At 49.5% G+C, this 60,948-nt stretch overlaps 1 protein-coding gene across 1 annotated transcript; it reads right to left on the bottom strand.

Annotated features, from left to right (window-relative positions):
- Positions 1–1,064: 1,064 nt before the first annotated feature.
- On the bottom strand, positions 1,065–37,845 carry NEURL1B (neuralized E3 ubiquitin protein ligase 1B). The gene is made up of 5 exons (XM_075441709.1): positions 37,745–37,845; positions 10,636–11,196; positions 7,136–7,843; positions 6,067–6,192; positions 1,065–4,927 (listed from the first exon to the last, which is right to left on the bottom strand). Exons 1-5 carry the CDS (start codon positions 37,773–37,775, stop codon positions 4,683–4,685), a joined length of 1,671 nt encoding a protein of 556 aa, XP_075297824.1. The 5' UTR covers positions 37,776–37,845; the 3' UTR covers positions 1,065–4,682.
- Between the last annotated feature and the right edge of the window lie 23,103 nt (positions 37,846–60,948).

Genomic DNA, 60,948 nt, shown 5'->3' with positions numbered 1-60,948 from the left:
GCCGCGAGCGGGGCTGCGGCTGTGGGGGGCTGAGTCTGGGCTGGGTGTGCATCAGGGCACCAGGCTGGCAGAGGGGTGGGGGGCAGCGGGGGGCTGCGGGCGCAGGGGGTGGGAGCGGGCAGTGGTCCTCCACGCTCTCCTCGGGGCTCGGGCCGGCAGCGGCTGGAGCGGGACATCGTACTAGTGCCAAGTGTGGTGCCAAGGCGCGCGTCGGCCGGCTGGCAGCTCGCAAGGATCAGCTCTCTGGGTGAAGCAGGGCAGCAGAGTTTATAAGCAGGAATTTTGGCATAAATAGCCCTTGTCGGGCTCCTTCGTCACCTGCAGCTCACAAGGGTTTTCATGCAAACGCTGAACTATGGCCATGTTCTCGCCAGGGCAGAGTTATGAATGAATTCTTCCACTCTGCTTTAAACCACATCTGAGGCTGCCTGACTGCTGTCTGCCCTCAGCGGGCCGCAGTTTGGGATATAAACAGTTTACAGAGCAGCCTTCTGTTGGCCTCTGCTTGTGAAACAGCAAGCCAGGAATTACTACAAAACACAACAAAAAAAAGGAAAAAAGAAAACATTAAAAAAAAAAAAAAAGAAAAAGCAGCTCTGCTGCCCATATCCGCATCCCCCCTGTCCCTGGGCCGGCTGGCGCAGTCCCCAGGCTGCCACAGCCCCAGCGCGGGCACAGCAGGGCTTGCTGGAGGAAGGATGAGGAATTTGGAGCACCTGGAGCAGGCACCTGCCACAGGACCCCCCCACCTCTGCAGCCCCAAAATACACCTTCCTTTTACTGCAGTGGCCAGCCAGACCTTCCAGGGTTTGCGAGGTTAAATGAGCCAGAAATCCCCCCTGCCCTGCCCTGCCCTGCTCTGCCCTGCCCTGCCCATCAAGCGACTGCGCAGGCGCTGTGCAGTGACCTCCCGGGAGCAAAGCAAGGCTCATGCAGGGTACTCAAAGTTTTTTTTTGAAGCAAAGGTGCATGAGCTGCCTCTATGTATTAGCATCGACACGCTGTGGAAATAAAGGATTTGCTCACCCACCAGGTCAAATGCTTTTAAACATCCGGGAGCCCTCTTTACAAGCCAAAGTTTTATTTGTTTCATAAACAAGTAAAATTATATTAATGTAAAACAGATAAATGGACAAAAGTAAAACACACAGCACTGAACACAACACCATAGAGCACTGACATGTAGAAGTGCAGTTCCCTCCCTCGTGCGATGCCCTCCCCCCCCGGTCCCCCAGCTGATTTGCTTCAGAAGCCTAATACAGAGGTCCAAAATCTGATTCAGCTTAAACATGATGTGCAGGTCACAGTACTGAATCATAAAGGTAACGATACGAAAGTAACTGTCTAAGAAAGGGGGAAGGTAAAAGAGTGCCCCCATCTCTTTCTTTCTTTCTTTCTTTCTTTTTCTTTCTTTCTTTCATTCTTTCGTTCTTTCGTTCTTTCTTTTTTTAAATTTTTAAACAAATAGGTTAGGAGGAGAGGGGGGGAAAATCCATGGAAATAAACACTTTCTCACTCCAATATATATATATATATATATAAAAAGCAGGATTCTCAGTGAACACAAAATTCTATAAAACTACCATTGATCTGTGTTGTTTTCTCCCCCTTTTTTTTTTCTTTTTAAAAGTTGCTTTAAAAAGGATAAAAAGTGCACAGACACCCTTATAAGGCACAAACAGATCTTCTGTACAAATCATTTATCATCAGACTGTTTAAAAAAAATAGCAACACGCGTACTAACAATTAAATCTGTAAGAGGCTACCTTTTCCTGGAAATCTTTTTGTTAAGAGGCCTATTTTGGGAAATCCCTGTTGCTCCTGGATAGGCAGGGCAACATGTCCGCTGCTCTCCCGCCCTGCTCACTGCACGGCTGCGCTCCGGACCCTGACTCCTGGCATTCCCCGGAATGAGCTGGCTCCGTTGAATGCTGTCCCTTTTGCTCCTGCAGCCCTCAGCTGCTGCAGCAGTAATTCAGCCTGCGCAATGTGTCCTGAACAGCTCAGACAGAGCCTGGGGTGGATTCGGTATTTCTCCTTGCTGGCTGAAAATGAAAAAAAAAAGAGCTACACCAAAAAAAACTCCACCCCAGGCATGCAACTGGTCTCGCTCACTGGGGCGTCAGCCAAGCAAAGGGGCTCTGCGCTGCTCGTGCACGTAGCTGTGTCCAGCCACCAAACGGGACCGGGCACCCCTGAAACTGGGACAGCAGCCCCAGGGATGGCCGCTGGCCTTTGGTAGCCCAGACCTGATCCAAGCTAGCATCGCTGTGGAGTCAGACCACTTCCCTTGAACTCCTCATCACGCAAAGGCCTCCCCCCACAGCCCGTTCAGCAGGCAGGCACGAACCCACCCGGCCTTCCAGCCCGTGCTAACGTACTCGGCCATCACCGTGCCCTCAGCGCTGTGCCCACTGTCCACAGCCGGACCCTGATCTGCGAACGCGGGCCGGGGAGGTCTCTGCGAAGGCCATGCCTGCGGTCCCGGGGCGCAGGGCAGCCTGGAGAGCTGCCCTCGCTGCCTCCTTTTGCCAAGGCGCGAGCAGACTCGTGCCACAGCCGCAGCGCCGGTGGCTCTGCCGAGGCACTGTCGATGCCAGGAGCCGAGTTTCCAAAAAGGGCTCTGCAAAGCCAGCAGGCTTTCGTGCCGATGCAGCAGGGCAATGGGTGAGAGAGCTCACACTACAGCAGCCTCTCATTTATACACTTAATTAAAATGTTAATTAGCTCTTCAAGGAAAAAAAAAAAAGGTTTTCTCCATCGCTTATGGGCTGGCAGGCACAGCCCACCACGGGAGGAGGAAGAGCTGCTCCCCTGCATCTGCTCTCCCTGATGGCAGAGCGGGGCTGGGACGGGGCTGGGTGCCGGTCGGTAATCGAGCACGGCACCGCCGGCACCACCAAACCACCCAGGCAGTGCCAAGGTGGCAGTGCCCTGTGGCTGCCGGCGCCTCGGAGGAGACAGTGGACAGCGAGGCAAGGTGACAGACACCCACCACGTCAGGCTGCCCCTCTGTGCCCTGAAGCCCTGAAATGTACAGGGGTTGCTATTCTCTCTTTTCTTTTTTGGACTAAAATGTGGTAATTGCACCTTCTGAAGAAAGCCATTCTTACCCACTTGGTGGCACATGGTCACCGAGCTAGAATGACACCAGTCCCTCTCTCATCTCTGCCCCTGTTCACGAGCCCGGAGTGGCCGGAAACCAGGCAGGCTCAGGCTGAGGGACAGGACAGGAGCTGTGCAAGCAGGCAGAGGACAGAGGACGCGGGAGCAGCGGGGAGGAGGGCACCGAGCTCCTCACACCAGCCCAGTGCTGCATGCTCAGATGCTGCCCAGCTGCAGGCTGCTGCTGCTTGTAGCTGTTTAATGGCACAGCCGAAACCCATTTACCTTTTAAGTCCCAATATCTAATAGCCCCAGAGCCTTTTTCTTTCCTCGTCTCAAGTAAAGCCAAGTGAGATAGATCCCTTTTCACTGCAACAAGTTCTCATCTACTGTTGGGACCTGGAGTCTGGGTATCTGGGAGCTGTACTGGGAAACCTGGAAAGGCAGGAGAAAGAGCAGGTAAAATCAGCACATACACAGTCCCCAGAAAAAAGGTGAGCCTGCTGGGACTGGATCAGAAACTAATTTCTCACCATGGGCTCCAAAAAGTCCCTGTGGTGAGGTGGGAGGAAGGCTGAGCCCCGCTGCGGCGCTGGCCGCAGGGGAAGGGCTCGTGGAGGCGAGCCAGGCCGGACGGCGTGGGACGGCAGCTCTGCCACCCACCAAGAGGAGCAGAGCAAAACGCAGGCGCGTGTGCCTGGAGGTGACAAACACCATCGCTGCAGGCGGCAGGACTGCAGTGCGCCCGTCCAAAGGCCCCTCTCATCCTCCGGCTGCAATTGATGGCTTCAGCGGCCGGACGTACGGGCAGTGCCTCCACAGCCAGCGCTGTGGCCGCAGCAGCTTCGGGGGCTCTCAGCGGGCTCCTGCTCCTCGCTGCTGCCCCAGGGCTGCTCCCCAGGTCTCAGCCTCCCTGGGCAAAAGTCCCTGCTCTGCCACAGAAAGCAGAAGCTGTTTTATCTAAGCCCAGACCAGCTTCTCCACATGCCCCAGAAGCCTGTTCAAGGGGGCAAAACCCAATCAAGTGAGAATCTGGCTGTGCTACTATTTTGGCCTGAGCTAGTTCCCCGTACACAGATGATCATGACATTTCCAGATCAGTTTTGTCCACTTTGAACCCTCCCACTGGGCCTTGTCCTAATTTTGTCCCAGCACAGCGCAAGCAGCCGGCAGCAGCCCAGAGCTGTTGAGGTTTCGGGGTCAGGAAGCCCAGTGGCACCCAGCACTGGCCAAGTGGCAACCTCCCCTTCCTGACCTGCACCACAACAAGCCTCCTCCGGAGGAGGAGGGAAAAAAAAAAGAGCCTTTGCATGGGAAATTTCTCATTTGCAGCTGGGTCGGGTGCAGACTGCGATTCCCCAGATTTGCCCATGGGCACATGGCAGCTGTGCCTCCTTCGGGCCCCATGTAATCCTCAGCTCAGTTTTATCCCTGAATTGTGCCCTACCAGTCAAATAAGGAAACACAGATAACGAGCCACTTGATAACGACTGACCAGCACGATAACCCATAAGCAGGGACGGAAAGGCATGGTTACTGCTAGCGGCGTTCCCCCTTCCTACAGCCCGAGCTGGGCGCTAAGGGCGGTATATTTTAATAACATCTTTGATGACCCGTCGGCAGATGGGGCAGCAGGCGTTGAGCTGCTTCTTCAGCTTAAGACCGCAGGTGTTGCAGAGGCACATGTGTCCGCAGGTGTAGATCACCGTGTCCACCTCGCTGTCAAAGCAGACGGTGCATTCCCCGTTCTTGCTGCTTGATGGCTCCGGAGGGGGGAAGACGGGAGAGATGGGTGGGCTCAGGGGGGAGCTGGGAGCAGTCACTGTCAAAGAGGAGGAAGGAATGAGATCATTTAGTCACCAGGATGGTGCAAACCTGACACTCTACAACACACGCACACTCAAGTCAGTTTTTAAGGTTCTTCCTTCCCTAGTCATTGCCTGGGTCGTTTGGCCAAACAAACCCCAGCATTTTCTAATTGCTAGCACAGGTACAGCTCCGGGCAGAACCTGCCACCCCTTTTCTACAGATGGGCAAAGCATGGCATACCTGGGCTTCCCCAAGCAGGGCCGTGATTTTGCACCCCCATTTCATGGCGTGGGTGTGCAGAGCCCTGCTCTCCCGAAGGAGCCGTGCTCCACGCAGGGCATTCCTGCGTCTCGCCAGCCATGCTGGGCGGCTGTGGCACAGCACAACAGCGGTGTGTGCCAGGGACGGGGCCGTCTGCCCAAGACCCAAACACCAGCACGGGAGCGTTTACATGGGCATCCCCCCAGCAGCAGAGCCTCGGCGGTGCAGAACGTGGCAGTCGGGGTGGTGTAAGGCCCCCAGGCGTGATATCGCGCTCCTGGCAAGGGCAGCCCCACAGGGACTGCTTGCATTAGACAGACCGACAAAGTGGGAAGCAACACGCAGCCCTTCTTCAGGCCACGAAAATCTTCCCACCGCTTTGTGATTTCTTCCAATCATTTCTGCTGGCTTCAAAGGAGATGTAACATCTCCCCCAACCTTGCCCTGCGGACTCAGCCTGGAGAAGGCTGCGAGGGGACTTTACAAATGCTTACAAATATCTCAAGGGTGGGTGTCCGGAGGATGGGGTCAGACTCTTTTCAGTGGTGCCCAGCGAGAGGACAAGGGGCAATGGGCACAAACTGAAGCAGAGGAAGTTCCAGCTGAACATGAGGAAGAACTTCTTCCCTCTGAGGGTGACGGAGCACTGGAACAGGCTGCCCAGGGAGGTTGTGGATTCTCCTTCTCTGGAGATATTCAAGACCCACCTGGACAGGGTCCTCTGCAGCCTGCTCTGGGTGACCCTGCTTCGGCAGGGGGTTGGACTGGGTGACCCACAGAGGTCCCTTCCAACCCCGAACATTCTGTGATTCTGTGATTCTGTCTGTCAGCCCAGACTCGTGTCTTGGTGCAGCCAGCACAGCCGGGTGCCGAGGGCTGGGCTCTCCTTACCGAGCGATGACTCTGAAGCAGACGACGACCTGTTCACGCTGAAGGCCATGTCCGAGTCGCTGTCGTACTGCGAGCCGCCCGGGGATCCTGAGGGAGAGACGGTCACTGGGCTGGACTGCACAGTGCCTGCAAACACAAGGGAGAGCTGAGCCTGCCACAGGGCTGACGGGCACCCCAACCCCAGCTCAACGCCCCTCAGCCCGGCCAGTCGCATCCACCCCCTCTGCCGAGGGTGCTTTGGGAGAGAGTCCAGCTGCCCAGTAAAGGGCTGCCCCTTAGTAACAATACAGATGCATGAGTTTGGGTGTCATCTCCGTGGCCTGGACCTCACTACACCACTGTACAACTTCTGTTTGGTGCTTCAGGGAAGCGAGCACCAGGTTATCTGACAGCCGCCACCTGGGGTGTAAAGTTACTTCCCTGCAGCCCCAGTCTCTCCAGCAGCAGTGGCCTCAAGCTATCGCTGTCTCGCTGTCAGGTCAGGGGCAGGTGGGAAAAGGCATTGCTTTAAATGAGAAAAACCTGCTTTACAAAATCATCAACATCTGCTTTTCTGACAGAATCCTTAACAAGAGGAAAGGAGAAGCACTGTAACCGGTCACCGGCAATGGATCAAAAGTGACACCTGATACCCAAGCTGTGGCAGTGCGTGGGGAGCGATTACTGCCCACCAGCAACACACATCCTTAAACCCGAGCTGCGCTCACAGAAATCATCGCCCTTACCAAGGCAAGAGTTTCATACTTGTTGGCTGGACTAGGGGGTTTATAAAGAATCCCTTTTTAAAACAAATCCTCTGAAAATCAGCCATCTCTGCCTCCCTACCTGCTGCTTATTTTATCTCTCAAGTCTCGTCCTTTTCTGGGTGACTGCATACATCTGTGTGACAGCGACCATGTCTCACTCACTCTTGTTTTCAAACACAAGGCGAGATCAGGACCTGCTTCCTCACACCCGTGAGCACCTGCTAAAGGCAACGCTGTGAATACAAAGCCACTGCTCCTGTTCTGGCCCAGGAAACATCACCAGCCAGGTGCTCCCCATTATCATTTCTTTTGGCTGCACTTACCCAATATTTTGAGCTGGTTGATTACGCCATGGATTGTAAAAAACACCCAGAGAGACTGTGAGGTGTCCACGCACATTAGCATTCCTCGGCTGGTTCCGTTCACCCCATGATGCACCTCTCCATTCGGCAAGACCATGAAACTGAGAATGTCACCGCTGTTGAGGACCGGGAACGCTCGGTAAACCACCCAGTACTCCTTGCGGTCCAAGAGAAAGTCCGGATCTGCTGGGAGCTCATTTGTCCGTAAAGTACTCGGATCACAAGAAGTGATGCCAAATGAAAGGGCCCCGTAGTATGGCAGCCCAAGGTGTCCTACTTCCACAAAGAGGCTTTCACCGATGTGCAAAGGCCGGTCAGAAAACATCAAAGTCCTATTGCTTTCTTGCCAGTTGGTGCATGCAACCATCCGGTCCTGAGAAAAGGTGATGTCAGGTCCACGGGTGGGGTGGAATCGCAGGTCTGTGTCCAGGAAGGCTGGGACCCCCTGGGCACGCTGCCGTCGGTTTGGGCAACAGGGGATGATGTGGTTGTCTGTCGCGAGTCCTGGAACCCGACTTAGGTTTAGGTTTGCAATTTTGGCCACCACTTGGTTATTCTCCAGTTCGTTGTTATTGAAGTTGGCTGAATCATGGTTGCTCTGCGGAAGGCAAGTGCTGAGACGGGCAGTGCTGAGACGGGCAGTGGTCATGGTCTCTGCAAACATGCTATCTGTGAGATAAACCCAGTGACAGGGACATTAGACTCAAGATACTATTGCCTACTTTTGTGGTTACAATTGTTATTATTTCAGCCTACAGATTATCTGAATTCTGTTCCTCTGAATGGAAAAACAATGGAAAAATTAGAGGCCAACCACTAATGAACAGCTAGTGGTGGAGAGTCACATGTGGAGCAGGCAGCATGCCAAGAAATAGCTGCATCTTGGCACTAGCTGAGGGAAAACAAGTGTTATGGAGTACCCATGTAATATGGGAGCTCCTCGCCCTCGTGAACTGGGAGCAGCTGTAAACCAGTGTGGTCCTACAGCTTTCTCAGTAGAGGGTTCTAATAGCTTTGAGGTTGCTCTGTAAAAGAAGAAAACAACTCAGTATCTTGTTGTCCAAAGCTCTTGTGCAAGCCAAATCCACAACACAGCGATGGGCAAAGGAGCAGAAGCACGAATAGATATTCTTTTCACACTCCTTGTCATTGCCTTACAGCTGTGAGGCGTCCAGGCACAGCTGTGGCCATATGAGAAGATTTCAAGCCTCCTATCCCAGGGGTGTTCACACCACTGCAGAGATTCTGAACTGAGAGCTTATCATAAAAGCTACTTGCTGCAGGTGTTACAAAGAAGATTTCTACAGCAGAGAGTTATTTTCCTCTTTCACAGCAAAGGGAAAGCGAGGATGCTGACTCCTAATTAATTTGCCAGCTTTTTGCCTCAGCCATGCCAGGCCGGCAAGGGATTCAAAGGTGTGGGGTGGCTCAGGAGTGCCCTGCCTTCTGCCTCCAGCACTGGCCCGGGCGGCTCGGACACTTTGCTCCGAAAGCAAGGCATTAACCAGCACAGCAAAGGCAACACGCATGGGAGTTAAGAGTGCATGAATGAAGCAGACTCCTGGTCTTCCCAAAGACGGAGAGGGGAGAAGCATCTCAGCACCAATACTGCCTGCTCCTTGGAGGAGGAAATCACCAGGCTTTTACCAAAGAAGCAAGAACACCCGAATCCATCCAGCAGCTGCAAAGCAGAAGCTCCCTTCGCACAGAAGCCCATGCAGGAGAGGCCACCGGTGTAGGCTGATGGCTGGACCAGCTGCTTCTAGCCAGCACAGGGTGTCTGGCAAGAAATGCTCCCACAGATGAACAACATACATCCAAGCTTCACAGTGCTGAAAGATGCATTTTGTGCATCTGTATTTGAGCTGTATTTCACAGCTTTCTTGACTTGCAAAATTTTGGGAGGATGAGGCAGAGAGACAAACACGTCCGCTATGACACCACCACGTCTGTAGCAAGAAGGTTGGGTCCCCTGGTGCCCCGAATGGCTGAGCACCACCCTGATTTCTGGGGCAGTTTGTGGGGCTTGGGACTTTGATTAAAAAAATACCAGGGTACAGGTGCCCTCAGGCTGAGTCTTTCACTCTGCACATTTGAACACTGCAGGTAGGACTGAGGGGTGCAGAGCAGAAATAAGCTGCATTTTATTTTTCTAACTATAATCTAATGAGGAAGAAGGACTGCTCTGGCGAAGCAGCTGCACTGCCCAATACAGCAAATGCTCCTTCACCTCTGTGATGAGCACCAGAGGCTGGAGCATGTCGCAACTGCAATTACAGGATAAGCTACTGGTAAGGTTTAATTACACATTTGAGGCAGAGCAGGCAGGGCAAAGTGTTGTTTATGTATAGCCTTCTCGCCTGTAAAATAATTGGTACCGTTCAGAAGAATATGTGATGAAGCTGCCTGCTCACCAGACTAACCATTTCACAGCTGATCGCTGGTGCCTGCTCGGTGTGAGCATGGAGGCACCATCCCCTGGAGCAGGTACAGCTTAATTTGGCTGTCAAAACTAAATAAGCTCCTAGGAGCCTCTGGGAAAGGGCAACACTTCTGTATTTTAAAAGGATTCCCTGTGATGCAGACCAGTTCAAAACACTCCATCTAACACGGAATTAATCTGAAACTTCAATGCTGTAAAAGTCATGAAAGGACAGTCGTTCCATGGCAATCAGCTTGGTTTGCTAACGGGAACAAATTCATTCCCCCTTGCAGCCCTCCCCAAGGACGATGGTTGTAAATCAGCCGGGCACCACCCAAATGCAGCAATCTGCCAAGGATCCCGAAGCACACAGGAGCTCGTGCTGCATTTACTTATCACTCGTCAGCTGGCGGGCTGCATCCTGCGCTGCAGCAGTGCTTTGCAGGTGTACAGTGATGCCCATGAGTAAGGAAAGGGTAAGTCGGGTTACGTCTGCAAACATAGCCTGTTAAACGGCCAGCACCAAGGTGGGCACCAAGGTCAAGAGCTGAGAGAGGGGCTGGGGAAGGGCGCCAGGAAACTCTCGGGGAATGGGTCATAGTTTTCCAGTGGACTGGCAGTAATTGGCAGCTGGGGAAGAAGAGGGGAAGCCAGAGCTGGTCACCTTTGTGTCCTCAGTCCCTACAACCTTGCTGTGAAGCAGCACGATGTTTTTCCAGGCCATAGCAGCACATCTAGCTCAGAAAAGGCTGGCTAAAGCTAAATGTGAAGATTTCCATTTATCCCTTCACATGGCTGCTATAATGCAAAGCCTTATGACTTTCCATTACTGACATTCTGAAATATGTTGCTTTCTGGATCCCCGCTGCTGGCAAAAGAAAAATGGTTAATTTGAGGTACAAAACCAACAGTAAATTAGTTTTCTTAAGTGTCCCATAGAAATTATCAATCAGATAGATCACGGATCTTTTCTCTGTGATCATGCCTTTGTGGAAAGAGTAACCAGAAGAGCAAGCCACGGGTCAAAACACACACTTACCTAGTATTTGCACTTCATGGGTAATTCCATAGACATCTATGAGTGCCCAGAGAGGACCAGAAACTTTAATACCACAGTGAAACAATATTGGCTCCTCGTCATTAATACTGTAGAATACTCTTCCATGACGGTCAACCCAGAAGGCCAAGATATTGTCTCTCACAGCAAACCTCTCTGGCAAAGCTTTGGCCCAGTATCCGGGTCGGGTCACTAGGTCTGGGCAGGCGTACTTTGGTATCTCATCAGAGCTCATCTGTGATGGGTCATGAATGGTGAAGCCAAAGCGCAGGGCCCCACTCCAGCCATGGTGCACAGCCACCAGCTTCAGCCTGACCTTCTCGTAGAGGTGGATGGGCCGGTTGGTGAAGGTGACCCCGTTGCAGAAGCTGTTCCTGCGCGTGGCCTTGCGGGAGTGAGCGTCCAGACGCACGTTCTTGCCTTTGGCTTGGGAGTGGAAACGCGGCGGCTCCGTGATAGCGAGGACCGAGCGTCTCTCATGGCTGCTGTTGGGCAAACTGTAGTAGGGGCGGCTGGAGACGGAGCGGGTCTGGTGGCTTGTGTCTGCAAAAGGAGAAACCAGCAGCTCCGTCAGACGTGCTTGACCCAAGCCATGTGTTAGGTCAACCCGGGAAACTGCAACTGGCTTCCCACGCGTGCTTTGCATTACTCGCTGTGAACCACACTATTTAATCTCCAAATGCTGTGCTTGGCCACAACCTGCTCCTTGTTGCCCCAATTTGGCCCTCAGTTTTATACAACTATAAGGCAAATGTGGCTCCTGGGGCAAAGGTCAGGCAGCTTCCCTTCTACGCCCCACAAAGCTGGATGAAAACGAACGTCCTTTTGTTCCTGTCAGATGCATCCTATTGCACTCGGAAAGCCATAACACTTGTGACGGTGGCTCCGAGTTTCCTATTTACAGTGCATGTGCTGTTAAATCACCAGCTGGTGGTCGGAGTGACACTGAGAACTGTGGGCCATTTGGATCAGAGGTGCTCAAGATGAACGCAGATAAAGGATACTGATTTTCTGGGGACATGTTGCCACTGGCTTCTCTGTCCCTTAATTTTGTAATGATGAACAGGAGCTTTGGACCAACACAAATAAACCAAGACATTCAGTAGCTGGAGCACCACCTCTGCATCACCAGGCTGTTCCTCTGAAACTTTCAACCAAGCCCCTGGTTCAGATATCAGATGCAACTGGTACATTAAGGAACATTTCATCCCGCAAAGACTTGTCTTTACATAGAACCTCCCATTTGAGCTCAAAGCACTTTATAAATGATGATTGTTTTCAGCTTCACAGCACCACAGATGGCACAGAAATCCTGCCATCCTCGTTTTACAGATGGGAGAAGGAGAATTTACGGGTGAGATCTTGCAGCATTTAAAGTCAATAGCAATTTCGAGACCAATTTCAAGAAAAGCAGATTTGAGGCCTAAAGTGAAGTTCACACGAGCATGAAGCAGAAATGAGAAAAGCTCAACTTTTAGTCTTAAACCTTAGCTGTAAGTTCCCTGAGGCAGAGACAGCCTCTTTTGTGTATCCCTACACACAGGGTCCTGCTCGGGGACCAGGGTTCCCATGACCAGCACCAGTGTGTTACCTGCACTTTGATCTCCCTGTTTCCCACCCACTCTCCTCTTTGCACCTGGCTTTGCACATTTTTAAAGCAAAAATGGAGGGCATCCTGGGTACTCAAAGTGATCCTGTTAAATATCAAACTGCATCACAAGCACGCATTTATTTTGAAACACGTTGCCACGTTTGAAGTTTTAGAAGCTGCCTGCCTGGCCCTTCCTTCAAGCTGCTTCCTCCCTGTCTGTAAGCCCTGGCTTTGCTTCGGGACAAGGGAAGGATTTTCTGACGCTTTCCTCTCTTGGAAGGAAACACCAGAAGATGCCAGGAGCTCAGCTGGGAAAGCCGGCAGGAGACCTGCAGCTGTGACACTTTTTTTGCAAGCAAAACCCTACCAGGTAGGGCAGCGAGCGGCCGGGACTTGCATTTGCTGCCTGAACTAACAGAGGCTCTGAGCAACCGCTGCCTTTGCAAACGCAAGAGAAGAGGGGTCACGGGCAAGATCTGAACACAGGATCAGCCCCTGAAATCAGGCATATGCAACAGGAGCCAAAGAAATACAAAGGCAAAAGGCTCCTGTGTGCTTCAGGAAAAAAGGTCAGTCCTAAATTACGACAGGCAAATGCAGTGGCTGAATAGAAGGTCTTTTGTATCGCTTCGCACTGCATGTGACAGTTGCTGCGTCGCACAAGGTAATGGTTAATCTTGTCGCGCACTAAGGTAAATAAATACATCCTTGCTCTTACAGCAGTGGGGGGCTTGCCATTTCCACGCCAGGGACATGATGGCCGAGTCGGGGAAGCCGGGGAGGAGAGAAGCCCCCCAGTTGTTAAATCCCCTTGGGGCGGTCCCCCTGCCTGCACAGCACCGCTTGCAGCCGTGCGGGGCCAGGCTTCCCCCAGGTCTCCCCGTGCAGGAGGGGTTCCCCGGCTCTGCGGGGTCAGTCCTGGTGCGGTTATTTCTCTTGGGTATTCCCAGGAGAAATCTCCTTTCTTGCCTGCCAAAGAGCTGAACTGCAGAAGATGGCTGCTCTGAGCACAGACCCACCCGCGGCTCACGTGGGTGCTGCTCCCTGTGGCTGCCCGCAAAGGTCCCCGACAGACGATGCTGCTGCCGAGGAGAGACGGTTTGGGGCTTCCTTGGCAGAGAGAGGCGAGGTGGCAGGAGCCCAGCCAGCACGCGGCGCTGGGTAGGCAGCCCCAGCCAGCGAGGGCTGAGTCCTCTCCCAGTCCCCATTTTTCACCTGGATGCACAGAGCCTTCGTGCTGTTGGACTGGGACAGGGGTTCGGCACAGCCACGGACGGGTGCTGCCGGCTCAGCCTCCCGTGGGAGCCGGTGGGCTCAGTGCTGCTCCTCCACACTGCACCTCCCCGTGTAGGAGGCAACAGCCTCCCCACGTAGAGTCTCATTTCATAATCCACTGAGCAGCATTTTTTTCTAAAATGCTTAAAAATAACTCCCCTGTGAAAATGACTGTCCTGGCCTCAATGTCCCCGTGTTGGCCAGGAGGAGGAAGGAGGGAGAAGAGCTTTTGTTCTCCTCTCTGCTACCCCAAGAGTCCTCTGCTTTCCACCCCCTGTGCAGCACCAGCCTTCCTCCCACACCCACCTGCCGGGGAAAAGACGCGTGAAGACCGAGCACAGCGGGACACGATGCCCTCCGGCCCCTCTGGCACGGCTCCCACGCCGGTACCCCTCACGCCGCTTTGGGACAGCGCGGAGGACCGGGACGGGAGTGACAGTGACAGCAGCGCGACGGACGGAAGAGCGATGGCACGGGCACCCACTTCAAACGCAGCTTTGGGCCCACCCTGCCAGAGAGGAACTTGGGGCCAGGGTTTGGCTTTTTTTTTGTTTTGTTTTTTTAAAAACAGGAAAGCATATTGTGGCTAAACAATAGGGAAGTCTCCAGAAGGAAATGAATGCATAATTTATTTAGAACTCCGTTCCCCCCTCGCATGAACACCTGCCGGCTGCCACCAGGAATAAAGCCCGACACAACCCAAGGCAGGGGAGGCAGAGCTTTCCCACTGAAACACGCCCGAAGCTGAGCCTGGGCATTTGCTTTACTCATTAAGTACTGACGGGGACTAGGCAAGCTCAACAGGATGTTTGTGCCTTTGAATTGCCCTGATTTGCAGCTCGGCTTCCACAGTTTGGATCACATTTCAGTCCCTCTGCTATTTCTCCAAACTTTCCCCTCTCCCGTCTGTGCTTTCCTACGCAAAAGGCCACCAGTGGGATGACAGCCCAGCTCGTGGCAGGAATGCCACCCTACCCAAGGGTGCCTGATGCTGGGACAGGCAGCTAAGAGCTACACCAACTCTTTTTTTTTTAGCTATGAGACCAACATACTATGCTACAATGCTTTGAACAAGCAATTTTTTCTCTTTATGCCTCACTTCCCTGCCTAAGAAAGAGTATCACAGAATCATAAACTTATTAAGGTTGGAAAAGACCTCTAAGATCATCAAGTCTAACTGTCAACCCAACATCACCATGTCTGCTAAATCATGTCCTGAAGTGCCATATTTACAGGTCTTTTGAACACCTCCAGGGATGGTGACTCAACCGCCTCCCTGGGCAGCCTGTTCCAATGCCTGAACACTTTCAGTAAAGACATTTTTCCTAATATCCAATCTAAACCTCCCCTGATGCAACTTGAGGCCTTTTCCTCTCGTCCTATCACTAGTTACTTGGGCAAAGAGAGAGTAATAGTATTCCTCCACCTCGCAGGAAGCTAAAAGGATTACAGGATTAAAAAATGTAAGGTTCTCAAATACTTCAGTCCCTGAGCCCTGTGAGCATGTCAGCAGGCTGTCTAGATCATCAAATGGGACATGGGTCCCCCTGCGTAATGTCTTGAAGGCCCATCCAGCATTTTGCTTCTTTTCATTCCAGAGTTTTCCATTTTTCATCCCTATTCTCACCAACTGCAAACACGATGCTCGCAGCATGAGTCCATCAAACACACAAATGGGGCTTCAGGAAATACGAAGTAAGCCAGGAAAGTGGAACTGAAGGATTAAGGATGGTGTAAGCCTCCTCACTGAAACCTGCAGAAGAAACCCTGGCTGAAAGGCAACATTTTCATCCACGTGGGCTGCAGTGAAATCAGTTTGGGCTGCGGGGACCCAAGCTCCTAGCTGCAAGTAGCTGTTGCACATCTGAAGCGTCACCGGCTTTCCAAAAGGCCAGCGCATTCATTTCTTAGGTTATGCTGACCTTTGGAGAGGTATTTTAACGAACATGCACTTTGCATTTCAAAAAGGTACAGCAGGCAGACCCTGGACAAATTCCACGTATTCATCATGGCTCCAGTTCCAAAAATAAACATATTCTTCACCCATTTGTTCGCAGCATCAGGTTTGCTGTGGCACTGTAATCCCACCGACAGCAGCAGACAGAACTCGGAGCAAGGGCCCTCTCCAAGGCTGCTGCTCCCCAGGGCACGGGACGCAGGAGAGTGCTTAGCTGGGGAGCTGGCCTTGAGGCAGACTGATCCTGTCTTCACTCGCCCAGGCAAACCAGGCAGGAATAACACCAGAGAAAGCCCTAAAATGAGGGAGAAGAGAGTAATGTTCAAGGAGACCAGAGCTACAGGAGAGAGCTACAGCGAGGGCAGCCTGGCAGTCGGAGGAGGACAGCCCTGCCTTCCCGATGCACTGCCGGTACAGCCATGGTCTGTACTGACTCTGCAACCGCCGCGTCAAACGGCATTCCCTGGCTCCCACAGCCCCTTCCCGAGGACACTCTCCAAGGAAATCCATGACAGAAGATGTGCAGGATCACACGGCAAGCAAATCCTGGGGCAGCCGGGCGCCAGACAGGGATGCACACCGGGTAAAGCAAGGATGCCAAGGGACCAGAGTTTACTGGGACCGCTGCCCCGCGGGTGAACAGCTCGCAGGAGACAGAGCTCACCAACTTGCAGCTGGAGCGTGGCCTCCCCGCATTGTTCAGAGAAACAGCTGACAGGTAGCAGCGTGCAGGCTGAGATCCATCTATCAGCGCTCGCTGCACAGGCGATAGGGGATCCACCTACCATGCCAGCATCTTATCTTTATGGCTGCTGCTTTATCAGTAACATTAGAATTTTTTCCTATTACAGTAGATAATTAGCTTGCTGCTGCTGCAACAACCCTGTTGAACATTAAACAAGGCGTCTGGAGAGAAGGGGCAGGTGGCTTTTGCTTCGAAACAGGAAAATCCCAACAGGTGGGGACAACGCGGTCAAGTTCATTGCATGATCACAAGCTGGTGGAAACAGCCCTCGCAGACTGCAAGGCAGTGACAGCGCGGTCCAGCAACAGCACGGTCCTCACTGCGCTCGTCCCACTGCATCTTCCCTGCGCGGGCTGGAGCCTTGCCGGAGGCTGGAAGGAGCAGGCTAAGGCTGTTACTGCAGATAACAAACGTTAACAGCAACACGAAACAGGATTCTGCTCCAGCGTGATCTTATATTCTGAGAACAAGAGATAAAAATCTGTTCACATATAAATTTTGTGCACTGCTTGGACGTTTCTTTTTCTTTTACATACAGAAAATGCGTCAGGGAGCTCTGCAGGAAGCACTGGTGTTGCCTACTCTACGCTCACCAGTGTGAATTTCATTGTAAAGTTAGGCTACCAAATCCACTGTAAGGCTGGCACAAAAAATTGGCCTCATTTTCTCACGTCTTGCTGGCTCAAAGTTTGGAAAACTCAACTTGACAATTAATAAACATCCTCCATTTAAATTCCTGTAGATTGCATGACCAGTCCAGAGCCCTGCTTTGATGTAGATGTCTCCCTGCCTGGTCCTCTAACCTGAGACAAATTTCCAGGTAGCTAAAAAACCCCACATGGTACACTTGCAAAAGAGTGATACAGAAATTGAGGCATTAAGGGGAGATTGAAGAGCCTGTAGTGAACTGCAGGAAATGTGACATTTTTGAAGAGACTAATTTGGGAAGGAGGAAAGATAGGAGTTGTTTTTTCATTAAAAGAAGGTGTGTTGTGGCACTGAAGTAACTCTCGATGCAAGTATCTAATGAACATACAACATTTTTCATTGCAAAACAGTCCAGAAAAATCCCTGGCAGAGAACAGGGACTGACTTTAACTCGTAAAATCAAGTTGTTCCTGTCTCCACGTGGATTTTCAAGTGAGAAAACCCTCTTGCTTCTGCGGCTAATGCTTGAAACCAAACATTTTACGGGGTTTTTAAAAAAAAATATGCTAAAATCAATTTTTTTCTAGGCAGAGGCTAATGACAGATTTATTCTGCTCTTCTAAGCCTTCCTCCATGAAAGCAGACAGGCATTTTGCGAACAGCATTAGGCAAAATCCTTTTGTTCTGATCCTTCTTCTCAAACCAGCAAATACGGGCAATTCCCGCAGGACCCTGCAGTGTTTTCCAGACTGCTCCATCCCCTGTCTCCTGCCATGTCTGCAAGAAACAAACTCCTGCATCCTTGCTCCTTTCAAATTAAGCCCTTTCCTTGCAGTGGGGAGGTCATATAAATGCAAAGTTCAACCACATCATTTAAAAGAATGGTTGCCTTGACAGGAAAGCCAACGCCAGGGCTTAGCCCTCCTGGTTCACCGAACGTCACAGCACGACACCAGTATCAGAGCCAAAAGATGGTTTAGCACAGCTGAAACACCGATGTCTCTCTCCAAGATCCACCAGCTGGCTTGAAGCAGAAAATAAACCACGACAGAAGGCCTGCTCCGAGGATGAACAGCACCGATAGCAAATCTTCCACAACCTAGAAGTGATCACAGAGCCCCAAGGACTGGGGAGAGCCACCGCTCTCCCAGATCAGGCAGGAAAACACTCCCAACCCACTTCCAGACCTTCTGCTTGACTTTGCTTTTCGGAAATGTGGACACATCTTCAAGCCCTCTCCAGCTTCCTTCCGCCTGTAAACTGTGGGGTGACGGTGACCTATCACTTCTGCATTCAACACTGCTTTTCCGTTTCTATGGATAGGTCTACATGTCTCTTTATCTTTGTGCCTACCTACCACAACACCACACTGAACAGTTTTCTTGTGTCTTGTAAAAGTTTTCAGGCCTTGTTATTGCATTTTTTTTTTCTTTTTGCTAGGCTGAAGATGTTTTGCCTTAGCTGGGCTGTACATTTTCATTTGATTTAATGAGATAACTCCTTTCATCATGTGTAAATGAAAGATCTTTTAAACTAAAAAAAAAAGCAGAATAGAATTTCCTGATCTGGAAAAAAAGGAAAAAATATTCTTTCATCTAGAGGGATTTTTTTCTTCCTTGCACAGGTGGGCAGCCAAGAAACTCTGCTCTGATGGTAAATGAACTCAAACTTGACACAAAGAAAGCCAGTGCACAACGTTGATGGTGTGGCATTTTCAGAGCAAAGTGGGGAGCCCTGGCCTAAACCAATATGATCTTGTGGATCAGGCCGTGGAAGTGGGGTCTGCTATCAAAAACATCTATTGCTGGGCCTGCAGGTCTAGGTAAGTCCACCTATGCTCACCTCCGTCTCCCCGTTCCCCCATCTGTCTCCTGTCGTGCCTCTCACTGTGTTCATGCATGAATATTGCTGCAAAGTTGGCCCCATCTTTATTACAGGCTTTTAGTTCTCCTGCATATAAATAGCACTAAGAATACACAGAAGCCAGTGATTAAGCACAGAAAAAATCTCCTCTCCCCCATATTATTAGCAAATCTGGGTCAATGAGTCTGCAACTCTAGTAACAAATTCTTAGACTTGGTTAATGAGAGACAGAGCAAGAGCGAGTGGGACGGGGATGGAGAAAAGGCAGGGTTCATGCCATAATCCCTGCTTAAGTCTTTCGGTGCGAGCGATGAAAGCAGCCACATGATAGATGAGGAGCCTTGGAAACGACACAGTTTATTGTAATCCGTTATACGGCCTCGACACCCAACTCCACTGGCTCGTGTCAGTCAGAAGGCCATGCTCACGAGCCAAAGAGCTTTGAAAGATGTCAGGGATTTGAAAGTCATAAAATATGGGATGCAAAACTAGATGAAACTTTTGGCTACTGGCTAAAGACAAAAACATCTTGTCAAAAATAACATCAGCCACTCTTACTATAGCTCTCATCGGGAATTTTTGGACCATGTTCTCACTAATATGCTGCACATGCAGTGCATATGATTTCATACACCAGGAGAGCAAACCTATGCCTCTTATTTGATGTATTATGTTTTTGCAAAATTGTTACCTTTTTTACAAAGTTACGTTTAACTTGGGGAGAGCAGAGGGCTGCTCAGCTCAGTTTATCCTCTAGTCCCAAACTCAGAGTTCATAGCACAGTTTTGGGCGATGATCAAAAGCAATGGGAAGCAAGCAGTTGACATCTGTTTAAGCAACTCCACAAATGGTTCCTGAGGACTGTTGGGTTGGGAGGGTAAATATTTTCCAAATCTAAATGCTCAGCTTGTCAGTCAGCAATTAAAATATGTATTTTTGTGATTTATTATTTTCATTGCTTTCTAGAAACAGACAACAAAGTGCACCATAAAGCAGAGAGCGCTAAAAGATGTAACACATCAGGCTAGGAAGGCTGCTCTCGAGGAATTAACTCAGCCGGAGACCCAAAGATGGGAGGGGAGGAGCAGAGACATGGACGAAAACCCTTATGTTCTCTGGGGCGGTTAGATTCTGTTTTGATTTACTAAATTCATACAGAAATGAGGTCCCATTTCCATGGATTTGCAATGCTAAACTTTTTTTTTTTTTTCCTAATAGATGTTACTTTGGGCAGGTCTGAAGCCCACTTCCACCTTCTCATGCATCCATTTTCTTAAATCAAGTGCATTGTGCTTGCTGCAAGTTAAACCCAGCTTGGCAGGCCAACATCCAAGGATCCCATTTCAACACTGCCTTTGGTGTTATGTCAGGCACCATCTCCTTGTGCATTTCCTTTTTTCACAGCCTGACTGGAGGACAGTCCCACAGTACATATGTCAGGGCGTCTTTTTCTCTAAGGACTTTGTCCTCAGTGGTTTCAATGCTCTACAGCCTAGCTCTAATACAGATTTTCATGGCATCAAGATAGACATTCTTCATTTTATAGGCTATTGTACCACTGGGGTCTGTCTCAGAGATCCCTTCCCCTTCTTCCCTGCCCCAAGCCAGCAGCATTCACTGCTGCAGCAGAGACCGCAGACACAGCCTAAGAGCAACCCAAGGGACCCAAAAAACCTGCTGTGTTAGTGAGTGCTGCTGGTCCCTCGAGGCTCCAGACGACCACGCGGCTCTCGCTTTGAGGTGGGGAGGGACCTCGTTGATGTGTCTGTGGGAGACTCATCGTATGCTCCCAGTTAATGACACTGCACAGAAAAGATCCTAGCTAGAATATTTTTCACAGATTAAAAAACAAATCTGGGTTTGTCCCCTTGCCCCCAGTTCTTCTCTATTCCTTAATTCTTAACTTCCAAGACAACTTGTGCCCTACAGACAGTATAAACAGCTCAGGACTGTTTTTCAGAGCAATGCTTTATGTTTAAACAGCATCATTCTGAACTGGTGCTTTCCTTTTCCAACCATGAGTGTGATTTGTTGAAGAGTTGCAAGAACACGCGAGTGGCGTAATCACCAACACAGAAACGGCCCATGCCCTCACCCACTCCCCTCGCCGCCAGAGGAGCACGTAACGACCATTAATGCAAACAGACTCCCTGTTTCCATCGAACCTCCTTTCTCCTGACCAGCTGTACCAAGTCATCTGCACTGGGGATTTACAAATAGTGACCATGTCATTCCAATGTTAATAGCTTTTAATTAAATTGGAGAATGAAATGCATTCCATTTTAATATCCTCAGAGCGGCAATTTTATTCCATCCCATGGTTTCAGTACAGGGCTTACGGAAAGGGCTTACGGAAAGAGCTCTGGAGCTTGGCACATCCTTCCCTCACCCCGTCAGTGTGTTGCTTCCAGCAGAGACAGGAACAAGAAAAGGGAAAGAATTTTGTTGTCTCCCTGATGCAGGAAACCCACCCATCCCCTACAGACAGGCAGCGTCAGGGCACTGCACCAGGAGGACAGCTTGCGAAATAGGGAGAAAGAGAGGATTTGAAAATTAATAGTGGTCATTTAGTCTGGCTTTCGATGCATTGTTCTCTGAAAACACCCTAAAAGCCAGGGTTTACGTTGTCTTCATCCCTCTGAATTCAGACTCTATACAATTTATACTCATGCCCTTCCCACCTCCCAAAAGCATGTCTGGGGAAAGGCCAGCACACACGATGTGCCGTCAGCCCTCCCTGGCTCTGCGTCTGTGCCACACGCACCGCACCCTGCGTGTGTACCACATGCACCATACGCTGTGTGTGTGCCACACGTACCGCACCCAGCGTGTGCACCACATGCACCATACGCTGTGTGTGTGCCACACGCACCGCACCCAGCGTGTGCACCACATGCACCATACGCTGTGTGTGTGCCACACGTACCGCACCCAGCGTGTGCACCACATGCACCATACCCTGTGTGTGTGCCACACGTACCGCACCCAGCGTGTGCACCGTACACCCCGTACCCTGCACGTGTACCGTGCGTAGCGCACCGTGTGTGGGTACCACACACACCATACCCTGCAGCTGAGCTGTGCCGCCGGTGACGCAGGTGGGGTGCGTGATGCTCAAGCCAAGAAGCCTTATGACCCGAGCGTGTTTTCCACACTCAGTACAAACACAAGAAAACTTTCCCGTAAGCACGGGAATTGTCCAGCACCGGGACAACAGAGAAGAAAAGCTGCAGAAAAGGGGCGAGAGCAGCACTCGGAGCGATGCTACAGGCACAGAAAAGAGAGCCTGGATATTCAGTTCCACTTTCAAGTTTTTTCAAGAAAATCTTATGATAAAGAGAACAAACCTGCTATTTCTCTTTACTTCAGATTTGTTACAGAAGCCTCTTTGGTCTTTATCTCCTCTCTTCATAGTGGTTCTGAGGGTCTCTTTTTTTCCTCCTAATTATAACTTCTCTATACTCAGAGGACAGGAACGAATTCAGTTTAAAAGAAAAACGGTGGAGCTATTTCAGTCCAAACAGTGATGGATAACCAGAGAGCCATTAGACTTAATGGTGGCACCCACACAGGGCTTTTGATCTGCCCTAAAGGAGCCATAAAACCACAGGAAAAGGGGAAAAAAGGCCTCTAGGAAGATGTTCTTTCCAGCAAGCCCTGCTCCCAACATGGTGCAGCATTTTTAAATGTTGTCCACAGTTCTTTTTATATTTACATACAGTTTAAACAGTGATCTGGCACCGAGAAGGGAAAATGCTTTGGGAGGAACGCATGGCTGAAGAAGCTAAATAAAGAAGTGGCCAGGTCTTCAATCATCCTATATTTTATATATACAAAGGCTGCAATTGCACTAAGCTTTTCCGAAACAATATGTAAAGAATCCAAAACCAGGCAAAGTGATGGGCATAACTGGTTATAATTAAATTGGGGATTGGGGGAAAGCTCAGCTCTTCCACTCTGACAGGCTCGCTTCCCTGGAGGCACCGCAAAGAACAACGGGGGTTTTGGTAGTGGGAATTGTAATGGGTTACAGGTAACTGCATAGGGGCTGAAGCCAGCCTGCGCTGGGTGGGCTGGTGCCCGAGGCCAACACTCTCCCAGCAGAGAGATTTTAAAATAAATTTAATACTGGCCAAACTCTCTTTCCAAGTGATCTGAAGGGCTGGTTATTTCACTTAAATCAAGTACAGTCCAATCTGTACAATAATATCACATATTTTGTTGGCTGTTTTAGTTAACATTCAGACAAATCAGCTACAGCTTTTTCTTAACACAATACATATTCAGAAATAAAGCCAAAAATCTTTAACAGAAAAAAAGAAAAAGAAAAAAGAAAAAAAAACAGAGGAGAGTTCTTTGCTGGTCCAGAAGCAGAGGAAAATGTTCCACTAAAAAAAGACACATCCTTTTCTCCTTGTTTGAAATTTTTTTAAATGCATAGTTTTCTGCTAAGCTATGAAGCCAGTCCGAGAAGCAGGTGGTTGTGCAACACTTGGCTGCCGCATGGCTGAGCTGTGAGATCCTTTTTCATGATATTTAGAAGAATTAATAAGAGGAAACAAGAGCCACTTCAAGATATTAAACTGTCCAAACAAAAGAAAATACAGTCATACCGTTAGTGGACACACAATGACCTCAGCCCCTTTCTTCATCTCTAACGTCTTCAATTATTTCAACACAAAAAAAGGATTTGAGCAAGAGAGGTTTATTTTTAAGTCCCCATGTCAATCTTCTTAACGCCAGCGGGATTTGGCCCCAGTAGACCTAAGTCAACATCAACGTTTTGCTCCCTTTGCTCTCCCTTTGTGGTACCCCAGCCGAGAGATGATGAAGGCAGGTGAACTGAAGAAATCTGGAGATGAGAGACAATTCCTTGCATTGTTGAAGATCAATGTCAGCTTTTTTTGGCCAGAAAAAGGTGAAAGGCCTTTTTTTCTCCCTCCCCCAGAAGAAGGAATCTCCCAAGAGATGGGGCAAACGTGTGAATTACGCAGCAAACAAGCAGCACTGCTCACCCCAGGATGCCTGCCTGCCTCCCAGGGGAGGTCCAGGCAATGCAAAGAACTGGTTTTCATCATGTTTTCCCACCTTTTTAAGGTGGAACTTGGATCCTCGTTCAGCAGAGCACACTTGGTGAATACCTTTCAAAACAGTTTACCACAGAGCTGCGAGCTGTTGTTATTTTTATGGCTGTGGGGTGGGGTTTTTTTGTATTCTCCATAGGTCATTTACACCTATAAAACCCCACTGTACAGCCAAACAGCACACTCCTTAGTAACTGTGGAACTGGAAATTTTAGAAATCCCACATGAAACAATATAAACAGCTGTCTGAAGCCTCCCATTTCCACCCAGATGGCTCTTGTTTCAATTAACTGAATCAAACTTTAATTCAGTCACTGGCCTTGTTTGGATTTACTTGGAAAAACACACCTATAAATCACATATGAAAAACTGTGGAGAGAAAGAATTTGTTTCTCTTTGGGTGGTTCTTTTTTTTTCCTTGGTAGAACAAAATTTTATTACCAGACAAAAAAATAGACAATTACATGTTGACAGCTTAGAGCCTCTGGTGGTTCTGGCCACAGTCAAACACAGGCAGCGGCACGAACACATGCTGTCCCTCTGCTTCTTCAAAATAGATGGCACCAAGTGTCTCCCATGCTGCGGGTGCCACTCACACCATCTCCCAGGGATTCCTGAGCTGGAAACATGCTGAGAAAGGGATGCCAAATGTACAGAAAGCCTGATGTCATCAAAATGGACCCACACAGAGCCTCTCCCCTGGTCCCGAATCCACAGGACACTGGGCTTTACAGGTGCCACTGCTCCCCGAGTGCCTTCTTGAAGTACCAACTCAGAGCAGGCACTTGAAGAGCTGCAGGAAAGCCCTCTCCTGAGCAGCTCATTCATCACAGCAACCTGCTGCGGGCAGGAGGGAAGAGGCTCTGCTTCCCTGAAACCTCCTCACACCCTACAGAAAGGCACGCTCCCGTCCGCCCAACGCCTCATCTGTCAGCCCATCGAGGAATTGGCTTCAGCTGAAGCAAATTGCACTCAAGATGTCTAAAAATAATGCTGAAAATCATATAAACAGTAATGGCCAATGTCCACCCTGGCACAGCTCTGTCGGCTCTGGTCCACAGAGGACTTCCAGCACCGGCATGCTGCGTGTGCCACAGCAAGGTGTGCACCTGCTTTGGTACGTGTCTGAGCTTTTCCTGAGGGACAGGCAGACCTACCAAAGACCAACTCATCATGCTTTGCTGGAGAAGCCAGCCTGCTGCTTGCAAGAGCTGCTCATGGCAGATTCTAGGAGGGAAAGGGGCCAGGAAGCGGCACAGCCTGTCCTCAGCATCACCCTGGGATGTACACCGTGCCTTGATCTAGCCCTCCTTACCCCTCCATTTCCACACTTTTGTGCATGATGACGTGCTTAAAACCAACGGTTCACAATGAGAAAGCCCCCGTCATTAGCACCACCGCGGCTTTTTTCAGACGGAGCCTGGGACATGGGACCAGCCAACCTTCTGCCCATCGACAGCCCCAGGGCAGAGCAGGTGCCTGCCTGACCGCAGCAAATTCGGGGATGCATTCCAGCTCAGCCTCCTACGCACGCAGGGCTCGGTGGGACAGCGCTGTGTCCTCCCGTGCCCCGTTAGGTTTTTCTAGGCCACCTGGTCAAGTAGGATCAACAGCAGAAACATTTCACACCGTTGCTAAACCTGCACAGAAGCAGTGCCACATGGTCATGTATTAGTGGCATAGAAAAGCTGTCTGACTGCAAAGCTTCCTTTGCTTGGAGAACACAAGATGCTGCAACACAGCATCTTACTAGCTGGATGTGGTGCCTACGAAGGAGGAGCTGCTGGTGGGGCAGTACCAGCAGAGCCTCCCCAAAGCAAACCCGGCCAACCCATGAACCTGTCCAAGCCACAGAGGCAGCACCGGGAGCCTCCCCCGACACGGGAACGGTATTCCTCAAGCACTGCACAAGGCATAGGCCTGTGCCTAAAGGCCTTTTGCTCCCATCTTTCCCATTTGCCTTGCGTTGATGCGTCATTTCGCATAACAGTAACTGCTGAATGCAAAATGTTTTCCTGCAGCTCCCTGTCCTGTGACAGCGGAGCAGGCCCATGGTGTTTTGGATGGGGAGATTTCTTCCTTCTCTTTGTTGGACCTACATGTCCACATGGGGCAAAGCCCCAGTGCACATGCACCCGGGGTTGCATGGGGCCACCAGAAGGATGGAGCTCAGCTGGCACGTCTACCTCGACCATCCCTCTCCCCAGTCCCGGGGCTGCTCCCTGGCGTGGAACCCAGGCAGTGCTGTGACTACACCCCAAACACCCCCTCTGCCACCAACCATGCCTCGCCCAAACAGCTGTTTGCGGAAACGGTCATTTCCCCAGAGAAAGAACATCTCAGGTCTCAAAACCTACAATCCCCCAAGGCAGCAGAGCGGTGAGCTATAAGGCAGCACCACTCCCTTCAGCTACTCTTTCATTGCCATAGCGAGAGACAAGTCACAACTTCTGCTCCCAGCACACAGATTACGAAGAAGACAAGGGAGAGCTTTGGAAGAGCATTGACTTGGTAGGGCAGAGACCCGAGGTGATGTATCTGTGGTGATGAATGACAGCTGGAAATGCACAACAGCAACACTGCAAAGCGATGCTCTGGCTCAGCGCAGGAATATAGGCACAGAAAGGGAAAATACAGGAACCACAGCACAGGCAGGTCCTCAGCACCGACCTAGCGAACATTTCTGCCCATCACCTTTAGTCCATTGGGAAGCAGGAAACAAGGGCTACTCGACGCAGGGCTGTGTTCGAGATACAAGAGGTGGGGAGCAAATCAGGCAGGGGGAAAATACGGTCAAGGTCCAGATGCACACAAGGAAAGCTTCTCCCTCCTTCTGGGACTGCCTCCTGAGGTCAAACCATTCATCTCATTTCAGAGGATAATCTGAGCAGCTAACTCAGGGCTGCTTGACATGGTTTGGTGACTGATTCTACTGGCGTGCCTGTAGATTTCAGCATTTACAGGAGTGGGTTTTTTGCATGGGTGTATAAACATTTACTAAATAGGAATGCATACAAAAAGATGGTTTGAAAATAGTTTGTTTTAAAAAGAGAAGTGGTTTTGACCTCTCTGGAAGGAATGTACCCCTGCCCTCTGCTTAGAGATGGTCAGCTGAATGCTTGAAGAGGGTGGGAGAAATAGTAAACATGTTCAGGGAGCTGGGAATCAAATTTTTATTTTTGTTTTGCTTCTAAAATTAGCTTTTAATATTTCTGAGAGCAAGAGGCATTTCAAAAGAAACACGATCCCTCAAAACTCAATTTTGAAAAGGGGCTAATTTTTAGTCAAAATAAAATTTTAAAGGAGAAAAATGCAACACTTCTATTAAATCATAAACTCCGGCTGTTCCACGTGGGGGTGGCATTTCAGGGAGAAGGGGCTTCGCAAAGCATTTTAGTAACCAAGTCTCACAGTGTCTTCGTGAGGCAGATGAGCCGGCAGCAGAGCTGGGCACGCCGAGCCATGGGGCACCCCCACCCCGGGCTCCCCACCCTGGCACCCCTGTAACATAGAAGGGAAATAATCTGCACAGGAAGTGCTGAAAACACATTGCTCATTTGGGGGAGGAAAGGACTGGTTTAACCAATTCATTAATTATGAATATTAAACAAATCAAGTTTTGAAGTTCAGTTCGTAAGGACTCAAACGTCCACTATTGTTCTACTCAGTAAAATCAGACTCTGCAGACAGCATCTGTCAGTCTGATTATTATGTAGTTAAATGAGGGAGAAAAAAATTTGTTCTCTCTCACCTGCAAAAAGCTATCTGTGCTTTGTAATTATTTGCCTTGATAAATTTAATTTACTTGAGTTTTCCCTTCTAGATTTGGCTGGTCAAGTTAAACTATAAAGATTATTCATGGAAAAGCAACCATAGTTGGTTACTAGGATACAAAAAAATCACTTAGCATGTTCCTCCAATGAATAAGCCCAGCAGAACACACACAAATTCAATAAATTATGAATTTCTCTTTCTCTCTTATATAAACATTGGGGTTGCAGAGGCATTCCTTGGAATCCTCCAAAATAAATTAATATCTTAATTACTATGCAACAGCAAAACAAACAGAGGGGATAGCCAAGCCTTACAGGTGAGCTGCATCCTTTGTCTAGACATGAACGTTATTTTGGAACAAGGCAGGGTGCAAATGGACAGCAGATTCATTATTGCCAGGATCTATGTGCAGACACTGGTATTTGGCATGAGCACACGCCTTTTCGAAGCGGATAACGTAAGCAGTAAACTAAGCTAATTTGGAAGAAGGCATTTTTGTTTCAGAAAAAAAAAAATCTCTCTTCCTGCACAATTCCATGTATACAAAAGGTCTTACATCAAAGCACTCCTTGCCAGATCTCTGAAGGTACAAGGTGAAGAGAGAGATAAGTTTTGCTATGCCAAGGCAGTCCGTACGAGGCCGGCATCCACAGCGCAGCACGACTGCCGCTGCGCAGGGCCAAGACAAGCCACCATCAGACTAAACCTGCCCCGAGCCCCTCAGAGATTTTTGGAAACAACACCCAGGCTCAGAAGATTGATTTTGGATACCTAACAGCATTTGGTCTTTTTGTGTGTGTGTGTGTGTGTGTGGTTGTATCTTGCTCTGCCTTTTCCTAGCCCTCAGAATATCCCCTAATAACAGCAATCCCCAGGCATGACTCAGTACAGACTGCTGCTCAAGGCTGTGGTATTTAAAGACACCCTACAGGGTTTGTTAGCTAAGATCAGTTTTTATGAACTTTAACTGAGATGGATTTTCTTGAAGTTCTGGCTTGCGAAGCATCTGTCCTTCTCACCCTCTCCCTTTGATCACATCGGCAGCACAAGCAGTGCTGTTCCGCTGCTGGCAAATCACCCAGCAATTGCTATTTAAGACTCACAAATCAGATGCCAGTGTGAAGATCTGCCTCATACTCTTCAGAGGACATCTCCTTTCCAGGAGAGATCAACCAAAATGCCTGGCATACTGAAATATCTGCAAGCCTTCTTCCATGCAAGTGCAGGGGAGCTCTGCTGGCATCGAGCTTTCCCTCCCTGCACACACACTCTCGATGTTCAACTTGTGTTCTCCAGCCCTCTCTGCCGACAAGGCTCTCGTGCAGACCCGGTGCCGTGTCCCCATGTGCCCGCAGGCTCCGTTCACGGGCCAGCTGCCGAGCCCCAAGGGGCACCATGCTCCAGAGAAAACCCAGCGCCGATCGTCAGATAAAAGTCAGGCTGCTCAAACACGCTTTCCATTGTGTAGTTTGTCCCTGCGAACCATCATATGAAAGTTATCTCTGTTTTATCAGCCAGCACAATGGCTACCGCATAATATACCAGCTAATGCTCTTTTTCACTAAAAGGGAAGCAACAGCCAGCGAGTAAATGATTTCAGTTTTCATACTCAGAAACCCTTTCACTTTGCAGGACGACGTACTCGGGAGTTTTTGATGGCATCCTGAGGAAAGCCCCGCCACAGACCAGCCCTTTAGAGGCATTTCCCAGGGGAACACCGCTTTGGCAGAAGCCGTCAGGGATTATCTAGCCCACTTTTACCCTCTGATGGGACCAGCTCTACCAATGCCATTCCTAGATGACGAACAACAAACGTGTTCTTTAACACCTCCAGTGATACAGATATTCCAGTTTACTGTATTCCACCAAGGCTTCGGTGTTAACCTGCCTGGCTGGCTTCTGAAGAGCACATGCTCAGAGGTCCTGGTCCTGTCTCCCCCCGAAATCCTGTAATTCACTGCAGCCTCTCAGCTGCTCCTTGTAGCAGCGATTTTGGCCACCGTCAGGACACCAGAGCAGACAGACCTTAAGCACCAAGTGTTTTCTGTTACCAAAAAAAAGCTCTATCCAACTGTGTGAAGTTCAAGACCCCAAGAAACAGCAATTTCCCCTCATTAGGAATTATGCTTTCAACCTTAGCACCACACCAAGGAGATAACTTTTGAACTCCACTCCATAAATTACAGAACACATTAAACTGAGAAGCCGTGCCCCGATGAGACCAAAACAGATAACAGGCTGAGAAAAGCTGTTGCCACAGTGCTAGTCATCACCCAGGAAAGAGAGATAAACCTGAATGAAATTATTTCATCTCTGCTGCCAAGTGGGATATTCTGTCTCTTATCTTTTGCTTGTCAAGGCAGGGCTTGGCAGATTTAACATTCAAGTTATGGAGGAGGGCAAAAATCAAACAACTTTTTTCCCTGACATTTGGAAACCTGATGGAAAACTTTCGCTGAGGGAAATTCTCTCTTCACTGACTGTCTTCCCTGTGTTGCTACAGGGGCTATGAAAAACAGAGGTTTGCTTTTACGTGGTCTATTCATTTCTCCCACATAGCCATAAGACATTATGCCATCAGGAGTACAATCACAAGAAACCTGGAGTCACAGACAAATGGATGGTTAAAACAGGAGAATTCCTAAAGTACAAAACTCTCATTATTATGTAAATCTCCACAGTGAAACAGGAAAACTAAGAAAATGAAACCTGTTATATGCAACTGCCTAGCCAAAAACTCTGCAAACACAACTGCATTCATTTTTCTCCCTTCAAAGCATCAGTAGCTCTTAAAAAAAAAAAAAATCCTAAATACGATTTCCCTGCTGCACTGAAAAGCTTTGAAATGCACTTAAATGATATTTCATTAAAGAATCTTCCTGTGTAATTCCAGCAGCAAGCAAGAAGTCATTTCTTATCTTCTGATTTGGTTTCTTTACACCAGTCCTGCTGGTGTAGAACGGAAAAAAAGACATGGTTTTGGTGGAGCAGGGAAAGGGATGGGGTCTAATCCTCTCAGCATGAGATCTCTGAGCTGCTCCACTGCCAGAGTTCTGAAAGAACCGAGAGAGAGAAAACTCCTGGGTGGAAAGCAAGCCCTGCTTACACAAAGCAGAGGAACGGATCTCCCTGCACACAGAGGTAAAAACAAATCAACAAGCTTGAAATCACTTTCCCCTCCCTCACTCCTCCCCAAAGCCCCGCTTCAGCTGTTCAGACATCAGGAATTGAATGTTCCAGCATTCAGTAATTGAGACAACGGGGCATCCAGGTCTGAAGGGAAAGCTGGCACAGCTATGCTGAGATACAGCTTTCAACCCGACGTCTTGGTGCCAGTGATTCATGCTTTTTAACATACATAGAGAAAAAAACATCAGCCATCATCAAGATATGGAACAACCCAGAGTAAACAGCATCTCCTTCCCACCAAGCATGTCCTCCTGCGGGCACACATCTTAACCAAGGGAGCACCGGGAAGGGACTGCCCCAGCCAATGTCTCTGGTCTGTCCTGCTGTACTTGCAGCAGGCAAAGCGGTGGGACAGGGAGGTCTTCAGAGCGATGGTAGGACCTTGAAACCTAAGGGCACTGGGGTCATCAAATAGACATATGGACCATTGATGCAGGGTCAGTCCCCTCCAGGACACAGCAAGTTAGTGACGCCAAGGGTGGAGAAACTGCCTAAATGAGAAGACAGAACAAAGTATGGAAATGCTCCTACAGCAAAACTTCCTCCAGCTGCCACAGACAGAAAAGTCTCCCCAAGATGTGACATGGAGCCAGGTCCCTTCTGACAGCCCTTGAGGCTCCCACCTCCTTCTGCACTTGCTGGTGAGCGAGCCCACACCTGCCCTCTGGGTAAAGTCTGGAGAACGGGTCACTGGCCACACTCTGTTTTGATGCCAGGAAGCCCCAAAGGAGCGGGAGGCCAAGGAGCTCATCAGGAGCCAGGAAGGTGCACACCGTGAGTCGGCCCTGCGGTCTGGCTGCCGTGGCAAGAAGCAGCAGCAGGCACAGGCCGCCAAACCACTCTGGGCACAAGAAAGAAGACAAACAAAGGAGATAAAACAGATGGAAACACAAAGAGATGAGATGGAGGAGACTGCACACACCTTCCCCATAAGGAAACTCAGATGGGATCTGACACCTGGCCTCATCCCATCTTGCAGCTCATGAAGTCACCGCAGCAAGCAAGGCCCTGCTCGTGGGTTCTCGCCAGCTCTTCCCTTGCCTGGATCAGCAGATTTGCTCCCCGGCTTCTCTTCTGAACCCACCACATCCATCACGGTGACGTGCACGCTCCACCTTAAGAAAGCCTGCTCTTATTTTAGCTACCAACCTGCACAGATAGGCTCTGCAAACAGCGGGATGCTGATGAGAAAGAAAATGTTTCCTTTCAAGGCAAATAGTGCAGCAGGACACTGACTGTCCAAAAGTGCAACTCAGAAACTCAATGAGCGTGAATGGTAAATCCACTGGAGCTAACGAGGACCAAGGTGCTTATCTGCATTCCTAATTGAAAAGCCATTGAACGTGATATGCAAGGAGGATCCTTACTCGAATGGAAGAGAAGCACAGCATGAGCTTCAAGGTGACTCATCCTTTTCATGTCAAGTAAACATTAATGCCTGCACATTCGAACTTGACTGCCTAAAGTTAAACACCTTAAACATACTTAAGCACCTCCATAGGTTGTCAAATTATGACGTGCTGGGAAGCTGCAATTTCCTTTGCCTGCGGTGAGGGCTCTCTGAGAGGTTTGCCTACACACACAGACTTAGGGGTGTGATTTTAAGCATGTATACAGTAGGTTCAGACAGTGACACACACAGGTCCTTCCGCCCTGCGGCAATTACCTAGAGAAACAAAAGGAGAAGAGTGCTGTTTGCTAGCTATCCTACCTCTTAGGAAAGCAATTCCCCTCTAGAGTGTAAACAATAAAACAGAAGATAGGGCACCTGCCCAGCACTATCTGTGAGAGTGGAGAGCACCGCGAAGCTCTTGCGGTAATGACACGCTTGGCACTGCGCTGTGCGCGTCTGACAGCACGCCGGCCAGGGGCACGGCACACAGCTCCACTCGGCACCGGCTGCATAGGCGATGCCTTCCCAGATTCGAGCGCAGTTGTTTCTCCAGCCTCAACAGCCGAGATGCCAGTGGTAGCGCTGAATTAATGATGCCAGTTGGCTGCAGCACATTTTTGGGTATGTACTGTGCGAGGCTGGTTAAAGATAGTCCTCAGTATACGATCAACCTGTTTCAGCTCTAAATCACAGGGAAGGCTGAGCAGTTTCACAGGTTTCCTTTTGAAGAGTGGAAAAGCAGAAAGCTACAAGCGAAGCAGCAAATTAATCTGTTTTTTTGCACTTCTGTGACCTTCTTCCTGGAGATGCTTCATGCCTGCATGTTAATTAATTAACTCTCGCATACCCGTGTGAACCAAACTGTGTTTCCTACCTCCCTTACATACAAAGCAAGCCTATGATAAAGCCACTTGCTCAAGGGTCACACAGGGAGTTAGCAGCAAAGTCGATGATGGACTCAACTCCCAGACTGAAAGAGGCAGGAAAACAGGCAAAATAGAGCTGTTATTGAGGCAGGACTAACACCTGTAATCATGGAGTTGAAGCAAACCCAAACCCAAAACTGGTCTGGACAGATACCTTTTTCACTCAAACCAGAACAACCTGAAGTGTTATTTTGTCGTCTTGTTGAAGTCAGACTGGAACCAAACCAAACAATCTCCTGAACTAACTCCCTGCTCACAATACCAAGAACTCCTCCTGCAGTGTATCGCTAGCAGCTAAGGGGGAGGAGGACCAGAGAACGAATGTGAACAAAAATGCCTCTTGAAGCTGAGATGTTAGCCCCTGGAAAAGGCAGAAGGATTTTTTCCCACTACATGGCCTTGCCACCCATTTCTTACAAAGAAAGTGTGCATATTATGATAACAGGCATCAGCATTTTAAAAAGGATACACAGAAACATCATCTTTTACCCACAAGCTATAAATTTCTCCTGCTCTGCTGTAACCAGGACCCCCTGACCATCGCTGCTTTGCCATAGACCGGCAGATGGGAGCATCAGCCTGGTGAAGGTCTAAACTTGGGATTTCTGACTTGCTGAGAAAGGGTTAATTATGAAAAGCATTTTTCTTAAGAATACGAAATAATTTCTTGAAAATAAGAAACTGAAGTCACTTCTGCCAGAACAAGCCCCATTCTCCCTTGTGTTTACCAGACACAAATGCCACTCATACTTGGTATTCCTCGCAGTTGTGAGGAAGGCTGTGGGAGAAGCACTGCAATCAGATCCCTGCCGGATTCTTTAAAGGGAATTCAGCTCCTTTGTTAAATACCAATGACCCTATTTGGGCCAGGATCAACAACTGGATCCCAACTGGAAAGCCCTTTATTTGTGCTTCAGCCAGCGAGTGCCTCCTGCCCTGCTTGCCCATGGCAGCAGCTGCCCACGCTCACCCCACCACGATGAGCTGCCGTGCACTGCAAGGGCACTTGCTGCGTGACCACTCCCCTAGACGCTGTTCCTCACTTCTTCCTGCACCTTGCAGCCCCATGCAAGGGCTTCACCGGGCCGGGGGAACTGTCACCTCTCCCAGCCTGCCATTCCTCAGGCACCACGGGGCTCCCTGCGCCTTCAGGGGAGCCTTCACGCCCCCATCTGCTACTAACCATTTTCTGAGCCCTGCTTAAAGTGTCTGCCAAGGAAAGCAATTAGCACGGAGAAATCAGCACCATCCACGATGCTGGGGTGCGGACGTGTGCTGCTTGCTGCCTCGCTCACCAGTGAGTTAGGAGAGCAACTCTGCGGAGCACCGCAGGTAAGAGCAGCCACAAAGCCATCAAGCCCAATGTTGGGTACGCAACCCATCCACCGCCAACAGCCACGCGGCCTCCCAGCCCGCTCTGCAGGTCGGGACGAGTTCCGCCCATCGGCTGCAATGCTGCACACCTAGCTTGTCACCTGTAGGAGACAGAAAAACGGCGTGCCTCAGTAACGAAGAATTCACTCTTACCTAACCACCTGCCTGCAAATCATCTCGAACAATGGGCAGCGGGAAGGGGAGGGAGGCGAGAGACATCGCCATCCAAGCGTAAATTCCCACACTGCACAGGAGATGCAGCCGGAGGTTCTCCCACCGGAGACGCAGGAAGGGTCGGCAGCGGGCCAGCATCGGGCAGCGGCCACCGGTTCCACGGAGCAGCCCGAAGGCAAGGAGGTCCCGCTCATCCCTCCGGCGTCGGGCCAGCCACCGGAGGCAACCATCCCGCTGGAGGAATGTGTCCTGTACCATTTAGCTGTCATCTAGATAAGAGTGATTTCCACCACCACCTCAGGACCGTTGTTAAGCGTGTCTGACACATCTCAGCTCTTTTCCATTCAAATGCCTCCTCAACCGGTTCAAATATAGAAGCTGCCTTTCATTAGCCCTAGCCTATTACTCATTTCAATACCACTCTGGTTAGAAACCTCGCTGTTAATTTGACAAAGCCTTCATCCATTGTGTGTTAACCATCAGATACTTGGCAAACACAAGTTTCCCAAGCTCCCGACACAAATTTCTCCGGCACTGACAGCATGTGCTCTTGTATCGTTAACATGGAGATGTGGAGAGAAAGGGTGAGGCTGTGCAGGGATTTAAAGATGCAACAAACACAGAAAACAGATTTGAACAAGTTTAGGTATAAAATTGAGTTGCACTGTGTTCAATAGGATTTTAAATTGAATTCCACTGTTTCAGAAGAGCATTTCCATTTCTATATAAAACCTGAATTGTTAATTGTTTGGCTTTTCTAGGAGCTAAATGATGAAGGTCCCTCCACACTTCCTCTACATTTGATCAGAACGGAAAGATATTTTCCATCTCAAGCTATTTATGGTGAACAAAATGACAAAAGGGGAACATCTGTAGGCTTCCACAGTTAATCAATTTAACACAACAGGTAGGCAAATTTTAGCTCGGGGGCGTTCTGTTTGAGGTTTTTTTTTAATAAATTAATTTCAGCCCATGGGACAGGGGAGAGCAATTCCTCTGTTAGTTAAAACAAGAGTGGAAGTGCATTGCTCAGTCTGCCAGGCTGAAGAAAGAGATGCATTTTGGACAAAGAAGAGGGAAGACTTAATTCTGATTGATTATCTTCAAGTAACTCTAAACAGCCATAGCATTTATAAATAGGATTTCATCCAATGATGCATTCTCCTGGAAAAACTTTATAATTTTCAGAAGGACTGTTCCAAGAACAGTTCTAAACCTGCTTCCCTCTGTAACGCCATTTGGACAACAAAAGACAAACAACGCATCCCAGCACATCAATATGAAAAATTGCTGAATTGTGTCCAACTTGACAAAATACATTTATAACCTTCCAAAATTGCAAACATGCAAAACCTCTTCTGCAGTGACATGTTAACGGCTTCTTTTGACTGTCATTACTCTGTAAAAACTGAACGCGGATGAATTTGGGGAAAAGACACGTTTTCAGCATCTTCCAGCACATTAGCAAAGGGTGCTCAAATGTCCTGCATGTTTTTGCCTTGCACAACTTGACAAATGTTTGCAAATGGACTATCCCCAGCAAAGCAATCCTTGCAGACGGTCTCCACCTGGCAGGACAGGACGGAGATTTTCTGGGCCACCAGAACAATGTTTGAGTTGGGAGATCTACATAAATCAAGTCTTTGTTTTTTTCCAATCCAACTTTTCCTCTTTCTTAACAACTTCTTTTGAAAGCACCGCTAGGAACTCTTCATCACAGAACTGCGGTACGACTGATGTCATCCCTTTTTTTAAATTCACGTGTGTAAGGCTGTGCATGCGAAGGCTGCTCAGGAGAGACTGTTCTAGCAACAGGCGGAACGGCTGATACAACCCTCAGCCTCCTGGAACAGAGCTCACAGCTAGCGCCCACGTCCCAGCAGGTACAGGTATTTTTCCTTTGGGGAGTTCTAGCCTTACCAAGGTAACCTCCCCTGACTCAAGGATACCGGCTGGGTCTCCCAGGTTTTTTGCACGTGCCCCCTGATGTTGCCTCTACCTGAAAAGCTGACCCACAAAATGAATTTTTGCCAAAGTCATGCGCTTCTTTCAATGCCTTTATTTGCCAGTTAGTGAGGTATTTAAAAAATGAAAACTTCCTTATTGTGAAAGGAGCTAATTTCCCATTTAAATGTAACAGAGAATGAGAGGAGATGCAACTAGAAATATAATCACAGGCTCATAGGTAAACCGCAAGCCTAGCAGCTTTCTTTTGTGCCTTAAAGGTCCCAAGCACCCTCTCTTTGTGAAGACAATATACGGCACATCCAAATGCAAATCTATTCCTCTCTTTATTTCTATATTCAGCTCCCTGGCTGATTACAGGGAGGCATGTGTGTGTGTGTTCAATAGGTCCTCCTGCTTCTTTAAATAAGTTTAATAATACCCTTTTTATTTATGGGAGCCCAAAGTACAAAGGATGCAACGCAGGAGCCCTGCAAGAGCAGAAAAGCAAAGCGAAGTAGCTGAAGACACAGACTGGCAAGGGCTCAGTAATTCAATCCTGTTGATTCTATAGAGACCGACTGCTTTCATTACGCGCTGCTCCGAGGAGGAGGAGGAGGAAAAAGCCCCACAGTTCTGAACCTGGGCAGGAAAAGAACTTGTACATCTCTCGTGGAAGAGCGGGATCCACTGGAAAGGCAATTTAAACCCAAGACAGTCTCCCGAACATTTCAGACCTGCTTTCAAACAGTTTTCCTCCGGTGACTCTGAACAACACACCTCCCTCCACATTAAAAAGTTGCAGTTTTTTAACAAAAAAGAAGGGGAAATGAAAACGAAAGCCCCGGCTGAAAGGCTGGGGACCGCCGCTCCGGCTGCGGGAACAGCTCCGCTTCGCCCCGCTTCCCTCGCTCTCGCCCGGGCGATGCTGCACCCCGCCGCTCGAGCACCGCCGCCTCGCTGCCCGCCGTGCCGGGCACCCTTAATAATAATTGTAATCATACTAATAATAATAATTTTTGAGACATGCGGCTGGCGCGGCGCGGGCGGGGCGCGGGGCTCGGACCCGGGGGCGGCGCAACCCCCCCGGCCGCCGCCCGCCCCGGGACGGGGCCCCCGCCGCGCCCCGCGCCCCCGCCCGCGCCCCGCCGTACCTGCCAGCGCCTTGTGCGCCGCGTTGCCCATCGCTCCGCTCGGCGGGCCCGGGGCGGCCGGCCGCTCCGCAGGGCCATGGACAGCGCCCGCCTCCCGCCTCCCGCGCCGAGCGCCCCGCCCCGGCCCCGCCCCCCCGCTGCCTTTGCGGGACGCCCGGGGCTGCGGGACCGCCCCGGCCCCGGCCGCGCTCCGCCCTGCGCCGGGTCGTAGCGGGACGGGGGGGGAACCATGGTGCCAGCGGCGGGCGCGGGCCCCGCTCTCTCCGAGCGGGTCCGCCGACCCCAGGGAGCTGCTTTCTGCCTCTCTCCCCGAGGGAAAAACAATTCTGCTTTCTCCCTTAGGGAAAAAAAGCGCGGTTCGGGGAGCGGGCGGGCGGGCGCGGCCGGCAGTCCCAGCTTCACCCCCAGGACAGCCCGCTCCCTCAGGGAAACCTGCCCGGGGGGCCGAGCTGCTGCCGCGGGGTGCCCCGCCGAGCCCCCGCGCCTCGGCCACGGCCCCCGGCTGCGAGCCCGGGGCGTTGGCGGGGCTGGGCTGCGGGCGGGCCCGGGGCTGGGCTGCGGGCGGGCCCGGGGCTGGTGGGACGCGCACCAGCGCCATGGCCACGAGGGACACCCCGGCCGGCAGCCCGGAGCGCAGCGGTGACAAGATTCGCCTCACAATGTCTCGGTGCCGAGCTCGGGCATAAAAGCGCATTTAGAGCCCTGTTAGGGGAGAGCGAGGGCTTCCCCCCGCTCCCTGGTTGCGCTCGCGCTGCCGGTGGGGGCTGACACTGCTGGGCCTTGCTGTTCTGGGGCTGTTTTCTTGGTTTTGAGGGTAGAGAAATGGGAGCACCAGAGCTCCAACACATTGGGCACAGCATTTGGGAAAATCCACCACGTCCCATAGCAGAAGTGACATCTGTGGACTGTCACATGTCCTGGGACACAAAAAAAGTGGAAAGGGGGAGAGCCAAGCACAGTAGCTCAACAGCCCGGCAGAGATCAGGCTCTGGTCTGGTGTAGGGAAGCTAAAATAACAAGCCTTTAATCCCTAGGTCTTGCTGAACGGGTCAAGTACGGCTCAGGAGACGAGAGGGGACAGAAAAACCTAATTTCCAGTATTTTTTGCCATCGTGCGGATTTGTCAAAAATGGGATTATCACATGAGACAGCAGCAGCTGTTCTTAAAAGCGCTTGCACCCATCTGCTGTCTTCTTAGGTTAGCATATGTCTCCTGCTGTCTTCGGTGCCCTGCGCTGTAGAGCACGCGCAGGAGCTGTCGGAGGGCAGGAGCCAGCGCGCTGAAGCACAGTGCTCCGCTCCGAGGAGCAAAGTCATCCGATTTACACAGAGGGGAAAGTCCTCGTTTTGCTAGACAGCGGGGAATGGGAGGCTTTGGCTAATCCCGGCCGGTTTCCCTCAGCAGGGAGTGGTAGTTGTTATTTTAGGGCTTAAACAAGCCTTAGAAAGGCAGAGGCGGCAGAAGGGGTCTCTGCAGCTGGGTCCCTGCGGCTGCCTGGGGGCTGCCCGGGCAGCTCGTGTGCGTGCTTGTGTGTGGCTGTGTGCCACCTCCCCGGGGCTGCCCACGCCGCGTCCCTCCTTCCACGCCCCAGCCACACCAGCCCAGAGACAGTGGCTGCCTGTCCCGGGGGTGTTCCAGCCCTTCCTCCTCTCCAAAAACGAGGTAAAAATAGAAGACAATGAAATGGAAATGCACATCCTTAGGACGTGGAGGCAGCCTCCAGGAATGCAATCAACGCTCCTACTTTTTGGCATCGTAAAAATGTAGAATTTGTTAAAATAACCCTCTTCACACAATGCAAAACAATAAGCATGAGAAATAGTTCAGCGAGGATGACTTCACCCTTGCCAGAAACCACACCGAGAAAGTACAAGAGAGCCAGGAACCAACACTGAGCAGGGACTGAAAGGCAGTGCAAAGTCACTGCTCAGCCTGGAGAACTGCAGAAAGCAAACCAACTGTCCTGACCGAGGAACCACAGATGAAAGCTCATTAGCATGTTAAAATTCTTTCCACTCCAGCAAGTTTTGATAACTATTGATAACACACTTCAGTAATTTCTTCTGTAAGCCTGACAGGTGGCTGCTCCGCCAAAAAATCCCCTTCCCTCTCTCACCCTCATTTTGATCAAGGGACGGGATGACCTGCATGCGCGTGTCGCTTGCTTTGGTGTCTGCATTCTCATAGATATAAAATAGTCCTATCACCTAATCTCCTTCCTAGCATTTTTTTATTACTAGATCTTAAACCATTTTGCAGACAAAGTGAGTGACATATTATCCGTATTTTATAAGCGACGAAACCGAGGCACAAGGAACCCAGGAGACGTGTACAAGGTCACCCCGTCGGCCATCAGCAGACTCAGGAGCAGAGGAGCCACGAAACACTCGCCGTGTTGGATCCAGCTCACAGGACCGGACGCTTTTCGCCACACACACTGTACTGCTGCTTCTCCCTCTGCGTTTTCTGTTGCCCCCCGTAACAAATTGATCTCAGTGGGATGTAAGATCAAGGTAATACCATGCAAGGGGAAAAGTCTCTGAAAGGCATTCTGTATTACACTGCTGTCAGACATCTGCTTCCCAGCTCACTTTAATCAGCTCTAAATCTTACTGTGCATGGCTGTGTACCCAGGCCTTTAAAAAATGGGACAAAAATGAAAAGCGAGACAAATTTCTGTCTGAATTGAAACTGCGATGAATTCCACCTGAGGTTTGTCACAGACGGGGATGTGATGCAAACCCTCCTAAGCCCGCGTACACAGGCCAGCCGTCTCCTGAGCGGGCATGGGCTGCACTGGCTGCCAGCAGTCGCATACACACACTCGTATAAATGTAATGTTTCCGGAGATGCAAGCAGCTTACAAAGAACAGCTGAATTTCCACTGATTGATACCAGCCTGAGGTGTAACTCTTCTTACAGCATCAGATTGGTTGCACTGTCTTTGTAAATCCCTTGGGGGCTTGAGTTTTTGGGGATGAAAGATGTTATGAGATGTAAGGTATCACCATTAGCAGCTGCCATTCTTGTCTACCTAACAGATGGCAGTAAATAATGACAGATTCATCTCTTTCAGCAACAGTGAGATAAAACACTGAAAAATCTGTCTACCTTTCCCCTTCGGGACAGCAACCCCTCCTGCGCTGGAGCAGAGCAGCGTCCCCGACCCCCAGCTCCAGCAGCACCGCGGGGTGCCCCCTCCCTGGCCCGCGGCGCAGGGCTGCAGTCGCCCTGCTGCTGGCTGCTCCCAGCAAGCCCCGGTTTTACTCTTCCACTCTCAAACTGGCCAGTTCTGTCTTGTTCACAGCTGAGCTCTGCTGAAAACTGATCTCTGTCTTTTACCAAAGACCAGATCACTGCAGACGTTTCCCTCCAGAGCTGTGTGTAACCCTGCTCCGCAGCCTGGGGGCTGTCAGCTCTCACTCCGGTTTCACACCCTGCACCTTCAGTTCTTTTTTAATTTTCCCTGTGACTCTAAATCTGAGTAGATGCTTGGAGCATCCATTTCTCTTTCAGCCCCATCTGTCTGGACTCTAAAACTGTCCAAACCACTTCCACTTCCATCACATCTCGCCTTGAAACCTCCCTTTCCCTCTCCTACTCAGCAGGAGCTCCCTGGGAATTTTCAGAGACTGCAGACGAAAGATACCCTGGAAAAATACGTGAGTTGACTGCATGAGCCTACAATGCTTTTCCAGCATGCAAATACCATCATGTCTAAAAGACTACAGTTGCTCTGACATACGCATCAGTGACATAGAATACATCTACTTCAACAAGTACACGTTCGGCATGGATGCACCAAGTAGTATCACGGAACTAATTCCTTCCTACTGACACATGCACAGCAAAAAGCTCATTTCTGTAGCTGTACTGAATGGCGTTACATGCTTCCCGCTATAGAAGTCATGCTCCTGCTGGCACCTTGTGTTTCCTTTCCTCGTCCTGCTGGCTGAAGTGACTGTCCAGGAGAGAGCCGATTTGACTGATAAAAGCCAATGTTACTTGTCTCACAACTTCCCAGCCTCCGCACCTTGCTGATGGAAGGACAGTACTAATAAACCTCACTCTTACTTGGAGAGGAGCAAAAACAAAAAAAGCTGTTCCTTGAATTCCCCTAATATACATTTAAAGAGGTATTTATTTAGGATGGATGCGTGTACGGAGCGTCCTCCAGCATCGCACAAAGCCATCCTGCCACCCACGCCTTCCAACTGCTGAAAGCAATTACTTTCCTCCCCTGCTCTCAGCACTAGCACAGGATGCGCCGGGTCTCCACAGGTCATGCACAGAAACTGGTTTTTACTTTCTTTTCTTTTTTCCCCTGGAAGAAATCGAGGGAAGCAGGAGCTTCCAGCATAACAGTAGGAAAATCTTCCAAAGAGCTTCTTGAACTGGCCTTGACTGTGCAGCAATTGAAGCTGTTTCCTGATCCGAGTCCTTACCGCTTGCTGGAGATTTGGCTGCCGTGAGGCTTATTTACCCAAAGCTGGGGAGATTAAAGCATATTTTCTGGGACATAGGGCGGAATGGTGTTGGGCCAGAGTGACCCATGGGTTCTGACGCAGACGGGGAAATGCAGCCCACAGAGATGGCCTGGTCCCATGGTTAAACAAGCCCTTTGTGGCTTCAGAAGAAGCAGTGACCATCTGCCCTGACCGCACTTCCATATTCAAAGTGCAGCAAGTGGCATGAGATGCGCCAGCCATGCAGTGCATGGAAGAGTAATCTCTGAGGAGATGCCAGAGCAACTCTCAGCTGGAGAGCGTGTGGGCATTCCTGGCAAAAAGGGCTGCACGATGGATTCCTCAGCTGCAGGAATTACAGCCCAGGCAGAAAGAGGAAGAGGAAATGGTAAAACCACAAAACGTGGTTGGGTGTTTTTCGCACAAGCCACATCCCATATGGTTTTGGTATGTATAATAACACAGTCCCCGAACAGCAGCAGAGGCAGTCACAGAAGGCAGAAGCCGGGGTTGCAGTGAGGATGATGAGGCTGCAGGGAGGAGCAAGGAGAGTGGAGCCAGCAGGAGAAGGCATCAAAAGACAGATGGGGAAAGCATCTTTTTCTGGGAAGAGTGTAGCTGGGCTGATTGTTCTGCCATGTTATTAATTGCTTTAGATACACCGTGCTTTCTCTCCGAAGAACCCAAAAGCACCACCCTGGGTCGTTCTGCACCCTTCCCATAGGGCATGGGGAGAAGAGGGGCTTCTGGCAGTGACCGAACACAGGTCCGACCCTGCAGCCCCGGAGGCACCAGCACTGCTGGGAGATGCTCCATCTGCGAGTCCCAGACGAATGCCCTTTCCTTCAGTGGGGGCGGAGGGTGGGTTGGGCCCATCTAAGGAAGAATTTCCAGTTTAGAAACAAACAGAGGCAGTTCCTATTATTGTTAGTGGAATGTCAGCATCTCTGGTCCCAAGCACCACTGTCAACAAACAGTCTCACAAATGCTCCTTCAGCATCAGCCAAAATAAAACCCATGAAAGTATCTGTAACTCAGCATTCACCACACACATAACAAGCTCTCCTTTTTCTCCTTAAAACCAGTCTTGTCCACATAATTTTAACATAAATGAACCGGTTGTGGGCTGTGTTATCAAATGAGTCATCATTTTATGTGACAGTGTAATATGATTTAGAAAATTCTTGGCACGCCAGCATGGATTATGCATTATAATCTCTTAATTTGGAGTCTTAGTGCTGTGCAGCAGTGCCTGGAGCGGGAGGGAAGGAACAGGTTATCTGAATTACAGTCCTAGCTCTGCTCTGGCTTTGCTGTGTGACCTTCGCAAATTAGCTACCCTCCTTCTGCCTTACTTTCTTCATCTGCAAAGCAGAAACCCAGCTGTGTCTTACAGCAGGGTTAGTTAATGTTCGCCCAGGAGATCTGAAGAACATTACATAAGTGCGAATTATTATTTTAATAAGGGAAGAAAAGCAGAAGGACTTTGTTTCAGATGCAACAGACTGATCTTGGGCAGTCCCATCAGAACTACCAGGACAGAGTCTCTGCATGCCGTGTACCAGTCACAAGCTAATTGGAGATAATGAATGATTTTCATAAACATAGGAACTGCTGACAGGAAACTTAGAAATGTGCAAACTGGGACTCTTCAGAAAATGAGCATAATTTCTGACAAACATTGATATGCAGAAGATAAATAAGAACCTTTGGGGAAACTCTGCTCCCATCCCCTGAATACTGCATGGGAAAGTCTTGAGAAGCAAAGTTGGGTCAGCAGCCCTGGAAGCAAGACCAGCTATCGTTTGCTGTTGGGGAAGCCCCGGCAGGGGCAGCCGAAGGAAGACCTGCCACTTCCAGGGACGGAGGCTGCGCAGGGCATGTAGGGTGATGAGCGATTAGGATGCTGAGCAGCCACCCTGGAGGAAATGCGAGTGCGTGTGAATCAGGAGCGGTGGAGACTTGTCCACCTCAGGCTGAACTAAAAGTACCGCAGTCCGCTTACGCAGTCCCACTCATCAGAGCACAGAAGTTTGGGATCAGAGTGTGCTCGTGACATCCAAACCAGCAAACCCAGAGCCTAACATCTGCAACTGTTACTCCTGACCCCCATAAGCTTTCCATTCTCTTTGCTTTCAGTAAATGTAAACTGGCTCATATTTAGCAAAGGGTCACTAGGCAGGGAGGAGACCAGGTACCCATTTCCAAAGCTGTCCCGTTCCCTCCGGCTAGCTGCCTTCTAAGTCCATGAAGTCTGGCTTTGTCTGCACCATTCACGCAGTCCCTGGCATGGTATTAGCAGAGAGCAGTATTTCTACAGGCAAGGACGATGCATTTTGTGAGACATAAATATCATATGAGGAATTTTGGGAGACTGAGAAATCCTCCCCAGAGAGAAAAAGAAACCCATCCAGAAGACATGAAAAAACCACAATCGACATTTGCTGGCAGGAGGGCTGCTTCTGAGCTGTTTGAAAAGCAGCATGCTGCTGCCAAGGCAAACCTGCCAGAATTGGGCACATTTGGGGTTGATAACTGGCCTTTCCTGGGGATGACTAAGGATCAAGTCTTTGCTAGTAAAGAAAGAGAGGTGGCTGTGACAGACGAAGCAGGCAGACAGGAATGGGTGGCCTCTGGGAGCTCTTTGGGGCAGGGATGACAGGCGAGAAACACAAACATAGGAGGTCTGGCTGTGCTGTGAGCTCTCTCACCTGTTACTCATTGCCCCAGACAGGGCAATGACTGAACAGACACTTTCAAAGGCAGTAGCTGATAATATTTTACTTCTTAGGAACTCATGGGAAAAAAAACAAACCAAAACAAACAAAATCAAAACCCACATATACGACCTCTAATACCTTTTAAACATGGGACCAACTTCTTCAGTCTCTACTTGGGAATTATTCTCCTGAAATGAAATAGGAAGAGGAGGAAAAGGGATGAAGGGATACTGGAAAGCGCAGAAAACTATCAAGGACAAAAGCCCTATTTCACTGCTTGTTCAACCTTCCCAATCTTTTCACGCATATTGTCGCAAAAGGGAGCTGACCCTTAATGGCTCATAGTTAATTTATAAGTGGGAGGCTCTATGCCCCGGGGATGCTCACGCTGCCATACCAGCTATCCACGCACAAAGCTGTTGCCTGATGGGCTGCAGGAGAGCTCTGCATGGGCCGGAGGCAGAGCACAGCCCACCAAAACCCTGCACCTCTGCTCAGCTGGACCTGCCATGCCAGGTCCACCAGCACGTCACCTCGGAGGAAAAATGCATGCAGGGGCCAGCGGGGCAGATAGAGAATCTACGCAGAAACGAGCAAAGCCTTGTGTTCAGCACACCTCCTGCGTTCCATTCAGCGCACCCGGCACAAGCGGGGCGAGAGATGAGTCAAAGCTCTCACGCCAGTTGCACCTCTCCAGGGGCTCAGCCTCGGTGCTCCTGGTTATGGTGAGATCAGCACCTGCTCAGCGACGGAGCCCGCATCCCACTGCCTGTGCCGGCTTCACCCACAGCTGCCGGGGGGGTGGAGTCACCGCAACGTTTACCTGGGATCGCAGAGTCACTCGTGGGGATTTCTGGAGAGAACCCAAACCAGCACAAGCACAGGCTCAGGATGTCCCATAGCCACGGTGCTGCTCTTGGCCTGGGGTTCACATTCACCCACACAGGCACCATAGGGATTGCCGTGTGGTCTAACAGCTCTTCTCTGGGGGCTTTCCTAGAAGAGATGACCCCAGGCACAGCCTCAGCTAGCAGAAAACGTGTCTTTGGCTGAGGGATTCGGGTTTGCTTCTCCTATGGGCTCCTCCTCTAGCTCGTCCTGAGGAGGGGAACATGCAGAGCATCGTTTCTGCTGCTACCCAGTGCTGCGCGAAGACCACCAGCTTGGGGAGCAGGAGGGCTCTCTGGGGGACAAACGTGGTAGCTCCTCAGGGTAGCTGGCTACAGAAGCCTGCCCTCCCTGCTCAGAGCATCTCCCAGAGGACACCTGGTCACAGCATAGGTGCTTGCAGGGCCCTTCTGCAGTGCCTGTCTCAGCTCTAAGGTTGGTGCCAACTCTCACCATCAATACCCCTCCTCCAAAACGCACCAGTGCCAAAGTAGGGCAAAGCCTATCAAAAAGTCCAGCCAAATCAGCACAAACACAGCAGAGCATCTACGAGCAGAAGGGCAGGAAGAGGCAGAAACGGGCATGGTGGAGCAAGGACAGGGATGGACAGCAATAGCTTGTGGCAGCGTTGCCACCAAACACCCTGTGGTTTCAAACCAGAACCTGTGCGTCACTTGTATAAAAAAGCCCATTGGGATAGAGAAGAACCCAAATGAGAGAAACTCACCAGACTTTCCCATAACTGTGAACACATCAGAGCAGCATGAATGTTGTTATTCCCTTTGTGAGCTCTATCACTCACAATGAACGTCTCCTGTTTTCCACAGATTGTCCTTCCAGAGCTGCGCCATCAATTCCTGACCCCATGTGTGAAACACTGATGCCTTTATCCCTAGCCCCGAGAAAATGAAATCAAGCAACAAAGGATCCAATCTCAGCTGTCCTCTTTGGGGCAGAACAAGACATGATTTATAGATTTATATACACACATGCCCATCTATTCATCCTCTTCACAAACAGTTCATGAAGTGTGCCTTAAGCCTTTCTGAATTGGGCAATTCTCTGCTTAGACAATCAATCCCTAACTGAGAGTCTGCAGGAAAAGACATCATGTTGCAGGAATGCTGCAGAAGCTGTTGCATATACTGTTCCCTTTGTTGAGAATAGCATCTTTGCCTTGGATATATTTTTTTTTCCTCCTTAGCCATTTAATTTCATGAAACGGGGCCCAGTTCCAGCAGGCAAGAAGAACATAGCTAGATTTTGCTTCTCCTTTCCTGAAAGGCTGAGAAACCAGATTTAAAAAATGTGCTTAGTGGGCGTTTGGTGGGACGTATTCTCTCCCATAGTTCGGCACTTTTGAGATAGACAGAGAGAGCAATAGTTACATTGCATATGGTGCCTGGTTTTTCTTCTGTAGCAGGTAGCCTAGAGAGTTGCCACTTCCCCTGCCATGAAAAAAATCTTCAGTAGCTGTTAATTCACATAAATTCTGCAAGAGGCTTCAGGTTAGACCTTTTGACAAAAAGGCTCAGTGCAGAAATTTGTAGAAATTTACCCAGTACTTGTGCGTCATGAAAAGCAAATTATACCTTGACAGCAACCTACAGGGCAGGTAGTTCTTTGGGGAATGGCCTGGCTTATTCTCTACAGTCCAGCACTGAGCACAACAGGGATTCCCAGTCCATGGCTGGGGCTGTTGCGCACTCACCTGTAACCATATTGACAATAATAACCCTTCTGAGAATCATCCAATTCATCCCTCCTAAGGGCTTTAAAATCAGATGTAGCTCCCTTGGACATAACATGGGTGACAGCAGAATCAAAGTTTCTACACACCTTTGAGTCTAAGGGTATCATTCAGCATTACTATCCTTGTAGAACTGGCAGAAAGGACAAATGGGCAACAGGGCAAGTTTCAATCCTTCCCTGTCCTCTTATGCCACCCATGGCAGTGATGGCCCCAGCAACTGCCAGGCCAAGTCTTTTCTCTGCACCTCCATTATGGGGAAAAGGTGTTGGCGCTTGGGTGGACAGACCATGAAAAATAAGGGTGATTCCACTGTAATCGGTGACCTTAAACCACTGCAGAATGACCGGTGTGAAGATCTGGCTGCCTCACCACACTGGGCATTTGCATGCTCAGCTTGCAGGAACACAGACAGGTGGAGATCTCCATGTGCCCTCTGGGAGAGGGCTAGGAGATCATGTAAGTAAGGAACAGGCAAAAGGAATAAAACAGAAAGATTCCTAATGAATGACATTCCTGTTTCCATCCATTCTTATTAGCAAAATAAAAAGTGGAGAAAACAATTGCCAAGATCTGCAGAACTGTCTCCAAATTAAATGTGCATCCATGCACTAGAAAGCATCAGTAATTCTTAAAAAACTACTAATTTTCTTTAGCTGCCAGTTTCAGAGACTTCCCAGGAGATACTGGTCTAAACCTGCTATCTCAGCTATTAAACAGAGATGGGATATTTTATTTAAAAAAAAAAAAAAACCACAAAAACAAAAATAAAACACCCCCATGAGACTTAACAACTTAGACTGAAGGTAACAGCCCTGCAGTCATGAAACATGGTTTTAAAGACTCCAATAAATAGCTCCAGTTTCTAAATCTTGCCTCGTGGTGCATATGCTAGACAAACTCTGCAGTTCATGGGGAAGCCCCTTTCCACCAGCTGGCTGCAGAAATCCATCCTTTTAACCAACGCATACCTGTGCATCACCCAGCTTTCTGCTCTGCTTCCCCACGGGTCACTGCAGCTCCTGGCACCAGGCGCCCAGCCGCGCGGGCAGCGAGTGCGTCGTGCCAGCTCAGCTCATAGCACAGACATCAGTGCAGAGCAGGGCCAGCCCTCCTGGAGATCAGCAGCAATGCTGGGGCAGCTGTATGATGAGCCTGGCAAGTGTGTTATCCTGAACTCAGTGACCTGATTTATGGCTGTTTACCTACATTTTAATTTTTAATGGTTGCTAGTAATGAATCCCAAGCCTGAGACTAACTGTAAGAGCAGGGAAGTTCCCCAGAGCCAGTTTCTGATGGCAGTGCACGCATCCATGTCCGTGCAGTAGTGTGCAGAAAGGGACCTGCCTGCTGGGTCCAGCCCCCCATGGGTACCATCGGGAGGACCATCTGCTCAGGCTGCACATCGCTCAGAGGGCTACGTCCCGGTGGGCACTCAAGACAGTGAGCTTGCACCAGTTAAGACCCTACGCCTGCATCTGGTCAGTTTTTCTCACATATACAAGGTTGAGGTCTGGATCTCGATGCCTTTTTCTCTGTGACTTGGAGTGGGCTACAGGATTTCTTCTTTTGAGACGCACTTCGAGATAGGCGGGTGAAAAGCAACTACTACAGTGCCACGTGGATTTGGGGATGTTTACAAAACTGCAGAAATCAGAGCTGTCTAATAGAGAGAGAACACTGAATTCATTACGCCCCCAGACTGGGTTTGGGCTCAAAGAAATTTCAGATGATGGGGATATTACAAAACTTAATAGGACATTAAAGCCTTTCTTCTGTGGTGCAAGAGAACCAGCCTTTTGGCTTGACATTCAGCCCTTCCCTTTGACAAGTGTAAGCCCCATCCCTGGCTTTGCACAGTCACAAACGAGGACGACACTGGCACGTCACTTGGCGAGGCACACGCCAAAGCCGGCACGGGGGGGGAGAGGTAAGGCAGTGGCCTGGCGTCTCCGAAGCAGCCAGCACCAACACATGCCCAAGCTGACGTGCTGGCAGCTGACTTTCCCAGGAGAAGGGCTCGGCAATGTCTGGGAAACAGCTCTGTCCAAAGCATCTCACACAGACTTAAGAGAAAAATGAGACCTCCCCAAGCAGCAATAGCTACAAAACATTGCTGTAAGGTTTTTTTTATAGGTTTTCTCATTTCAGTGCCCAGGCAGCAGACCTTGAGTAGTGAGGTGAGTCACAGCTCCCCAAGGAGCTCGGTGACATTGGCCAGGAAGGGACATAGGCTCAAGGCACGGCTTCCTGGGCAGACCTGTGAGGTGATACTGGGACACCTCAGCTGTGTGCACATGAGCTGGGATGGATCCAGGAGAGCTGCTGCTGCCCCTCGATGTGCTAAGGGATGGGGATGAGCATGCAAGTGAACTGAACCATGCACTGGTACAGGGTTGTGCGGGGCTCTCTGGACCATCCTGGCCAGCTCAGAGATCTCAGAGGTTGTGGTAGAAGCTCTGCAGCTATCAGCTTCATCAGCTTCTCAGAGGGAAGCTGTGTTGCTGGACATAGCATGGGAGAAGCATTCAGTTCCTGTATCTTCCAGCTAGCCCAGCTCTTTTCCCCTTGGACGAGCTTCATGCTGGCAAGTAGATATGTGGGTCCAAGTCCCTTGGCTGTAGCAGATAGCTTTCTTCATCATGCACCTATTCTAGCTCATCTCACTGGTGGGATCCTTTGGCCTGGACTGGGTTTGCTCAGCATAAGAGCTGCACTGAGTTTTGAGATTAAATCAATAGAAAATCTGTCACTGATTTGCCCATGGCCATGAATTCACTCCATGTATTTTGAAACCACATCTATTCTGAATGAAAGGACCCATTCTTGCAGTGCACTTTGTTACTGATGGGTTTCGTTTAAAGAGAAGAGGAAGCAACATCTATTACATATCTCCATGCAGTGAAAAGGAGGCGATGTCTCACAATACTTGTGATACCTCTAGGTATTAAAGACAACAGTTTGCAAGACATCATCTCCACTGCCTGGCAAGGACTGAGCCTGCTGCCTTCACTATGCTCTTGGCTTACGCTAGCCCATCCATCACCTGCCTTTTTAACTGGCAATGATGAGGAAATTATGCATGTGAGCAGCCATGTGCACCACAGGGTGTAATTCCTAACGTCCCATAGCAAACATTTTTCCTGGTGCTAGCAGGTGTTTCAATCCTTCATTTGGACTTTTATGAACAGTGCTGCCGGGTATCTCCTTCCAGCTGCTCCCGCTATCTAGCTGTCAGCTGTGTGCCAGCTGAAAAAAAAAATACAGGGAAGGTTTCTGGGACATCTGGAGCAGCTCAGTGGGCACTGGCATCACCCTGCAGCTTGGCCTTAAAGGCTGGTAGAGGATGAAGGCACAAGGGTGGTAACTAGACCAGCTGCTGGCTCCTCATGTTCCCTCAAACTCGGTGGGTTGTGTTTGTGCTGCAGCAGCCACCACAGCACGGAGCAACTCATGATGGCCAGGCCTGGGCCATGAAGACATAGGGAAGTGTGGAGGAGGACTGGACAAGTGGGTCACTCAGTTACTGTCCCCCCCAAGTTCATATTAATCTAAGCTCTACCTAAACAGCAAGACAGTGGTCCGCCCTTCTTGCTTCTAAGCAAAAATGCCCACAGCAAGTAACACCCTATGCAAGGCTTGTCCCTGCAACTCAAAGAAACCGCACTCACAAGTGCTCGGGCTCTGCCTTCTCAGGAGGGGTTTTCGTGACATATTTTTTCCCACGCATCTCAGTGCTTCATAAAATACAAACGAGCCTCAGAGCACTCTGAGGAGGTGTGGCATTTCTACACTGAGAAATCAAGATACAGAGATGTCAAGGAGCTGGTCGCAGCCCACTAAGTCACTGGGAAAGTCTCCTACTGCTTCAGTGGGAACATGGGTTGGAGCCTCCAGCCTTCGCCAGACCGGGAAGCCCCTGGCACAGGTAAGCAAAATTTGCTGTTGCCCAACCAGCGGAATGGCACCCTGTCGAGCAGCTCTCCCGGGGTGTGAGAGGACTCCACGTAAGGAAGGAACAGGGCTGGTGCTGGCTCCCCATAGCAGCACCACTTCATATGACCTGCATTCTGCATCACGCGGGAGAGGGCTGGCCAAGTCCCCAGCCGTTCACCATCTGCACCCAGCCTGGCGGAAGTTATTTATTCCTGGAATTGGTGGGGGTTTATCAGTGGACTTTGACCTACAGCATCTCTATGCATATTTCTGGGCCACCCACAGCCCTGCTCAGCCTAGAGCTGCAGCATTCTCCTACCCCAGTCCTGGAAGGACTCAGGGTTGCACTGTGCATGGAAAGGACTCTGTGCTGCTGGCAGGCTTCACATCAGGCTCCAGAACGACTCCCATCTCTGAGCCGCATCAGTCCCAGAAGCCAGCTCTCCAAAAATCAAAAGGTCAGACCACATAGTGCCTTCAGCAACACTCTTCATCACAGCAGCCTGTAGTGGATAGTGTTTCTGGGTCTGCAGCCATTTAAAGTCCCCAGCAATTTGAGAAGCAGAGTCCTGAGTCTCTCTCTGAAACAAGGCAAATCGCTGATTAACGAGAAATGAAACAAGGAAAAACAGGACATGGGTTTCTTTTCTTATTTCTTTTGCTGTAATTGTTCCAGATCTGTCCAAGGAAAGCATCCCTCAGGGCTTATCAGAGCAACCACCGCAAAAGAGAACAAAGGAAACACCAATCATTTCCAGTAAATCAAAAAATGACAAGCTTTAACCTTCAGAAGAGAGCAGATTCCTGCAAAGGGTTTGGCTGCTCTGTCTTTGAGTTTCCTTTTCCCCAGTCCCGGTTTCCTAGCAAAAGTTTCCTCAAACAATAGAGATTGGCATCAAAAGAAGAAAAAAAAAAAAGAAAACACCACCCCTGCTTTCACAAATAGGCTTAAAATGGAAAGACAGGGCTCGTCACTTGGGAGCAATTGGTTACTCTTTGCAGTGTGGCAGCACTGAGGACTCAAGTCCAGCGCCGCAGCCCTGTTGGGAGGGTGCTGTACCATCACACAGGGCACTAAGATGCTTCTTGGCTCCCTCTCGCTCCCTTTCCAGTAGGAGAGATGTTAAGCGACTGGAAAGTGGCTATTCATATCACAAAGTTGTTGCAGAGAATGACTGCGTGCCACAGCAGCCCACGGTGAGGCTGGTGAGCTGCCAGCAGAGTCCAGGAAGGGTAAAGGCAGCCCAGGGACCATGTACCAGGAGCTCAGAGCAGGGCACAGCCTTCCCCAGACACATACTGCAGCCCAGCAGAAGCTCAGAGAGGATGGGGTTGTCCACACATAGCTCTGGGAACTGGACACAACCGAGCCTGGCAGATCCCTGTATCCTCAGATGTAGTACAGACTTAGAGAGGTCTCCAAAGACAAAATCAGTTACATGTAGCTATTCTGGCCATGAGGGATTGACCCAGAAACCATGCTGATCCTCCTCCCCTTTCCAAAAAACACAAGATGCTGAGCAGGTCATGCTCCTTATCCAGCGGGAGTCAGTGTGAGTTCAGTCTGACCCAAGGACGTTCTGGTTTAAAAGACAGTATCACCTAAATCAGGAGGAGTAAACAACCCACACGCCTGTAACTGTCAGAAAAGAAAACATGCGAGGCTAAGGAGCCAAGAGACACCTTGAGAGCTGCAGATGTTAGATACAGCTGTATAATGCCTTGGGCTGCTGTAAGACTAAACTCAAGGGCCTCTTTTTCACAGAGGATGCTTTTCAAAACCCCACAGGGGACAAAAAGTCCTTCCCATTTTACCCACACATCTTTCCTCACCTAGGAAGAAAACAGGTACCTCAGAACCTTCTTTTCTGGGGAACGAGACACCACTGTAGAGTGACATCCATGGAGAGTCCAGGCATTTGATGGGTTGGGGCTGCAGATGATCATGCCTGCTGGCACGTTCAGCCCTGGCCAAGCACACAGGGGCTGCAACACAGCCCCTTCCCACCCCACAGCCCTCCACCCCTGCGCAGTGAATCAGCTCAGGCCGACCAGCTGCATCTAAGCACCTGCCAGAAACATACTGAGCCCTGAAGAACGCGTCAGACATCCAAAGGAGCTGATGAGGAGTGTGTATGATGGCCCAGGACAGTGGTGTCCACTTGCGTTCACCCAGACCTGCTCAGGTGCAGCAATTGCTTTTACCCACGGCTGCTGCTGATGGAGCTCATCTGCTGTCCTCAACAGTCACTGTTCCTGGGCTGTGCAGTGGGTCGCAGTGGCTCATACCACGCATGTGGCTCTACCTTCCTCTTGTCCCAGCTCATTGTTCTACTATCTTTGAATCTAACTGGGCAGTTAACGATAGGAAAGATTTGTTCTTGAGATTCACTGGGGAAGAAAATGCAGTACTAGGCAGCTGAAGCAACAGCTGTAAAAGGGTAAGTCCCTGCTCCCAGGAATGTGCACCAACCCGAACAACGGGCTGTGCGGAAGATTCTGCTTAGACCTTTGCTAGAGCCAGAATCTGAGCAGCACGGACGGACGGCTTGGGCACTGCACAGGCAGTACATACTCTCGGCAGCACATATGAACAACCTCTCCGGGCCAGCGCAAAACCCTGTGTGCCTCAGACCAGGGACAACTGCTCACTCTTAAAAAAGGATAAAATCAAGGTGATTATAGCAAAGTGGAACTTCTGGTATTTTCCCAGTTTGCCAGAAATCTTCATTCAAGAGGAGAAGAGGTTTGCTGAAGTAGAAGCAGGTCATTAAAAAGTAAGAGAAAATCATCAAGAGAACACCTCAGCCACAAATGCTCCTGCTGAACTGAATTGCTACATCAAAGGCTTGTCTTCGCTTCCCCAGTGAGGTCGTGGCTGTGTCCCAACAGCGGTCGTGTTTCCCCAGGAGAATACCACCGCACTGACGTTGCCTTATAAATAAACATGTGTTTGCCCTCCTGCAGCGAGCTAGGCCACGGCAATTCCGATACCCGGAGCACTGGTGAGGGCTCGTGCAGCCTGTTTTGCCGGTTCTGTGTTTGTCCAGTGACTCATGAGCACACTGTCAGCTTACTGTCTTGTGGCCACTGCAGCCACCATGCCTGCCACACACCGGGGGAGGGAAAAAACCTTCCCTGCTCGTCTGGAACGGGCCCTTCCAGCATACATGGAGATGTTTTCAGAATATTTTTACTTTAGAGAGTAAAAGAGTACAGTTTTACAGCTGTGCCATGCTCATTGCAGCTGTGGGGTGGATTGGGAGAATGAGGACAAAGCACTGGTCAGGGCAATGCTCCATGGGTTATGTAGGAACACCTCCTTCTCCCCCCATATCTCCAGGAGGAAAGGATTCAAGGACAACTTACATCTACCCAGCATCATGCTTTGAGGGATGGTTTCCGAACACACCTGCGCTTCCCTGACCCATTTGCCACCTGTGTTGACAGCTGACTGCTACAGTCAAACTGCTAGAGGGTCATTTCTGTGCTGTGAAGATTGGCCATTATCAGAGTGATCCCCTTCACCGATGGGAAACAGTGACCTCTTCATTAATGCCAGGTTTCCACGAGGTCCAACAGCTCCAGAAAAAAGCTGTTCCCAGTGTTACAGACACTGCAGAAGGTCGCAGGTTGTTTGCGGAAGGATGGGAAGGACCAGTAAAGGAACTTGGACTTCCTTTGGGTAATTGACCCGAACACAGCACCCATATCTCTGGAGTCTGCTCTGATAACAGCCACCCAGATCCTGACCCCCTGAAACCCAGCTGCAGGAAGAAACTGTCATGCAAAGGAACAAGGCTCCCATCCTTTGCTTTGCAGATTTTCCCAGTACCAAATTCAAACTGCCCGTCCTTCAGACTCCATCATCCCAAAAATCTACCACACACCAAATATCTGCTGCTCAGAGGCTCTGGATCCACAACCCTGAACCCTTAAGAAAGTTTCACTGGAATGGTATTACGCAAATCCACACTGCTCACTGAGCAAAGCCCGCAACAGCGGGCTGCCAAATCTCCACCGCACTCACCTCATTCAGGCAAGGTCCTCAGCGGAGTTTGTGGAATTAAACTACCTGAAGTGAAATAAAATCTCAGGAATAGCTCAGGCTTATATAGACAATTTGCTAAAGTACTAAACCAGAGAGGCACTTACTACACATTTTGGTTTGTCTCAATAGTTGTACTGGAATTAGCCACACTCCTTTATCTAGCCCTGCTTCTCTGTTTCGGTGAGTTCTCACTGAGAAAATGCCGACTTTTCCCCTCCCAAAAAATTACTGAAAATGAGGTGAATTCTCTGTCAAAATGGTCAAATACAAGAAAAAAACTTCCTACAACAGTAGCAAAGCTTTTGTTCAAAAACTCAGGGCCATTGTGGAAAGGAAAGACTTTTCTTCTGCATTTCACGTGCTCTGGTATCAACTTTGCTGTTGTAAAATTGCTTCTGCTTTGAAAACTGTCAACTTGCTGATGTTTGAGTTGACTCAAAGCAGAGTTAATTATGCTAATGAGACATCAGGGTACATGAAGAAGCTTTTTCATCAGGTCCACACTGAAAATATGTGCAGCTTTGAGTTTTTGCACTATGTGCTTGCCCTGTCATTCTATCAGCTGTGTAATTAATTAGGACGACTTCAGAAAAACCACAAGGAGAGAGAACAGCACGAACCCTTTGATTGCAGAGGCTGCAGGTACGTGCATCGCTCAGCCCACACTCCCGTGAACCCGGCTGCAAACACTACCGCTGACCCAAGGTCTCGCAGTATGCAGCTCTCGTGAGTGCTCGTAGTCAGTCTAACCCAACAAGCCTGGTGAAATGATTGCATTGTTCTTTTAACCGTACCTTTCTTTCCCTCCAGGTTAGCTGTAACCCAGGTCACTTATCTAATCAGTTCACGCACTCACACACATGGGAGGAGCCAGCGTGAGGGCAGGACGATCGGCGAGATTATTTTTTCCCATGGAAATGGTGGCTTTTGCCCCTCAAAATGCCCTGCCCTTAGGTGTTTTCTGTGCCAGGAAAGGCATCTAGTAGTGCAAGAGTGAAAATCAACCACTTCCATCACACTGCATCTTCTCTGTGTAGATCACACCCTGCACAGTATTGAAAAGAAATAGTAATTTTTATAGTTAAACAATTTTTTTTTTTTCCTCCAAACAGGACAAATTCTCAGTGAATGTGCTCAGGTAGATCCAACGTGATGCCCTGAAGCAACTGCACCACATTTTCCATTGCCCAGTGACTAATTTCTCACACATTTAAGTTGGTTCCCTTCAAGGCCCAAGAGGAACCTTTGGAGACCAGCCTGCCTGTGTTTGAGCCATCACCCACGGCTTTGGTTGGTGTCCTGGACCCTCTTGCCTCTGCCCATTGGCATCTAGGTGCAGAAGATGGGAAGCGACCATGAGGTGAGTCACTCCTCTAGCAGCCATTGTCTCAATCTTTAAAACGGCTGCTGTGGAGAAAGGATCCCTATTAAGAAAATGCTTATGGGGGTGAACCAAGTAGACTCTTCTTAAAATTATAAACAAAAAAAAATAGAAAGCGAGAGGGTGCAGCTGTCATTTTATACAGATGGAGCTCTGGGCTGCAGGAGCCTTTGAGACCCCACCCATAGAACTATTACTTCTAGAACTTAATTTCTGCTATCCATATCATTCACTTGCTAATGTTGTTCCCTGTGATTTATCCTTTATTTTTCAAATATTCCCTTTTAAAGTTGCAAGGCTTTCGGCAGCTGCCAGGTCATGGGGATGCAGTAAAAAGTGACTGAGCAGACAGAGCAGCTGTGAGTAGCACGATGCATGAGGGCAGGACACTTGTGTTCTTAATGGAGAGCAGACTCTTTTTGGGAGCACGTGCTGCCTCCTTTGATGTGCCATGAGCATTTCAGATAGGGTCGCATCCAAGAAGAGAGGGCTAGGGTAGCTGCCAGGTTTATGATTTCCAAGAATAGTCCCCTTGTTCTCCAAAGACCATCAGATGAATTCACAGAATGGGAGGGGGAAGGGGAGAAACAAAACAACACACAGAATATTTATATGTATTTAAAGACCCCAAAAGACGTGCTAAGGCCTCTGTTCATGACTCCAGAGAAGGGCAGAAAGTTTGACACCTGGTTATTCGTTTTGTGCCTGCCATGCACTTCAGACTGACCACTGCCTGGAATGAATGGGCTGAGAGTCACCACTCAGAGACATCAAAGGGCTTTCCTAATGGGGAACGAGAAAGCTGCAGACTAACGTGTTCCCTCTCTGCCAGCCAAGGGCTATCTGCTGTTTGCTCACCTTGCCATTGAGAAGGAAAATTAAGATGGCATTTAACCCGCACAGCTACTAATTAGGCATGATTGTCTTACCTGCTCCTCATCTCTGATGCCTTTAATTATGAGGTGGGGCCCTTAACTCCACTTGTCTCCTCCTAGGATAAGGAAAAGTTGGAGAGAGCTAAAACATCTCGCCTGGGACAGGCTTCCCATTTTCCCTGAGACATACTTAGTTTGTGTGACCGAGTACGGTGTGGACAACATGCAAAGTACAACTCTGCACCTCTGTGCCTGGCAGTTCTGGTGTGTGCATTGGTGTGCCTGCGCACGTGCTTTTGCATACCAGGCCTGGGTTAACTTTGCTCCAGTTTGCCCCTTCCAGGGCAACAACACGATTGTTATGCAAGGACTGGAGCCGAAAAGCAGCGCTGGTGTGTGGCATCATCCAGCCTCTGCTTCCCTCTCCAGCTCTCTGCTCTTGCCCCTGGGTCTGGGCTCCTTGGCACAGGATACAAAGCATTCAGCTGCAGTGCGAGATTCAGATGCCTGCAGCCCTTGCTGCTCGTTCCCACCCTTGTGCCCTGCCAAAACATGCCTATACCCCCTTCCCCACTTGTTTCAATAAAACTACCCTGGGAGTCCTTGTGAACCAGAGAAAGAAAACTGGTCTGCCTTGCAGAAAAGAAGCCTCTACTCCAATTCACAGTGCAGGTGCAGTCAGCTAAGCCTTGGCACAGGACTAGGAATAATACAGTGCTTCCAGCAAACAGTTTATGATATAAATCTATTGCTTTAAATAAAATCTTCAGGGCAGTTCATAGTGGCTAATTATGATTTGATCAGACACCAAAGAAAATGCTCCCAATGCCAGAGAGACACTGTGCCCATGCTGTCCTAGCCTGGCATCACCAGTCTTTGCAATAAAAATGTCTAACCAGAGCACCTGCACTACAGTCCGTGGGCAGTTCAAGAAACATTTCCAACCCAAAACCTAAAGATAGAAAGGACACACTTGGAAAAGGGAGCCCTAAACATATCCTTCTGTGGTAGGCAGGATGTGGACATAACCCACAATCGTCAGTCCTTGTTCTCAACCCAAGACACCCATTCAGCTCTCGCTCACAAAACTGGGAGCAGGCACGCGCTTCCTCCATGCTTCTTTTCTGTCCAGCTCCCAGCTGCAGAATTGGGATTTAGAAGAGGATTTACTGCTGCATCCTACAAAGTTCAGTGGGAAAGCTGAGGATGAGGCCAAGTTCTCGCCTTTGAATTAAGCCGAGAAAGGGCCCTTGCCTTAGGGTAAGGTCTATGCCTACCACTGGGGTTCAGGATAGTTGGAGGTAAAAGAGGAGGATGATTGCCTCACCCTAAAGGAGTCTGTGTCCATGGCACGTGCTTCCAGAGCTCCGTTGCCTGATGCAAGTAAGCTTAGAATGAGTCCTTGGTATTAAATTTAAGTCTGTGCACACTGTTAGGGCTAAGACAAGATCAGCAACCATGCCAGATCTTGATTTTATCATACTAAGAATTAAACACACGTAATTGTCCTATTCTTAACCAAATACTAAACTGAGCAGACTGGCTGCTCTCATTCTGAGCACTAAGCATAACTCAAAGACAGATTAATATGGGTAGCAGGTAGCAGAACTTGGTGTTTCTAGAAGGTCAGATATTTTCCAGAAAACAGTGTTGCCCTCATCTGCATGAGCCTTAAGTTGGATAAAGAGTTAACTTTGTATACCTACTTTTTGCATATTCTCAGGCTACAAATACAAATTCTTGTGAAGCAGCAGTGACACTGCTCCGGCAACAAAGGGTTTTTCCCCCAGAGCATTCAATTTTTAGTGGAATTCAGAAGACCACCTCCTCAGCCAGTTCAACCCATCCCAGCCTGGGAAGTCTGACAGTGAGCAGGACAGTGGTGAATATTGGCCATTCCTTAGATGATCAGGCCTGTTTGTGCTGGGGGAGCAAAGGCAGCGCTGCTCTGAGCAGGGTGGGTGCTAGATGAGAGAAACTTGTTGGGGAGAAGAGACCTGGTGTTTCTATGTGTATGGCTCATCATTTCACAGAGCTGCTTTTCAGACTTGCTAAAGGTACAATGTGAAGGTAGTCAGACATCCAAAAGGTGGATGGATGAGCTAAGATGTGTGAAAAAAATGAGTGCTGCTCTAATTGCTGAAAATAAGACACTTCACATTTGGCAACAATATGCACCCAATGTCTCAGATGTTTTCCCTACGGCCATACCTGCTTACAAAAACATCCATGCTGGCTGTAGAGTTTTAGTCTTCCCTCTAGAGAAGAGCCACCAACTCACTACAAAAAATCCCATACTACACAATATTTGTTTCATGTTGCTTTTCCTGTTTAGAGACAGAGAAGTTTCTTTCTGCCATTCCTAACAAACCCCAGTATACCTTCTCCAAGAAATACTAAAAGCTAATACAAGTATCTTTGACCTTATCCTTTCCATACACTATTCAAGCATCGACCTGCAATCAAAACTGTCTTCTGGGTGCCTGAACCATCTTTTCCCTCTGGAAGATCTATCAGAACCGAGAAGCAGCAGCTTGTGAGGGACATATCTGCACAGCTGTGAGACGGCAAGAGCACAGAGGTCACTTGACTTCAGCCACAGGTGAGGGTCTAGCAGAAGTCATGTGCATCAGGGTATAAACTCCACCAAGGTTCACAACTCTTCGCATAATGGCAAGAAGTGGCTATGTGATACTGAAGTAGTGTAACTCTGGGTTTTAAACGGGAAATCTATTTTGGGACCTAGGAGGAGGACTCCTTAACATTCACTCTTGGAAAGAACTGTTGATGATCTCACTGCATGGCTATCAGTGTCCTGGGCCAAATACTCCTTATGCTCTTGGACTTCTGATCAGCTCACAAGGCAGATGCATGAACTAATTAAAGAAGCAGAGCCTGTGTTTTCTGCTTCTTACAGCTCTATATTCAGTAGCTGGTACATGACACCTCGTGAGCTGATGCTTGTCTGTCTGTGATCTAAGATGAAAGAAACATTCACCAAATAATCCAGGGGGATGGGAGACTGAACACTCTTTGCTAGGGCTGTTCCAACATATGGAGAAACAAAATCAATTGCAGAATCACAGATTCATGGACAGTAGTTCTCAGGAACGCTATTAGGAAAATAAGCTGATCT

The sequence above is a fragment of the Opisthocomus hoazin genome, chromosome 22 (genome assembly GCF_030867145.1).
Source record: "Opisthocomus hoazin isolate bOpiHoa1 chromosome 22, bOpiHoa1.hap1, whole genome shotgun sequence".
NCBI classification, from domain to species: Eukaryota; Metazoa; Chordata; class Aves; order Opisthocomiformes; family Opisthocomidae; genus Opisthocomus; species Opisthocomus hoazin.
This window is presented reverse-complemented; position numbering and strand designations above follow the sequence as displayed.

Excerpts from the sequence above, each read along its gene's own strand:
- NEURL1B (XM_075441709.1), bottom strand. The coding sequence starts at position 37,775 with ATGGGCAACGCGGCGCACAAGGCGCTGGCAG. Across the intron at positions 11,197-37,744 it reads GGCGCACAAGGCGCTGGCAG|ACACAAGCCACCAGACCCGC; the intron begins GTACGGCGGGGC and ends CTCCTTTTGCAG. Across the intron at positions 6,193-7,135 it reads CAACCAGCTCAAAATATTGG|GCACTGTGCAGTCCAGCCCA; the intron begins GTAAGTGCAGCC and ends TTGTGTTTGCAG.